Source organism: Xenopus laevis, chromosome 9_10L (assembly GCF_017654675.1).
Source record: "Xenopus laevis strain J_2021 chromosome 9_10L, Xenopus_laevis_v10.1, whole genome shotgun sequence".
Taxonomy (NCBI): Eukaryota; Metazoa; Chordata; class Amphibia; order Anura; family Pipidae; genus Xenopus; species Xenopus laevis.
In genome coordinates this window covers 35,778,843-35,850,931 of record NC_054387.1, presented here as the reverse complement: position 1 = coordinate 35,850,931, position 72,089 = coordinate 35,778,843, and the positions used below count along the sequence as shown (strand labels likewise).

The following is a 72,089-nucleotide window of genomic DNA, read 5'->3' as shown; positions in this document are numbered from 1 at the left end:
AATCATTATCCCCAGGGTGCAAGTGCTAGAACACTAAGGGGTGCAAGAACATGCACCTCAGTGCTCATGTAATAAGCTCTTGCACCCTGAGGTGCGGTGTGCACCTAGCACCTATGTGCCCTCCCCTCCTGCCTCTTGCCAATAAAGTGCTGACTAATACTAATCTAATGACTAATATGTAGGGAATGTTATTTTGGAGCGTAGAGACCTGTGACAATTCGTAAAGAGTAAGGGCAGAGACACTCAGAGAACTCAGATTCGGGGAGATTAGTCGCCAGGCGACAAATCTCCTCTTCTTTGTGGCGACTAATCTCCCAGAACTGCCACCCATGCCTTTCCGCCAGCTAGAATGTAAATTCCCGGGATGGCACTTTGAGAGCTTCGTTTTCCGAAGTCGCCCGAAGTTGCCTCATGAGGAAACTTCGGGCGACTTTGGAAAACAAAGAGCTCCGAGTGCCATCCCGCCGGTGATTTACATTCTAGCCAGTGGGAAGGCAGTTTGGGGATATTAGTCGACCCGAAGAAGAGGAGATTTGTCGCTGGGCAACTAATCTCCCCGAATCTGAGCGTGTGTCTCTGCCCTAAAAGGTAGTGTGCAAAGTGCCAAAAAATTGTCAAATTACAGGTTTTATATATTTCTTTTATTTACTTTGCTCACTGCGTTCTGTTATGATCCTACAGCTTGCAGCCAAATGTTTTTTGAAAACTTTATATTAAATTATGGAACATCAAAGAAGTAAGAAAAAAGAAGTGACATAACATGTATTTAATAAAAAAGTTCTTTTGAAATTCAGATCGATTGCATTCTGGTTGCCATGGTTTCTGACAGCAGTTTATCCTTGAACTTATGTTATGCAGAATACCATGCCTTACCCAGTGAGACATCAGGTTGGCTACTGTGTGACTTGGGCTTTTTTTTGCATAGAAAATTACCCATTAAATATTGATCAATTTAAGGTTATGCACTTGGGATTTCATATAAGCAAGCCATTTATAACTTTTATGGGATTAAGTTAGATACATCGTTGATGGAGAAGGACCTGGTGGCACTTGTGGATAATAAACTTGGCTGTTGCAAGCAATGCTCATTAGCAGTAGGAAATGGCAGTAAGAGAGCTTTACCAATGATTTTCTTTACAAAGCATTGGTAAAGCTCCATCTACAATATACAATTCAGTTTTTGTCTCTAGTGCTTAAAGGGATACTGTCATGGGAAAAAAATAAATTTTCAAAATTAATCAGTTAATAGTGCTGCTCCAGCAGAATTCTGCACTGAAATCCATTTCTCAAAAGAGCAAACAGATTTTTTTATATTCAATTTTGAAATCTGACATGGGGCTAGACATTTTGTCAAATTCCCAGCTGCCCCTGGTCATGTGACTTGTGCTCTAATAAACGTCAATCACTCTTTACTGCTGTACTGCAAGTTGGAGTGATTATCACCCCCCTCCCTTTTTCCCCCCAGCAGCCAAACAAAAGAACAATGGGAAGGTAACCAGATAGCACAGCTCCCTAACACAAGATAACAGCTGCCTGGTAGATCTAAGAACAACACTCAATAGTAAAAACCCATGTCCCACTGAGACACATTCAGTTACATTGAGAAGGAAAAACAGCCAGAAAGCATTTCTCTCCTAAAGTGCAGGCACAAGTCACATGACCAGGGGCAGCTGGGAAATTGACAAATGTCTAGCCCCATGTCAGATTTCAAAATTGAATATAAAAAAATCTGTTTGCACTTTTGAGAAATGGGTTTCAGTGCAGAATTCTGCTGGAGTAGCACTATTAACTGGTGTGTTTTGAAAAAAACATGTTTTCCGATGACAGGATCCCTTTAAAAGGGATATCAGCAGTAGCGTATTCAGGTCCGATGCTGCACTAGGCACCAGACCTGTGAGCGTTCCCATGTGACATCAGCGGATATGATGTTTAGGAGCATAGTACATGCACGTGATGTCACTTCCGCTGTGCGCCAATTGCTGAACCCCCTACCCCTCACCACTGCTGCCAGATTTAGTAAGAAAGCATCCGGCAGTAAAGCATCAGAAGGCACAGGCCTTTGAGTGCCTATATGATAAATACACCCCTAGAAATCAGTTAACTAGTCCAAAGAAGAGAGAATAAAGGCCATGGAAGTTATGTCAGGATCATTACCCGGAGTGCCAGCAGACGCGTCTTACCCCTGCGGTGTCGAAATCAAGATGGCGTCGCCCAATGCTTCCACATGGGTAGCAGAACGCCGGCGTGTTGACGTCATACCGCCCGCCGCCAAATTCGAAATAAAGGGACGCCGGTTCAATGCCCGATGATAGGTCTTATTTACTGGGAGTACCTGGGTGTTATTACATTTTCTCATTCCCTGAACTTGACCTTGCCTGGACTTTGACACTGTTTTGTATGCTACCTGCCTTTTGATCTCTGCCTGGACTTTTGATTACGCCTTACTCATGAACCCTTGCCTGTATTTTGATTTTGGACTTTGACCCCAAAGCTTCCTCCCTGGTCCGGACTACTCCCGCTGGGAGCCGTTAGGCCACTGACAAGTTATGAGCAAAGACTGGTCAAGTGGGGATTGTGCAGTGGAGCTTAAGGGGGGGATATCGTAGCTATGTCTAAATATATAAAAGGACCCAACAATAATCTCACCAGTAGACATCACCAGTGTATGTGAGGGCATCCATTCAGATTAGAAAAAAGGGGGGCTGAATGTTGGGAAGCTGTGGAATTCTCTCTCTGAAGTGGTTGTTCTGGCAGATACATTACATATATTTCAGCAAAGGTTTGAATCCTTTTTAAAAAGTGAAAATATACAAAGTTATTGAAATGAATTTGTACAAAGTTAATCCAGGTATTGCCTTCTTGTAGCCAGGGAGGATTGTTTTCCCCCCTTTAATACAAATGAGTGCCCAGGTATGGCCACAGCTTCTTTTGAGTAGGAAGAAACACTACACAGGACAGAACGTCTGATAGAAAAAGGGGGTTTGCTGATGAGCAGGTAATAATTATCATTCACATGTTCAAAAGTAAATATCAAATTGGTTGCTATGGATTACTGCCCCTGGGCAAACCTTCTGCCTTTTATAACACATGGGGGAATTAATCTAATGTAAAGCCTCTCTCTAACATCCCCGTTATTCTGTATATAATACACAAAAGCCATGAATATCCTGTAAATTATATCCTTATAAACGGTGAGTTCTGATGTCATCAGTTATAAACGGTGAGTTCTGATGTCATTTCTGTCACATGAATTTGTGTGTTATAATAAATAAAGTACCCCCAGTTGTAAAATATGAGGATATTAGAAGTTACCTCGGAGTTCCATGACCTGTATAAAAACACTCGGCCTTCGGCCTCGTGTTTTTATATGGTCATGAAACTCCTCGGTAACTTATAATATCCCTATATTTTACAAAAGGGGGTACTTTATTCACTATATATTATAGAATCTATCTAGGTGTGAAAACACACCGTTTTTTTTTAAACACAAATATATAATAAGGTTTTACAGAACCACTCTGTATATTTTGGACCCAGTACAGTTCCTGGAAAAATGTAATGTCTTAAGCTTGTATTTCACGGTGATTCAAAGTGAAGCATGATGCATTTTCATCCTGGAACTCTGCAACCTTTTTCTGGAAAAGAACATTTTGAAAGAAGATTACATTTTATTCAAAGATTATAAAGAATAAACCAGCTTACTGAAATCACCATGTACTCAGAGGGGCTTCTGGGTCCTGATAACGCCCTCTCTAACCCCCCTGCAAATTAGCTCTAGAGTTTGGATAGGGGGGAGATCAATAGTATAGAAAGGGTAATTGCTTTCTATGCAGTAAAATAGCAAAATTTAGAAAAATACATCAATTAATGAGCCTACTGAGGAAAGGTTCACATGTAATGGCAATGGTATGGCATGTTCCTCACTTTAAACTCTAATGGGTTCAGCTAAGTGATGCTTTTAGATGAGCAACACAGGCACCTGGCCAACTCGTTTACTGCTAAACAGTCGTTTACTTAAAAAGTCTGAATATCAAGGCATCGGTGACATATATCAAGTGCTGGATTCACTTGTGCATTGCATCTGTCACTTCTATGCTAAGCATTCTAAATTACGCCCAAACTTTTTCTATATGGTCACCTCTGGGCCTCTCCCCCAAACCTTGTCCCCTAGCCATAGGCCTTCAGGTGCATATACAGTTATGGGACCTGTTATCCAGAATGCTTGGGACTTGGCATTTTCCGAATATGGTATCTTTTCATAATTTGGAACGTCATACCTTAAGTCCAAAAAAGATTATTTTCCCACGAATCAGGATTAAATATATTTTAATTGGGATCTAGTACAAGGAAGTCATTTGTTACTACAGTGAAAAAGGAAATGGATTTTAAAATTTTGAATTATTTAATTAAAAAGTGGAGTCCATGGGAGACAACCTTCCCTTAATTCGGAGCTTTCTGGATAACGAATTTCTGGATAATGGATCCTATAGGAAATGTGCCTAAACTTGCATAGAATTTTCTTTCTCTACGTGTTTATTACTTGTTTCATCTGAATCAGCGTGCACAGAGGGCAAATATAAAAGCACTGTAAGACACACCAGGAGATTGCGGGGTTCTCTTACCTCCCGTTGCGTCTCTCTTAGAAGTTCTGTGTGCAGGTGCGCACTTCCGGGTTGACGGCGGCGTCTGACACCGAGCATCATGCCGCTCACGTCACCAATCGTCATGATGTCACGAAGAGGCGCCAAATTCAAATCTTGGCGCCAAAACTTCCTTAAAAGTCCAGTCCTCCATTTTGTGAGTGCCCAAGCTATAGTTATACTGTTCCTGCTGAAGCGTTTGTTTGTGACTTTGAATTCCTGGTTTAGACTTCTGCCTGACTCTTGAGTATGATTTCTGCCACCTGTCTTGAACCCTTCGGCCGACTTTGACTATATCTTCTCTTTATCCCTGGTGGTACCTTCGATTACGGCAGAAAGGCCGGGGCCCCAAAAGGGCATCGGAGTAACACCGTATCCACAGGGTCCACCTGTGCGTTCAAGATACTGTCACTGTACAAGGTTCCTGATAACGTGGTCGTTACAAGCACCCTGTAATGACTAAGGGATCTGCTAGTAAATGTTTATAGATAGATACAAAGAGATACAAATATATCTGTTGTGGCCACTGTATTTAGTATTTGCCAGTAAGGGGAAGCATGGCATATTTCATGATGTTTTAGTTTCTGATTAAAAAGTAACATAGTAAGACACACGTCCATCAAGATCAACCTTTTAAGTCTGTTTATAACCTGCATAACTGCTAGTTGATTCAGAGGAAGGAAAAAAGAAACCCCCATCTGAAGCCTCAGAGGTGGAAAACTTCTTTCCTGACTCCATAATGACAATCGGACTGATCGCGGGATCAACTTGTATTACGAGCTATTGTCCATAACCCTGTATTCCCTCACTTGCTAAAAAGCCATCCAACCCCTTCTTAAAGCTAATGTATCATCAGCCAGTATGACTGATTCAGGGAGAGAATTCACAGCTCTCACTGTAAAAAACCCCTTCCCAATATTTAGCCTGAACCTCTTTTCTTCTAATTGGAATGGGTGACTTCTTGCCAGCTGGAAAATTTCTAATTTCTAATATTATCTGTCCTACTACCATATAAATTTACCAGCCCCTATAAAAAGCTTATGGGGGAAATTTACTAAAGGGCGAAGTGACTAAAACGAAAATTCGCCAGCATGACGTCATTTCGGAACTTCACCGATTTACTTCGTTAGCGAAGGAGATAGACTCTAGCCGTACTTTGCACCCTAACGCCAGACGAAGTTGCGCTCTGGCGAACGAACATAACTACTAATTCGCTAAGATTGAGATTTGACTAAACGTTACCTCTTGCGCCAGACTTGCCTTCACCAGCTCAGACCAGGCGAAGTGCAATAGAGTAGATAGGAATTGGTCAAAAAATAGTTGAAACATTTTCTAAGTCCCAAAAAACGCTGGCGTCTTTTACTTTTTACAGGGTGATAGGCTGAAAAAGATCATAATTTTTGGGGTACCCGGCTTCCCCCCTACATTTCCTAACATATGGCACATAAACTATACAGTGTAGGGCAATATAACAACTCTAGTTTATTTTATTAAGGTTCCCTGGTGTAGTGTAATGTAATGGCTGCAACATATACGTCCATTTAACTTTAACTTCCCGCTGTATGCAAATTAGCCAACGCTAGCGTAACTTCGCTTTGCTTGCCACAGTAACGGTAGTGCAACTTCGCAAGCGTTCGGCGCCCTGGACACAACTTCGGATTTTCGTGAATTAACGTTGCCCTGGCGAATCCACGCCTGGCGAAGTGTTGCGATGTCAGCGAAGCCGTCGCTGGAGCGATTTCGGAGGTAAGTAAATTTACCCCTATGTGTCTTTTTAGTGTTTATCTTGTTACAGTGGATATTACTGTTTAGCGTATGTGGGCCCAGAACAGACACACCTATGACATCATATAAAATAGCACAGCAATCTGATTCCAGCCTTGTATATTATTTTATTTATTTTTGGCAGTTGATAGGAGTTTGCTCAGCTTACTGTCTGGAAAGAGAACACATGAATCAGCTGCATAAGAGGAAGTGCCCTTAGTTTGCAGAAAAAGATATATACCCAGCAGAACAAACACCTCTCTTCCCACCTATTAATGCTCCCCCACCCTCCCTTGCAGCCTATTGCACTTTCCTGTGGCTGCCACAAACAGCAAGAATTTCTCAAGCAAATGTGTTTTTTTTTTTCCTCTTCGGTTTCCAGCACAGGAAGAAACATACAGAGACCACAAAGCTGGAGAGAGGGAAGGTCATGAGTTGACACTAGGAGAGAGAGACGTTGGAGAGAAAGGGTGAATGTGTATGTACAGTATGGCACAGAGAAAAAAAACTTGTGGGTCTTTGTGCTTGAGAGAAATAGAAACAGAATCAGATTTAGATATGTCTCATGAACATCTGAATAAAGCAACACTGGCAAGGTGCCCACACATATGTGAGATAAACTGAATCTGTAGCACTCATAAGCCCCACCATGTGTTTTTCATTTCTTTCCCCTGACTTGCACTTAGCACCCAAGAAGCAGGCATTGTGCTTCAGGATGGAATGACTATGTATGTACAGGTATTGGATCCATCATCCAGAAACCCCTTATCCAGAAAGCTCAGAAGTACAGAAAGGCCATCTCCCACAGACATCATTTTATCTAAATAATGGTTTCCTTTTTCCCTTTAATAATAAAACAGTACCTTGTACTTGATCCAAACTAACATTTAATCGATCCTTATTGGAAGCAAATCCAGCCTATTGGGTTCATCTAATGTTTACATGATTTCTAGCAGAATTAAGATATGAAAATCCAAATTGCAGAAAGAACTGTTATCTGGAAAGATCAAGGTCCCGAGCATTCTGGATAACAGGTCCTGTACCTGTATTGCCTTTTTATCAGTGTAGCTGCTGCCCATATTATACAATGTGCTTGCCTCCAGACCCTTTTTTTAGTATATTTTTTTATATATATTAGGGTTATATATATATATATATATATATATATATATATATATATATATATATATATATATATATATATATATATATATATATATATATATATATGTCAATCGCCACAGTACAGTTGCACCAAGACAATAGGGTACACCTGTCACTCACATGCCGAACACTGGAAATGATGCCAGGGACATCACTCCCTGCCCCAGTTGTGCTTACAATGAAGGTCTCTATCACATTCGCACACAGTAGGGTCAGTTTTATCAGGAGCCAACTAACTTGCATGAACCCCATGAAGCACGGGGAGACTATATAGATTTCTTGCTCAAGCTGGAATTGAACTCAGGACCCTTGTACTATAATGTAGAAATGATTGACACTGACCCAACTGTAGCATTCCGGAAGAAGAACATAGTGACGTGGTACTTCTACAGTGCAGTTTCAATGAAAAGGACCTCACACCTGGGGTATTAGGTAAATGCTGGGAGGGGCTAATCTTTTGGTCAATATACATTTCTTTCTCCTTTAAATATTCCACTTACATGTCACACAGAATGACATTTACTCTGGACTTGACACCTTATTACAGTCATTTTGTCAGGACCTTCCAGGAATTGAACTCTTGTGTGTGCGGTTTTAGGTTTTTGCACTTACCTCGTGAGCCACTGGAGGCTTTTAGGGCTGGTCCTCCTCTTCTCATGTATGTGTTTTCATGTTTCTGTCTGGTTCCAGTTTGTCTCCTCCTTTCTCTCCACCCATCTCATTACTCTCATATGTTTCCCATCACTCGTTTATGACCCTTTATAAGCCCAGCCCTGAGTGTGGTTTAGGTTTGGCCATTATTTGCGTCGCGACTTGTCGTCCTTCATTCCAAGTTTCATGTTCTTCTGAGTTCCTGTATCCCTGCCTAATTCCTACCTTTGTGGATTCTCCGGTTTTGATCTTGGCCTGTTCCTGACTACAATTCCTGCCTATTGGTATTTGTCACCACCTGTACTTTTTGTTTGCACCTTTAAGTTTAATCTTCATTATACCTTGTGGTGGTGTAAGTTGCCATAGACAATCACTATTTATTGGGCTGGTCAGGCCTGTTTGGGCCTCAAATAGGGTTGCCACCTGGCTGGTATTTTACTGGCCTGGCTGATAAAAATGATGGCTGATCCCAATGTTATTGATAGGGGGAAAAAAGATAAATATAGAGGAAGGCCGGTATTTTTTTCCAGAAAAGGTGGCAACCCTAGCCTCAAATGCCAGGGCCATACACAAATCTGGGATAAAAATGTCTCTTTTTAAAGGGGAAAACACACTAGTTAACTTTGTTTTTCCAGCACAAGGTGCTTCAAGAATAACTGAAAACACTACACCGTATTTTGTCCCTGTTTCTTTTGCTTTCCCCGTTTGCTTTAGGCGCAGTTCCACAAGAAAATATTGTTATATATTTTTATATGCGACAATAACAATACATTTGTAGTCTTACAGAGCATTTCTTTTTAGATGGGGATTAGTGACCCCCCCCATTTGAAAGCTGGAAAGCATCAGAAGTAAAAGGCAAATAATTTAAAAATGATACAAAATAAACAATGAAGACCAATTGAAGTTGCTTCGAATTGGCCACTTTATAACATACTAAAAGTTAACTTAAAGGTGAACCACCCATTTAAAGGAATTGTTCAGCATAAAAATAGGTAAGTAGGCTGTGCAAAATAAAAAATGTTTCTGATATAGTTAGCCAAAAATGTAATGTATAAAGGCTGGAGTGAGTGGATGTCTAATATAATAGCCAGAACACTACTTCCTGCTTTGCTGCTCTCTTGCTTTCCACTGATTGGATTTCATCACTACTGCACCTTCCAATGTGACCCTACTTACTATTTATCATTGCGATTGGTTCCTCAAAGTAGAACTAAACTCTAAACTAAAAAGGGATATACTGGCGGCACAGGTTTCGGGAAAGGGAAGAAAGCCAAAACATAAAATGGAGTAATTTATCAAATTCCCTGCCACAGAATTAACTTTACAGTGCATGTAAGCTTCAGGCTCTGATTAGACCTCCCCAGTAATAACATTTTTAATCATGTTTTAGCTAGGATGCCAAAGTATTTGTTTTACAAAATAAAATATCAGTGAACCTTTAAAAGAAACTCCTCTCTAACATCTTCATTTGGTCTTTCTCAGTGGGCCGATTCACCTACCCACATCAAGGGTCATGCTCTTGATCTTATTTTCTGCTACTTGTGCCACCCATCCAACCTTACTAACTCTCCCTACCACATATCTGACCTACTCTTTCACTTTCACCTGCACTATCACAACCATCTCTCTCCACCCACATATACAGAAACCTTAATGCATTTGATCCACAACAATTAACAGTATCGGCACAATCCATCTGTCATATTAACAATCTTTCCTGTTCAAATAGGGCAGCTTCTCTCTACATCAATGCTCTTTCAACAGCTCTCAACTCCCTTGCTCCTTCTACCACCCATCAGTCGACCAGCTTAACCCCAACCCTGGCACACTCGGTACCTTAGCAGATATATATCAGTATATCAACTGAATGACTGTCACAAATTCATGCTCTCCTGCTGCAATTGAGCTCTATCAATAGCTAAAGAACAATACTTCTCTTCTTTAATCTCCACTCTATCCTCTAAACCACAGTGACTGCCACATTTAACTCACTCCTATGCCCCCTCCACCCATTAATGTATACCATCTCAGACTAACTTGCAGTTCACTCACATCCACTTTGCACTCCTTGGCCCCCGCAACACTAGAACTTCTAGCCTGCTCAAAACACACAACCTGCTCCCTTGACCCTATACCCTTTTCGCCTCCTTTATCCAATCTCTGATACACTCTCTCCTGCACTTATCCACCTATTTAACCTTTTACTCTCTACCGGTACTTTTCCAGGCTTATACATACAATTGCTAATCACTCCTATCCTCAAAAAACCTTCCATTGATCCCAGCTCTCTGCCAACTATCTTCCAGTTTCCCTTCTTCCATTCGCATCTAAATTGCTGAAAAGGCTTGTTTACAAACACCTGATTCAGTATCTCTCACAACTCCCTTCTCGGCTCTCTGCCATCTTGCTGCCGCCAAACACACTCAACTGAAACTGCACTCGCCAAAGTAACCAATGATCTTCTACTGGCAAAGGTCACTATTCCATACTAATACTTCTAGATCTCACTGCAGCTTTTCACACAGTTGACCACCCACTAGGGATGGGCTAATTTTTTTGCCTTGTTTCGACACGGAAATGACGCCCGTAGACTTGTATGTTGGCGTGCGTCAAAAAAAACGTGTCAAAAAATTTGACACCCATAGACTTTAATGGGTTTATGGGCTTTGGCGACATTTCTCCAGCAGCGAATTTATGGCGAAGCGAAACAGGTCAAATTTGCCGATCCCTACCACCTACTCCTCCTAGACATTCTATACTCAACTGGCATTTGTGACACTGCTCTTTCATGGTTACATCTTAACTGTCTGACCGTTCCTTTTAAGTTGCCTTCTCTAACTCTACTACGTTCCCTCTCTCGGAGTTCCTCAAGGCTCTGTTCTTGGCCCTCTGCGGTTCTCACTCTATACTACTTCACTAGGAAAACTTATTCAGTCATTTGGACTTCAGTATCACCTTTATGCTGACCCATAAAGGCTGACCGAACTCTACTTGTCTACTCCTGACCCCTCTCCTTCTGTCCTTTCCCAAATTACAGACTGCCTCTTCACTGTCTCCTCCTGGATGTCACAACGCCACCTGAAACTGAATTTTTCTAAAACAGAAACTCCTATTTCCTCCAAGCTCTTCCCCTATCACTACAGTTAACAATACTATCTTTCTTTGCACCACATGGGCACACTGCCTAGGAGTTATCCTAGACTCGTATGTCTTTTTCGCCACACATCCAAACACTTTCCAAATCTTCTCCTATTCAGCTGCGCAACATTGCCACCATATCTCAGTTCAGAATCAACTAAAACACTGATTCAGTCTCATCATCTCCCCCCTTGATTACTGCAACCTACTCGTCACAGGTATTCCAACAAGTAGCCTTTCACAACTCCAATCTGTTCTCAATGCTGCTGCTAGACTCCATCTATTTCATCACTCAATATCAGCTGCTCCCATAAGCATGTCCCTTCACTGGCTCCTCTAGAATTAAATTCAAACTATTCACACTTACATTTAAGGCCCTTAACAGTGAAGCCCCTCCCTATACGTCATCTCTGATCTCCAAATACTTATTCATGCAATCTTCGCTCTGCTTCTGACCTTCACCTCACTTCTCCTCGATTCGCATCACTTTTGCCCATTCTCATCTACAAGACTTCTCTCAGGCTTCGGCTTTTTTCTGGAACTCTCTGCCTCGAGCTGTCACACTTTCTCAATCCTTACTATCAATCCTTACTATATCAAATCACAAAATAGTTTCTAAAATCCTTATGTCTCAATTATACCCTAACCTTTAGTTTGTAAATTCACATGTATGGCCCTCTAACCCTTTTGTAATCTGTAAACCCTGTGCTATATAAATAGATGGTGATGATAAAAATATCAAATTTCATTACATATGGATAGTCCATAGAAATGTATATCTAAAAAATATCTAATAAAAAATATGTCAAAAATATGTCAAACAAACATACAAATCCCAAACAGGTTGATAAAAGGTCTGCAGTTAGCCATACATGGTGAGATCCCTTCTGCCTGATCTCAGCTCACTTTGGCCACCCACACACTGGGCCAAATCAGTTTGATCTAAACAATGGACTGAAGCTTAGGATCGGATCATACAGTGGGCCTACAGTGTCCTATCAAATAGTGGCCTAACTCCATTTTACTGGGCCCCACTGCAATTTTAGGGCCCCCAACATATCCAGAGATTGTCCTGTTTTACCAATATATATTGACATTTCTCATTAATTAGGGCTTCATGGAGGCCCTCCTTTACTTTCTGGGCAGCCCTTTAAATGCCACATAGAATCTACATTTTTGAATAAAAGTACTGAAATGCCAGAGAACGTAGATTCTATGTTCTGCACCATTTCCCTCCAGGTAGTGAGCAATGCGCCTTGAAAATTGGCACCTCTTCTAAACAGAGCAGATTCCCCTAGGTAATGAGCAAGAGAGGACATACTCACCAATCCATCCTCAATCGTTAACATCAGCCAAAGGGAGCAGTGGAGACATGGAGGCACACACTGATGTCTCCACTGCTCCACCTATAAGTTACCACCCCAAACGCTGCCCCCTTCACTCCTGCTCCGCACCTGTGACTGCTGGAGCCCTCCTGCTGCCTTTGTGTGTTTTCTGCTGAACTGGTCGCCTGTATTCAACTTTGTGAGCTGAACTGCACATCTCTACACCCTTTAACATATTTCTGTTCATAACTCTCTCAAAAAAGGCTTTTCTATTTTTTTTTTGGCTTTAGCATACTTTTACAGGTACAGGCAACTTTGCCAAGCACCCACTCGCACAGACTCACACATACACTCACACTTACTCACACTTACTTTCTTGCTTTTCTTTATTTGTTGCTCAAGCTTTATTTCTGATCTTGTTCTATAGTTATTTGATTGTATTAATTTTTTTGCCATTTTCATAATTTGTGTTTTTTATTTATTTCATTGCATTATTACTTGTTTTGTTCTTGGGCGCTTATTGTCCGTAAAAAGGTTGTTTGAAGTGACGCTAGTGGATCTAGATTTCTGACCACCAATTCTCTCCAATAACTGTTCATTTTATTGCTTTTGGTGATTTTATTACATTTATTAATTATTTACTGCTGGTTTAGTTCCCCAGAAAGGTTTCCCTTTGCTGTGATGCTGGTGGGTCGAGATTTCTGACCACCGATAACTGTTTTTATTGCTTTAGCTGATTTTACGGCTACTTCAAATTTTCCCTTACATTGTTTTTACTGCTTGTTTAGTTCCCCAAAAAAAGGTTCTGTCTGCAGGGACACTAGTGAATTTAGGACCCTTGACTACTAATTTCAGTGTAATTACTGTTTTTATTGATTTGGTGATTTAATTACATTTTGAGATTTTATTCGGGATTTTTCTTTTGCATTTTCTGCATTGCTTGTATAGTGCCTCCAAAAAGGTTCCCTTTGCAGTGACACTAGTGAATCTAGAATGCTAACCACCAATATCACTGCAATACTTATTCTTGTGTTGATTGTATTTAAGTTTAGTGGTCTTATTCTGTTTGATTCAGCTGATCCAGAAAGTTCCAAAGGGGTTGGGTTGCTTTTTGATATTAATCGCTATCTTTGCAGTTGTCTGCATTTCTGGCACAATGGCCAAAAGGTTTTATAGTGCTGAGGAAGCTGCTAGGTTTTAGATGCACTCCAGCTCAGAGGAATTTAACAATTCCGATTTGGAGCGTCCCATCTGATGCCTCTACTAAGGAATCAGAGGTTGGTGATAGCACTATTAGTGCAGAGGCTAGTAGTGGTGGCACGCTTACTGCCAAAGAGGCAATCACACCCATGAAGGTAGAAGAGGGTGAGGGGAGTGGTGATGAGCAGTTGGAGAGCCTTTGTGGGGCCTCCCTGTAATTATGCCCCAGAAGTTCCCCCATTGACTGCAGTCCCTGGCATCAAGGTGGAAGTCATAGATTTTTTTCAATCTATTTATACAGATAGCCATCATACAGGACATGGTCTATTATACAAATTTATATGCTGAGCAGTATCTTGCCAGCAACCCTCCACCAGGGTATTCAAGAGCCCAGACATGGTATTCCACTAATATCAATGAAATCAAGATTCCTGGAGCTCCGTTGTCAATGGGACTCATAGAATGTTTCACTTTACAGTCCTTTCAATTCCTCTTTTCCAGCCGTTATGCCAAGAAACAGTTTAACAAATTTTAATCCGGTTTCTTCAATTTAACGACAATGCAGTGGCTGTTCCCCCTAATGAACCCGGTCATGAAAGGCTTTTTAAATTGAGGCCCCTTATAGATAGCCTGTCCAAGTGCTTCCCAGAGGTCTACACACCCTCCCAAAATATTTGTGTGGACGAGTCCCTTTTGCTCTTCAAAGGGCACCTAAGATTTCACCAATACATCCCTAGTAAGCACTTGCTTTGGGATGAAATTTTATAATCTCTGTAAAAGCAGCATGGACTATACTAGTTTTTTTCATGCTCTGAGGGAAAGGACTCTAATTTGAACCCCCTGGTTGTCCCCTTGATTTAACTGCCAGTGGTAAAATTGTCTGGGAGCTCATAACTCCACTGTTGGGCTGAGGTTACCACTTATGCGTGGATAACTTTTACACAAGCATCCCTTTATTTAGAACCATTTATTGTTTGGACACCCCAGCCTGTGGCACCCTTAGGCGTAACTGCAAAGGACTGCCTAGGGAATTGCTGAATAAGAAATTGAATCGTGGAGAAGTACATGCTCTAAGAAGCAGAGTCCCTGGCATTAAAATTTGCAGACTCCAAAAACATTGCTTACTACAATCCACAATGAGTGTAATTGTCCTACACAAGTGGTGGTAGGCCCACAAAAGCAAAGCCCTTCTGTTGTAAAGAATATTGTAAGCATACAGTATGGGTGGTGTTGATCAAACAGACCAAATTCAAACTGATTACCACTCTACCAGAAAAAAGCAGTAATTTACATGAGCCAAATGGCCCTTTATAATTGTCGTTTACAAGGCGGAAGTACCAGGCCTCAAATTTTCTTATGACAATTATCTGTGCAACTGCTCCCTGCCCTTTTATTTGGAGATGTAGAGGAGGTTCCAGAAATGCCAATGTTGTCCGAATGGTGGGTAAGCATTTTATTGCCCAGAGAGCTTGTAAGGTTTGCCGTTCCAAGGGTGTTAGAAAAGATGTGCAGTATTTTTGTCCCAGGTGTCCTAGCAAGCCTGCTTTGAGGTGTACCATACTGTGGTACACTATGATAGGACTTGAATTCTGTGTGTTGGTAGGCTAGAGCGCTCTGGGTTTGTTGGTGGTAAAAGGACTTAGTGTATCTCTATAGTAAACTTGGCATGCTCTAGGTTTGTATGCACACACTAGCAGTAACTGGGTGAAAGAAACACTATGGTCTTCTTTTTAGATTTGTTCTTAGTGTAGGCATTCAGCATTTTTTTGTAAAGTTGTAGTTGGAACAGTCGGTTTTTGGCACAAATTGTGGTGTTTAGGTTAGACAAGTTACATTGGCTCTCTGAATAGGAATAGCACTTTGATCATGTGCCATGCCTGTCACCAGTGGGGCACCAGCTTTTTTACAAACTGAATTTATCTCAGCTGCTAATGCCCCAGTCTTTGTTACCACCTGAAGTCTTAAACTTCTTAGGACACTTGCATAATTTATGGGTCAAATTTACTATGGATTCTGTTGGTAAATATATTGCCTGTTTTGGGGTGTTTGGTGGCTGCGTCTCTATGTGCATCCATACATATGGGGTATCGTTTTATTCAGAGGAACATGCAGATTGATATTTTGCAGGTCTTTGATAGTTTCCATGGAAACCTGGGGAGAAATCTAACTGTCTTTTTTTCCTTTATTTCAGACCAAATTGCTGACTTCTATGAAGGACTGCAGTCACAATTCTCCATGTATAAAAGCAAGAATGGCATCTTTGAATAGCTGAAGTGTACTTTCTGGAAAAATATGGTTTGTGAGGGTTATTTCACAATTTGGAGCTGTTTAGACTGAAAACTGCAAATCGTACACAGAGCACAGCCCCCAGATTAACTGTAATTGCCCTAATGCATTGCTCCTATTTTGGGGTATTTGGTGTTTTACAACCACAAAAAACTTACTTTCTATGGAAAAAAACTCAAGATGTACATTTTTTATTTTGTTTTACATATTTCACCCAAAAAGTTGCAAAATTATACTTGCATGTCAAAGCCCAATTTACGGCGAAAAAAACAATATATCATTTTCCTAGTTTCATGGAGGTTTTCCTACACAAAAACCTTGTTAAACTGAACAAGTACCAAATGCTTAAACATCTGGCACTAGGTGCAAATGAAATGCGAAAATCAGCTGGCACTTAAAGGGTTAAAACCTACCTGAGGTTTGTTTTTTGCCGGATATCCATTGGGCAGGTTCTCCTAAGGGTCCCATACATGGGCTGATAAGCTGGTGAAAGTCTGGAGAGACCAAGTTGGCTGCTTTTATTGGACAATATATGATCAGCCTGACTCTCACGAGTGATTTAAATTTTTCCCAAGAGCCACTGTTGTTGCTGTGTTGGATCATACATTGAACCTACAGAGTCCCATTGGACAGTGGCGTAACTCTATTTTACTGGGCCCCACCGCAAGTTAATTTTTGGGCCCCCAACATATCCAGAGATTGTCCTGTTTTACAAATATATTTAATTAGAGCCTCATGGGCAGGGGGCTATACCTTTTGGGCAGCCCTGCAGCTGTAGGGTCTGCTTCCTCTCTAATTACGCCCCTACCATTGGGCAAGGACTACATCAACGTGCTGTGGTCCTCACCTGCTGGGATTTTAAAACCTACCTGATAAATGTGGCTTGTTTTTGGCCAGATATCAGTAGGGCAGGTCCTTGGTTCCCAAGAGCCACTGTAGTTGCTGTGTGCAAGTGTCAAGCCAATTTTAATGACTGACAGGTTTTCATCTCGTACCTACTAAATAAGAGTATATTTTGTATATAAACATATACAGTGTGTTTACGTTTTCAGACAAGGCAGTACAAGTATAGGATCCCTTATCCGGAAACCCGATATCCAGAAAGCTCCGAATTAAGGAATGGCTGTCTCCCATAGACTCCATTTTATCCAAATAAATTTTAAAAAATGATTTCCTTTTTCTCTGTAATAAAACAGTAGCTTGTACTTGATCCCAACTAAGATATAATTAACCTTAATTGGAAGCAAAACCAACATATTAGGTTTATTTAATGTTTAAATGATTTTCTAGCAGACTTAAGGCATGAAGACCCAAATTACAGAAAGATCCATTACCCGGAAAACCCCAGGTCCTGAGCATTCTGGATAACAGGTCCCATACCTGTATTTGATTTTACTCTGTTGGCACAACAATGATGCAATGGCTCTATTTTGTATGTTTGTCGTGTGAAAGCTCCTTGTTTTTATTCCCCCAAAAATGTTTGTGAAACTTCCTTCCCCTATCTCACATACCTTATGTTACAATCCTGTGGTCTGTCTTGGGTAAATCTACAACTTTGCCATATATATATATATATATATATATATATATATATATATATATATATATATATATATATATATATATATATATATATATATATATATATATATATATATATATATATATATATATATTATATATATATATATATATATATATATATATATATATATATATATATATATATATATATATATATATACATACAGAAAAACAGGACGGTCAGACCCATAAAGACGAATATAGTGAAGTTTAGAGTTTGTCTAGGTGTCAACATGGGTAGGTTGGTAGTTTTAATCTTAGTGACCTTCCTTTGTTCCAAGGGGCACTCTGCTCCTACCGACCGCAAGACCCCTTTAACAATTACATTTCCAGGGGAAATCCAGGGCGGCATGAGTAATGTGGAACTGGCTCAGGTGAGATACGGATTCCTCCTTCTTTATTCACTCTTCTCTTAATCCACCAGATTGCAATAGATGTTTATTTAACCTTACACTCTGTATTCTCATAACATCCTGTTTCTCTTTGACCTTAACGCTGCACCCTTTTTTACTCTACTCTTGACCTCTCCTTACTTGGTATTACCCCTGATCTCTGTCTGCCTGGTGCCTTTGCCTTGTCATATGACTAGCATTGTCCAATGTAACCCTTACTTCAAATTATTTAATAGATCTCTTTATCGTCCATGTCCATTGTCATTTTCTCTGTCTCTTGCAGAACTACCTCCTACAGTTTGGGTATCTTGCCCAAGGACAGGGCTCAAATGCCACTTTAAGAAATGCAATCGCCCTTATGCAACAGAAGCTGGGACCGAAGGAGACTGGAGTTCTAGATGCCGAAACACTGGAGGCCATGAAAAGACCTCGTTGTGGGGTTCCGGATATTGGAAAATTTAACACATTTGAAGGGGATTTAAAGTGGGATCACTATCACTTACCGGTAAGGTGCTTATTGACAGGAATCATGTGAACAAAGTTGCTATGCCTGAACTCTCTGATTTGTATGTATTCCTAACTTTAAGTAATTGCATAATATTTTTCACTTTTACTGCACTCCTCTAACCTCAATTTCTCACACAGTATCCTGAACTACTCCCCTGACCTTGACCCTGAAGTGGCCGATGATGCCTTCGCCCGCGCGTTCAAAGTCTGGAGTGATGTCACACCTCTGACCTTTACTCGTATAAATGGTGGTGAACCCGATATCAACATTCTGTTTGGAACTGAGGGTAAGGTAATGTTTCCCAACTTTTAAGACCATGCAGTGTCACCTTTCCTAAAATACATGGTGGTGAACCCGATATCAACATTCTGTTTGGAACTGAGGGTAAGGTAATGTTTCCCAACTTTTAAGACCATGCAGTGTCACCTTTCCTAAAATACAAGTGATAACCCAGCAACACCAAACAATTAGTGGTTTACCTACAGTTCTCAACTATTGCCATTCGCGAATAGATATGTGGCCAATTATTACCAGATCAGACAGGCAGGTTGGTGGGCCAAATATGAGCCAAAAAGGTGCTGACTTGACAGTTTTTATTGGCCTATGTATGGCATGCTTTTTACTGAAGGATAAACAGAGGTCATGACTATCTACAAGATGACCGAATGAAAAACTCTTATATGTTTTATTTACAGGTGCATGATCAACAGATACATTTATTTCCTTAGTATACAAAAATGTACTAGGTTATGCCTCATATATGCCTTTCGATCAAACAATTAGGTCCTAAATCTTCCTGTAATGTCATATGGTGATGTCAGAAGCTGCAATTTTTCTTGCAGATCATGGGGATCCTCACCCCTTTGATCAGAAGGATGGTCTCTTGGCTCATGCTTATCCTCCTGGCCCCGGGGTGCAGGGTGATGCTCACTTTGATGACGATGAATTTTGGACACTTGGTACTGGAACGGGTAAGTACTAGATCCCATACAGAAGAAGTTTTGCATACATCAGAGAGAATTAGTCAGAAAGACAAGTGTCACTCACAGGTGTAATCAATGTATTACTAATGATTCGGAGGGCACTCCAATTAGGCACTAAACAATTTGGCAATATTAATTATACCCAGGGGCAGATGTAATCTGTTTCTCCTTATTGGGAATTTAACAAAACAATATACAAAATACAAACCAGTGTGCTACACATTCAAACAAAATGGTATGTACTTTTATATGGATATTATAGGTACCTTTCTTTCTCAACTCTCATTAGACTATGATATCCTTATAAGAACCTGGAAGCATTGAATTATATTTGCAAAACATTAACAGGAATACCTCCAAGTTTGCTTGAAGGATGTACAGAGAGATTACATGAAACCATGCCATTTTAGGTAATTCCCTGCATTTAACACAGTGCTATAAGAAAGTAAGAGATTGCAAGCAAAAAATCCGGCCCTCAAAAGCACATATAGGCGACATTTTTGGCTTCACTGAACCGTTTCAAGCCTTCATACGAAGTGACTGACATAGATTTAAAGAAAACGTGGTGGTTAGGGTAAATAAGCCCAACCATTAATTAGTGACATTAATGTGTCCTCTGCAAAGTCCATAATTAGTCCAATTAAATCCACAGGAAAAGTTCAATCTATATAGTCCAATTAAAGTCCCATTGACAAGTTACTCGAGAAAGAATGCAGTGGCTCCATAAGATCAATAATTCTTAGTGTACTGGTAAAAACAAGTGTCATAATCAATAAATCAACACGTTGGACATACCGAAGATGTTTTTCATAGTTTGCACACGGTACTCTTTCTGAGATTCACTTACTGTATGGATGCATTAGTAAAGGACTGGCACTCAATCAACTTAATGGCCTAGTCTACAAGAAAGTATCAACGTATAGTGGTACTCTATTGTATCAGCAAATGAATATACATGTCTCTCACCCCCTCGCTCATCCCCATTCTTCAGCCTCCACATTTTAACCTCTTTTCTCCCAACAGTGGTAGATTCGCTTTGGGAATGCTGAAGGGGCTCTGTCACTTCCCATTCACATTCAATGGACAGTCATACTCCACCTGTACAACTGTTGGACGCTCAGATGGGCTACCTTTGTGAGGCACCACTCCTAGTTACGAGCAGGATAAAAAAATACGGCTTCTGCGCCAGCGAGTGTGAGTATCACAGTAACATAATGAAACAGTGACACTAATGTGCAATTTGTAACTTTTCATGCTGATCCCGTGGTTGTGTTTGAAGGTTACCTTCAAGATCAATCCATAAAAATAACTATTGTATATACACATTGTCTAAAAAAAAGTTTGTATAATTGTTTTAATATCTGAAAATCTGATTTTCTCAACCTATAAGTTATTTAGATACATGTAAGGCCCATACATGTAAGGTACTTACATCTCTTCTCAGTGCTCTACACATATGGAGGCAACAGCAATGGGGAGCCTTGTGTTTTACCTTTTATCTTTGATGGACAATCATACGGTGGCTGTACCAAGGAAGGCCGCCAAGATGGGTATCGCTGGTGCAGCACTACTGCCAACTATGACCAAGACCAGAAATATGGATTTTGCCCTAACCTAGGTAATTTAGAAAGCGTTGAGTGTCAAGTGTCATGCTTATTTATATAGTAAAAGGTGCCAAAAGTACTCTGGGCTTCATGATCATGCTTGCTGTCTGGTTCTTTTATATGGGCACAAAACACCTGCCTATCAGACTTAAATTTGTCAGCAGGGAACTTATCATCCCCTTAAGTACTGCAGTAAAGGAGTGTCCAGGCAATAGTGTCATCGTAGGTGTTCTGTAATTTAGTTTTAAGTAACATTACTTTATTGCAGACACATCTGTGATTGGTGGAAACTCCCAGGGAGATCCCTGTGTCTTTCCATTCACATTCCAGGGGAAGAGATATAATTCCTGCACTGCAGATGGCCGGAATGACGAAGTTGTGGTGTGCCACTACCTCCAGCTATGACCAAGACCTCAAGTGGGGCTTCTGCCCTGATCAAGGTTTGTACTATTTGTACTTCTCTACCACCTCCTATACCTGGTAGATCAGCCACCTTAAATTTACAGTAATATTAAAAATATACACAATGGTAGAATACACAATATTACCAGCCCAACTTCAATATCTATTGTTTCTATTCTTGTTTAGGGTACAGTCTTTTCCTGGTGGCAGCCCATGAGTTTGGCCATGCGCTTGGTCTGGAGCACAGCGAAGTGCAAGATGCCCTTATGTATCCCATGTACAGCTATGTGAAAGATTCCCAGCTTCATAAAGATGATGTGCGTGGGATCCAATATCTTTATGGTACAGGTATAGTGTCTATTATCCATAATGCTTGGGACCTGGGGTTTTCCTAATAAGAAATCTTTCTGTAATGTGGATCACTGTAGCGTGTCTACTAAAAATATTTAGGATTGGTTTACTGCCAATATGGATTCATGCAGCATAGCTACCATCAAGTAGAAGGTACTAGTGATCTAGTGACCTTGCATCCCTCTTCAACACCTTGCACTGCCGACAGGTTTCAGGCGGGTGCAGGTCAGGAAAAACCCAACCGCACATCACTACAAGGTACTGTTCAATAAAATGGAGTCTGATGGACTTCCCATAATTCAGAGCCTTCTAGATAACAGGTCTCTGGATAATGGATTCCACTGTTACTCCATAAAAAAGTCCCTATTTTCCCTCACGTCCCTTGGCAGCACTTACTTAGAGAGAGAGAGCTCCTCCTTTGGGTAGGAAAACACCGCCCAGCATAATAAAAAACTCCTCCCCTGTTCCCTACAAAAGGCCCCCACGCCCATACCCCTTCAGTGTTTTTTTCCTACCGGATGAGGAAACATCGTTCAGCAGAAGAAGAAAATAAATAAATCTGGCAGGGAAAACTACGGGCACCTGTCAGATGACTGTGCCTCCGTTCGGATGTCAGATTATGATCGGGCGCCTGTCAGATGACTTTGCCCCCGAAGAAGATACCAGGAATATCGGGCGCTTTTCAAATGAATATGCCTCCGGTGAGAAAGGAATAACAAAATAAAGTAAGGGCGCCGCTCAGATGACCGGCCTCCTACTGTGCGCGCAATAGCCGTGAGCTTTGGGGGACGTAGCGGCGGAAGTGACGTTGACGCACACGTCACTTCCGGGTTTTTCGGCAACGTCTATAAACAACACGCCGTGTAATGGCGGATTGCCGCTCCTGGGTGTACACTTGCTGTCCAGGTCCCCAAACGCTGCGTACTCGCCACACAAGTAAGCCTTCTCTTCTTTTATCTGCGGGAAATAGATATGGTCTTAAGGGAAATAGTAACCATTACCATTCCGCTTGTTGCTTGTGTCTTTCAGTATGGCTGACACTGCACCTGAAAGAGGGGAGGCTAAAGTCAAATCAAAGGATAAAACTAAAAACAAAGATCCCCAAATTGAATCACCTAAGGATAAGAAAGATATCACTAAGAAAATGTCTTCGATTAATTGCTTGGGCTGTGATAATAAATTTGTATCCACTGAGGGGAGTAAACTATGTCTAACCTGTAAGGGAAAGATAAATAGTCCAGCAACTCCAGCTACTAATTCAGAGGAATTAGTATCATTGATGAAGGGTGCAATGCTCCAAGCTTTTGAATCATTTAATCAAGCTAAACAGGATAGAGATGTATCTATTGAAGACAGCCCCCTTTATGAAAATATTTCTTCAGATGATTCAAATGAGCCATGTTCATCAAAACATAAATTGGATTCAGAATCAGAATGTTCTGACTTGGAAGATTTTTTTCCCTTAGAGGATATAGAATCTCTGATTTTAGCTGTCAGAGATACAATGGGGTTAGAAGATATTTCGGAACCACCGAAAAAAACAAGCAAACTTTTTGCAAATATTAATAAACGGAAAGCCTGTTTCCCGCTGGATGAAGCGATTAAAGGGAAAATAAAAAATCAATGGTCTAACTTAGATAGAAAATTTGTATTGCAGAAAAAATTTAATATGTTATTTCCTTTTGATGTGGCTGACTCTAAAGATTGGGATAACGCTCCAAAATTAGATCCTCCAGTGGCACAGACAATTAAGAGAACAACGCTTCCCCTGGAGGACAGTGCAGGTCTCAGAGACCCTATGGACAGAAAAGCTGATGGTGCATTAAGGAAGGCTTTTCTAGCAGCAGCAGCAGGGTTCAGACCGGCAATTGCTGCAGCTTCAGTAGCCAGATCACTAAAAGTATGGATCGCGCAATTGGAAAAGGCTTTGAAGAAAGGAGTGTCAAGAGACAAACTTTTGTCCGATCTTCCCATGTTATCTTCAGCAGCCGATTTTCTTACTGAAGCTGCTTTAGCTTCAATAGATGTTTTATCAAAATCCACAGCATTCGCAACATCAGCCAGAAGGGCTATATGGTTAAAGCCATGGATAGCAGATATAGCATCGAAAAATCGCTTACTTAACCTTCCATTTGAAGGAGGAAAATTGTTTGGTTCAGAACTGGAATTACTAGTGGAGAAGAAATCAGATGATAAAGTGAGGTGCCTGCCTCAGGACAGAAGAACTTCCAAACGGCCTTTTCGTGGGTTTCGTACCTCATATACAGTAGATATAGGCAAGACTGGAAAAATCAAGACATCAAAAGATAAATCCTTTAATCAGTTTAGAGGGCGATCCAATAGAGGAAGAGGATGTACAAATTTCCAGCAACGGCCTTTTTCAGCATGACGCCAGACAAGTTGGAGGAAGATTAAAGAGATTTATAGTAGAGTGGAAGAAAATAACATCCGACAAATGGGTAATAGAAACAATAGAAAAAGGCTATTCCATAGAGTTCGACTCTTTTCCTCCAACAAAATTTGTAAAAACATATCTTCCAAAAGGAGAAATAGAAAAGAAAGCTATATGTTGGGCAATTCAAGACTTCAAGGATCAAGGAGTATTAATCCGAGTACCTCAAGAAGAAAGGGGTTCAGGAGTTTATTCTCCCATTTTTTTAGTACCAAAACCAAAAGGAAAATTCAGAGCAGTCATAGATTTAAGGTATCTAAATGGCTTTATAAGAAAGAAAAAATTCAAAATGGAAACCATACGATCTACAATTCAAGCTCTTCAAGAAAGAGAAGAGATGGTGACGCTAGATTTACAGAACGCATATTTACATGTCCCAATAAGACCATGTCATCAGAGGTTCCTAAGAATAGCAGTAGAAGGCCCTACTTTCATCGAACATCTCCAATTTACAGCACTTCCATTTGGGATATCAAGTGCCCCAAGAGTATTTACAAAAATATTGGTGACAGCTATAGCCTTTTTAAGAACACAGGGAGTCTCAATAATACCATATTTAGACGACTGCCTCATAAAAGCAAAATCTCGAGCCATTCTGCAGGAACACGTAAAATTAACTGTTCAAACTCTGCAAACTCTAGGATGGATTATAAATTGGGGAAAATCCAATCTTCAACCCACAACAAATATAAAGTTTCTGGGCATGATTTTGGATACCGGAATGGGGAAGGTGTTGTTACCATCAGAAAAGGCTGTCAAAATAAGAAACAAGGTGAGATTATTACAAGAAAGAAGACTGTCCTCTATAAAGCAAGTTGCAGAAGTCCTAGGACTCTTTTCAGCAGCCATAGTGGCTATTCCCTGGGCCCAGGCTCATATGAAAGATTTACAAAGATTCCTAAACTCAAGATGGGACCACCAGAAAATTCCCTAAACAAGAAAATCCAACTACCAGAAGAACTAAAGAGATCACTCACTTGGTGGCTACAGATAGAGAATCTGGAGCAAGGGACCCAATTGTTTTCTACACCCGCAAAATTAATTACAACAGATGCAAGCAAAAGAGGCTGGGGTGCTCATCTTCAAGTAATGTCAAAACAAGGAAGATGGGAAGATGGGATGACAGATCTTTCAGCAAATTCTTTAGAGCTGGAGGCAGTGTGGAGAGCCTTAAAGGCATTCGGTCCATATATAAGAAACGAAAATGTTCTGATCCACACAGACAATGTGACAACCGCTTATTACATAAATCAGGGAGGTCTAAAAAGTCAAGACCTTATCCAAAGAGCCAAAAGGATATTCAAGTGGGCAGAACAAAATCTAAACAGCCTCGTTGCTCGTCACATCTCAGGCCATTCAAATCTCAAAGCAGACTTTTTAAGTCGCAGGGATTTACACCCAAGAGAATGGAGTTTAAGTCAAGAAATATTCTTCCAAATTTGCAAAAAGTGGGGTTTTCCGGAAATAGACCTCATGGCATCAAGGCAAAACAAAAAAGTGCCGAAATTCTTCTCACTGACAAGTGGTCAGGGAGAGGTAGCGGTGGACGCGTTGGCTCAACCATGGAATTTCAGTCGTGTCTACATATTCCCACCATTCCCTTTGGTAGGCAAAGTAGTCCAGAAAATACGACTAACCTCAGCAGAGGTAATTCTAATAGCTCCAGCGTGGCCAAGGAGAAGCTGGTATTCGGAGCTAGTTCAAATGTCAATAAGCCCGCCATGGCTTTTGCCCAGAAAGGAAGATCTGCTGACGCAGGGGCCAATCTCATATCCAGATCTGATTCCGCTACAACTAACCGCGTGGAGACTGAAAAGGATGCATTGATTTTACAAAACCTTTCACCAGCGGTGATAAAAACCTTACTATGTAGCAGGAAACAAGTGACCAATAACATTTACCAAAGAATCTGGACAAGTTTCAGGAATTGGTGTGTTAAAAAACAATTACTTCCAGAGACAGCTTCCATTTCAAAGATTTTGGATTTCTTACATGATGGATTCATGAAGAATCTAGCTCCAAACACTATTAAAGTACACATAGCAGCTTTGGGAGCTTTTAAGAATACAGCGTTAGCAGAACATCCGTTGGTGAAAAGATTGATAAAGGCAATGCAGAACATAAGACTAAAAAGCAAACCGTTAACACCAATGTGGGATCTAGATATGGTCCTTAAAATTCTACAGAAAGCTCCCTTTGAACCGTTAGAAAAGGCCTCGTTATTCCATCTTACAATCAAAACAGTATTTCTGGTAGCCATTTGCTCTGCCAGAAGAGTTGGTGAAATACAGGCTTTATCCTGCAAGAAACCTTATTTACAAATTCTTCAAGACAGGATAATTCTTAGAGCGGATCCTTCATTTAAACCAAAAGTTTCATCAGACTTTCATATAAATTTTGAAATTGTCTTACCTGATTTTTTTCCAGAGCCTAAAAATAGACATGAAGAAAATCTACACTTATTGGATGTAAAAAGATGTATCCTAAAATATCTGGAGGTGGTGCAACAACTTAGAATCTCAAATAACCTGTTTATAGCACATACAGGTATTAGGAAAGGCAAAACCGCATCAAAGATGTCAATATCCCGATGGATAAAACACGCAATTACTATTGCATATACATCGCAACAAAAGCCAGTTCCTTTGGGATTGCGTGAACATTCGACTCGGGCAGTGTCAGCCTCATGGGCGGAAAGTGCTGGAGTCTCTGGACCAAATTTGCAGGACAGCATCCTGGTCAAGTTTCAAGACTTTCTCGAACCATTACAGACTCAACGTGGGTACACCCAGGGAAGTGGCTTTTGCAAAAGCAGTGTTAAGTACTGTAGCAAATTAAACCCTCCCAAAAATTGCTTAAAAACTCTCTAAGTAAGTGCTGCCAAGGGACGTGAGGGAAAAAATGAATTTAATACTTACCGTAAATTCCTTTTCCCTCAGTCCCGAAGGCAGCACGTTTTTTCCCTCCCTTTATTAAAATATTTGGCATTATGGTGTGTTATTGCTTATTTATCACTGAAGGGGTATGGGCGTGGGGGCCTTTTGTAGGGAACAGGGGAGGAGTTTTTTATTATGCTGGGCGGTGTTTTCCTACCCAAAGGAGGAGCTCTCTCTCTAAGTAAGTGCTGCCTTCGGGACTGAGGGAAAAGGAATTTACGGTAAGTATTAAATTCATTTTTTCATGTTTGCGTTTACACATTTGATTTCGCCAAACTAGCTGAGGCCTCCTTCTGTAGCAATCAGACGAGTCTTTTTAATAAGATCAGTGGTTGCTGGATTTTTCAGTTCAACCTTTGGTCAGGGCCCCCTTTAGTTCATATAAAGGTTGCTGATACTGTATATTTGGTTTTTCTATGGAGTAACAGAATTACATCCAGGTATGGGATCCCTTATCCACAAAACTGATAAATACAGGAGACAACATTGGTATATCAGTCATAAAAATATATAAATGTCACCCTAATTGACCAGGGTTGCAAGGTTTCAGGTTTATCAAGGAAAGAACATAAGCAGTCTCCTGAAGTCCTACCTAAAATCATTTTGGACGAATATTTTTTACCCTTCTGAGGAACTTTTTTTTTAAATTTTTTTTTTATTTTGCAGATGTTTAGGTTTTATTTTGACAGGGTTGAACTTGAGGAACATGTGTCTTTTTTCACTGCTGTGTAACCATATATAATAAATATAGATAAGCTTAAAAGGAATAATATCTGGACACCATATGCTGTGCTTTTTTACTTAACTGGCCAGATGGTCACCATCTAAATTCCAGAATTTACTCTTACTGGTAGTTCCTTAAGTGCTTATGTTTTTAACTACATGTCTAAATATAAATCAACAATCTATTGTATATAAAATATTAATGACCGTTACTTCTCAAGATAATTTTTGCCTGCTGTAATCAGGTTCAGGTGGCCGTCCAAACCCCAGTCCACCAAAGTCCACCAAGAAGACATTAGCTACCAGACGTCCCAGGATCACCTCCCGACCTTTACCTCCGGTGAACCCTGCACAAGATGCCTGTAAGGTGGAGATGTTTGATGCCATTGCAGACCTACAAGGAGCTCTTCACTTCTTCAAAGATGGGTAAGTTAAGAAGGACATGAATGAAGAACTATAGCTACAACAAGTTAGCGATATATGGGAATGGGTAAACACAGTTGTAAGTGTATATCATAGTGTAATTACCTAAAAATTAATGTTCACCAATAGAAATGTGGGGGCCATGTCCACATACCCCAGATGTACAGTATGAGGTGAACCAAAAAGCATGGCTATTTGTACCTATGTTTTTATAATAAAGGATCATTATCAATACCTGTTTGGGGGAACTGTGAGTACCTGTTAAACTCTATAGTCATTCTACTTTGAGAAAGGTCTTCATAGAAATAACTGACTATGTGCTTTCCTCCCTCTGTCCAAAAGATTGTATTGGACTGACTCCCAGAAGTAAGAATGCTCCTCAGTCTCCTCTGCGCATCTCGGATACATAGCCAGCCCTCCCCAGCAGAATTGACACTGCATTCCAGGACCCCACCAGCAAAAGCATTTTTTTCTTCTCGGGTATAGTAGGAAGCAACTAATTTAAGGCTGTGACTGGGATGTAATGCTAATACAGAGAGGTAGTGATGAGACAATAGGCCAATGCATTCATAAAATGAATATACTAAATTATAGGAGTTAGAAGGGTTTAATCTAGTATAAAATACTTGACATCTGAGCACTAAAGTGGCAGTCATGTCTAGGACACAAGGACCTTAATGAGCCTTCTCAATATCAAGAGCAAGCTACCTGAGAAAAGGTGGATCAGAAGATAGAGCTACGGTGGAATGGAAATATACTGAGCTAGTGTGAAACTTGTGTCAAATCATATTCGGTCTCATTACAGGGCGAAAGTTCTGGCAATACACGAGTACGAGTGCTTTAGGTCCACGCAGCATTGAGAAGTTGGGTCTGAGCAAGGATGTGGAGGGCATCATGGGATCTTTTGCTCGTGATAATGGAAAGGCCCTGTTATTCAATGGAGAACAATACTGGAGGTAAGAGGACTGAAATTGGAGCCATATAAGGCGACTAGATACGAGAACACTACAAAAATAACTTCATTTACCTGTGCGGTCTTGCTATCCAGTTCATTCCAATTAATTTTTTTAAAATGAAGCCTCATTCTCAAAACATAAAATTGTGTTATCACTTGGTCGATCTGTCTGCAAGAATACTAAAGGGGAGAGATGTCCGGAAATAAACAACTTTCTTCACCAGAGGAGAGGTCATAATTAATGAAAGAAAAAGATCTCGTGTCATAAGGCTTATTATTACAGCACTTCCCTTTATTTTAGGCTTAATTTAAAAACATTGACTATTGATAATGGGTACCCACGGCAGACAGCTGCAGACTATCCTGGCGTTCCAGGTGACTCCCATGATTTCCTCTATCAAGGTAGGTATACTGGAGATTTGTAAATTGATGGGCATTGCTATACTACAACTCCATAGCAAAGACACCGCACCAATAAAGAATAAAGAGAAAGCTGTACAATTAAGTGTAGAATGTCATAAATTCAGAGGGTTAACCTGGATGTACTGTATATGTCCCCCTATCCAGTAACAATTTACATTGTACTCATAACCACCTACCTGTTTGCTCACTCTTTGTCTTTTCATCCGCCCTACCAAGTAGCCATACAACTCACCCACCCATCCATTTATGTATATGTCCTCATCACTAAGTAAATCATTTCTTTCATGCATCTATCATCCCTTTAAGGGTGACCATACACGGGCAGATTAAAGATGCCAATATCTGTCCTTTAGACTAATTCAGAAGCTTATCTGCCCATGTGTGGGGGCTTCTGACGGCTCTCCCCGATCTATATCAGTCCAAATATCGGGCAGATAATTAAGGCAGGTTTGATTTTTCCTGTGATCAAGGACCACACTAAATTGATAAGGTCTTACAACGCGTTGGCACCCATTTCCTTCTTATAATCCAATCGTTTGGCCCTAGGGCCAAACATTTGGATTAACCCGGTATTGCCCTGCTGTTGGTGGGCATATCGGGAAAGCCAAACGAGTGGATTTTGTATGGCCACCTTAAATTCATCAGGAAATATACCTGTCCATCCACTCACCTGTACATTCATCAATTTGTTAAAATTCTGTCACCTATTTTTCCATTAATTTACCATGCCAAGCTTCACTTGGCCGGTCCATCCATCCACTGCTCCCCCCTTCACTTCATAAACCCTGCCAAATACCCACACAGTTCATTCATCCCACTTATGTATCCTTCTCCCCCACTGCCCAGCTATCTCTTCATAACATCCATCTGTGTATCATTTATCAACAGTCAGGTTACAAGCTGTCTAAATGCTTTAATAAGGTGCCATAATGTTACTACGATACCCTGCTTTGATAATGCGAAACATATGTTTTCACATTCAAATTTGCCACGCACAGGGAACTATTACTTCTGCCAGGATCAATACTTCTGGCGTGTGACATCACGAAAGCAACAAGACATGGTTGGATATGTCAGCTTTGACCTCCTTAAATGTCCCCAGAATTAAATGGGGAGCTGGGGCAAATAGGGCTGTGGGATCCCAACATTTCTGATTGAGTAAAGAGTGCTTTTCAGATTTTGGTCCAAGCCCTATGCAGTGAAACCCTGTTCATTGTTTTGAGGGGCACAGCACAGGTTTGGGATCCTCTCCCATACAGTGGCATGGAAACAAAGGGAATGTACAGATTTTGTGCCTATGAATATTGCAAATATGATTCAATTGTTTTACTAACACTGTTTATTCTGTAGGAATAAGGTATTGACAGGTGAACTTATGTATCAGTGATAGTATAGAATGTCTACACATAGTTCCAAAGCCCTTTACCCAATAGCAGTTTTCTTTTCCCATAATGTTAATCAGTTATTTTAATGCATCTAGAAGTGTACAAGAGTGGGTTATTATTGCACAATGCAGGGATGGCTGCCATTCTTAAAAGAACATCTGGGCTGAACTGCTCCAATCAGGTAGCCTATAGCAACCAGTGGGAAACGAGAAAATGAAAGCAAAGATCGGACTGTGCTATAGGTAACTGCAGTGTGAAATTGTGTATCAGTGCTTTTCTAAGGTTGCATGTGTGTCTCATGATTTACCCATCAGGTGTATATTCTGAATTACATGTATTATCACTAATATGAAAAAACATTTTCTGCTCAGTCTACACAGCTCTATTGTTACTTGTACTCAACAAAATAGTAAGAGATTATATATTTTCTGAAGGGACAACCATAAAGGGCAGTAGGAAGGCTTCATTAAAATTAGGAGCAGTTGTACTGTAGGATTATATAAAATAGTAGTCATGTAGTGGGATTATTTAGAACAATAGGAGGAGATATAGGGAGGGTTATATGGAGCAATAGGAAGTTACAGGAATGCTTATATGGAACAATGTAAAAAGGTATAGGGAGTGTTATATGAAACAATGTTATAGGTTTACACTGTAAGGTTATACTGTAGGCCTAGATGGGTTATAGGCGTTATGGGGTGTTCTTTTTTTACAGTGCTAGTACAAAAAAGGGGGGCTGTGGGTGCACTCCTAAGGCCATATAAAAACATATTTAAGTACAATAAACCCCTGTCTAAATAATTCAATGAATATGTAAGTTGCATGTATTTAAAAAACAAAAACAGGGGTTTTTGTTACAAAGTTATGATCATAAAGTTGATAAGCCACCATACCACGTCAAGGTAACCCCTGTACGGTGGTCTCTAACTTGTTTACCTGTAAAAAATATAAAAGGTCATATACCTCTCTGCTTACCAGCATTACTTAGAGTAAAAATCTCCTGAGGCTTGGTTTCAATCTGTGGACTAGATCCTCCCCCACCACCTGCATATGCGGCTTTTAAACGGGAGACTGCCCAAACCAACCACCACACACTTTCACATTTCACTTATACATGTATACACACAACTGTGTAACTGCACATATCACTCCACTTTGATTTTAATTACACCACTTTACTTTTTTTCTCTAAAATGGGCGTTGGTTTAGGCAGTCTCTCCCTCTTAAACGCCGCTTAGCAGTTGGCGGTGGATTTAGCCCACAGTTTGAAACCAAGGCACAGGAGATGTTTACATAAAGAATTGTTACTAAACAAAACAGAGGTAAAATTCCTTTTTTACTATGATTAGGGGTAAATAAGTTAGGGACCACCATGTGGGGTTTTACCTTGATGTGGTATGGTGGCTTATCAATATTATGATCATAACTTTGTAACAAAATACCCTGTTTCAAAATTACATGCACTTGCATATTTACTTGAATCATTTAGACAGGGCTCTAAACGTTTTGAAATTGGCCTCAGGTGTGCACCCACAACCCCCCATTTTTGTATTTAAATACAGTGCTGTCCAACTGGTATCCTGCTTGCCTCTCCCACATGAGTCTGCCTGCTGCGAATGGTTATCTTGTGTAAACTTTTAAACGTCTTTCTATAGATACATAGTTTACACCTCAAATTCAGACATTGTTCACACCTGTAACGCCTCTATTGTTCACAACCCTAAAGCCCTGTACTGTTCACACCTCAAACTCAGACTGAAAGTGCCCACATTGTAAACAACTCATACAAACTGCTGAAGTGTCACCAGCATTGTCACTCTATGTAGCACAGTATGAACTGTTCATCTTAGAGTGGTCGTTATAGGCTTCACTGACTCCTCCTCTATTCTGCCTGCCCTATACTCCTTGTGTTTGCCATTCTCTGCCTGCCATTGCTCCCTGTGTCATACAGTGCCTGCCCTATGTTCCTTGTGTGTAACATACTCTGGCTGCCCTATGCGCCTTGTGTGTGACATACTCTACATAGTTACATAGTTAAATCGGGTTGAAAAAACAGTCCATCAGGTTCAACCCCTCCAAATGAAAACCCAGCATCCATACACACATCCCTCCCTACTTTCACATAAATTCTATATACCCATATCTATACTAACTATAGAGTTTAGTATCACTATAGCCTTTGATGATATGTCTGTCCAATAAATCATCCTGCTCTTAAAGTCATTAACTGAATCAGCATCACAACATCACCCGGCAGTGCATTCCACAACCTCACTGTCCTGACTGTGAAGAACCCCCTACGTTGATTCAAATGAAAGTTCTTTTCTTCTAGTCTAAAGGAGAGGCCTCTGGTACGGTGATCCACTTTATGGGTAAAAAGGTCCCCTGCCATTTGTCTATAATGTCCTCTAATGTACTTGTAAAGTGTAATCATGTCCCCTCGCAAGCGCCTTTTTTCCAGAGAAAACAACCCCAACCTTGATAGTCTCCCCTCATAATTTGTCTTCCCTCCCTCTAACCAGTTTAGTTGCACGTCTCTGCACTCTCTCCAGCTCATTTATATCCCTCTTAAGGACTGGAGTCCAAAACTGCACTGCATACTCCAGATGAGCTTTTCATCCCTTGAGTTAATGCCCTTTTTCATGCAAGACAGAATTTTATTTGATTCAGTAGCCACAGAATGACACTGCCCAGAATTAGTAATCAAGTCAACAAAGTTGTTGGAGCAAGGCACTCTGTAAGGTCATGCACAGATCAGACCAAAAAGTAAAAATATGAATTCTTTTTATTTATATAAACCTCTCACGCCTAATGTGTTTTGTGTCACTAGGACACTTGAATAGGCTTGAATAGTGACAAACCTGGGTTAATATTTAAAGGCCCAACCACCAATCACAAAAAATTAGGTGAGGGGAAACATGCAGGGTGTTCTTAAAGGGAACACGTACCCCATTGTGGGGGATATACATATAAAGAGCACGTTAAAACACAGAAATATAAAAGGTAAGACATATCTTGATGCAAAAATAAAACCATAGCACAAATGAGTTTATACAAAAGTGTTTTTTAAATATGTTCTCTGGTATATATACAACATTCAGCTCATAGGTCAAATGACCAACAAAAAGAAATATCAATCTGTGTGTAAGGTGTCGAGGGGATCTGCAAGAGACAAGCAGATAAGGTACACGATAAAGGGGCTGAGTATAAATTAGGGCTGAATTATTGTAGAATCAAAGGAATTCCATATGATCTTAGTCCATATCCAGATATGTTGGTATTTCTGACCTGGTGCAGTCCTTAGTCCACGTAATTAGCCATAAATCAAAGGCCCAGGTTTAGTCCCTTCAGGGAATTTAAAGTTTCCATTAATTTGTATTCCCACACTTTTCTTTCATTATCTGTTTTAAAATTGCCCTTAAGAACCAAAATTCTTAAATCCTTTATGGAGTGATGAGGGCCATTGAAATGATTTCCTATTGGTGTGTCCAGTTTTTTATTGGTTATAGTGAATCAATGGTTTGTATTTCTCTCTCAGGCTGTGCCCAGTCTCGCCTATATATAGTCACCCTGTTATGCATTTAGTGCATTGTATTAAATACACTACATTGGAAGTAGAACAGTTGTAGTGCCCATGGATGCTGTATTCCTCTGTGTCTGGAATTGGTATTTTGTCTGAAGTCAGGATGTGTGGGCAGGTTTTGCATTGTTTTTTGCCACAGGGGTATGTTCCTTTTTGGTGGGTTGCAATAAGGCACTTCTTTTTATTAGTGACTTTAGGTTGGGAGGCTATCTGAATGCTAGGAGTGGTGGGTCTGGGAATATGCTTTTGAGCCTCTCGTCCTTATGAAGTGTACCTTGTAGATCTTTGGCTATTTTTCTGAGGGTCCTTAGTTGTGGTTTCTATGTGACCACTAGGGGAACCCAATTTATTTCAGGTTTTTGTTTATATTGTAGAAGGTGAGTTCTGGGAATCCTGGTGGCTGCAATCGTGGGGTTGTAGCCCCTGTTGATGAAGTCTGCTTTGAGTGTTTTGAGGTGGTGATTCCTTTCATCGGTGTCCGAACATATATGATTGTACCGGAAAGCTTGCCTGTAGATCATTGAGTGTTTAGTGTGGTCAGGGTGAAAGCTGTCATACATTAGATATGGTTTGTTCATTGACTTTTGATACATGGTAGTTTGAATATTATTTTACCTGATGTGAATGGTTGTGTCCAGAAAGTGGATTTGAGTGGGAGAGTAGTTCATTTTCAAATTAATAGTTGGATGAAAGTCTTGAAACTGTTTGTGAAACTGAATAAGTTCTTGTTCAGTATCTGTCAAGATTATGAATGTCATCTATATAGCGGAGGTGTGTCAGAGGCTTGGTGTTGCAGGTGGAGAGGAAGTACTCTTCTAGTATTGCCATGAAGAGGTTGGCATACTGGGGTGCAAAGCGTGTACCCATACAGGTTCCCATCCTTTGCAGAAATACTTCCTGGCCAAAAAAGAAGCAGGTGTGTGTTAATGTAAACTCAATCAGTTGTACAACAGCTTGGGGATGGTAGATCATGCTTTTCCAGAAATGTTTTGCAGGCATCTATACCATCCTTGTGTGGAATGTTTGTATATGATTCCACGTCCATTGTTGCCAAAGTGGTACCCTCTGGAAGTGGTCCTATGCCTGCAAGTTTCAGTTGTATCTTGTAAATAGCTTGTTGTGCCCCTTACAACAGGTTAAGATCTGCTCAACCCATCCTGATATGCCCTCTGTCAGAGTACCGATCCCAGATACTATAGGTCGTCCAGGGTTATCTTCTTTGTGGATTTTAGAAAGCATATAGAAGGTGCCTGTTTTGGCATTCTCTGGTATAATATCTATCAGAAGTGATTGTGTAGCTGGTAGTGTCTTAAGTTTTTTTTAGTTCTTTCCTATAGGCAGTTGTGGGGTCAGTATCTAATTTAGTATAGTGATTGGCTGTCTGTGGGCCTCTGTGATATAGTCCAAAGTGTTCATAATGACCACTGCACTCCCTTTATCGGCTGGTTTGATGATGTCTTTGTTGTTCTTGAGGCATTTAATAGCATTCCTTTCTTGGGCACTCAAATTGTGGTTTTGTTTCTTCTGCTTGGCCAGGATGGTTGATTTGACCCTGTCCCTAAATGAGTCTATGTATTGATCTAGTTTGGGATTCATGCCTGCAGGAGGTGTCCACTTGACTTTATTTTTTTATATATTGTCTCTGTTGTATGGATGTGTCAGAATCATTGTATGGCCTGTCATGAAAAAAATCCTTCAGGCTAAGTTTCCTAAAGAATTCCTCCATGTCTTTGCAGAGTTCAGTTTTATCCATTGTTTTTGTAGGGCAGTATGTTAGTCCTTTTGAAAGTACTGTAATTTCCTCTTTAGTAGGAGAGTAGTCAGATAAATTTATTACACAGCGTTTTTGCCCATCAGTTGGATCTGTAGAGCGGTCGCTTTGAAATCTAAGCCTTTGCAGTTTTTTCTTTTTATTTACCATCAGTGTTTGTAGTTTTCTGTAGTATAGTTGCAGTGCCTGGTTAATATACTTGGGTTCTGATCCTGTAAAAAGATCTCTGAAGGGAGGCAATTTCTTGTTGTATGATCCTTTTTTTGTTGTAAAAAAACTTTGATGAGGCGGTTACATAGTCTCTAGGAAGTTCTGGTGCAAAGTTGTTGAGTAAAGTGGGTGTTGTAAGTACTTCTAACAGAGTTCATTAGGGCAAAGCCTTTGGGAATGATATTTTCCTTTTTGCAGGTTTTGAGGAAGAAGTCATTATCCAGGTGAGCCAGTTTCTTTAGCAGGGTCTTGAGATGTATGTATGTATAAGATCCCACAGAATATAAGGGCACAAATATAGAAGTACACATTTATAAATTTGAATACAGAAAATGCAGAATATACATGCACCAAAATGTGAATCTAATTGTAATAATATAAGGCGAATTCGGAGTTGATGCCTTTGGGTAGCCTAGTATCAAGGGTAAATATCCAGAATACTTCATGTTTGTATTTTCTGTAGCATGTTTCCACCTCTGTATGGGGCAGTGACACGCTCAATCCCTTGTATTTGAAAGTAATCTAGATTCCCTTTACTACAGGATGAAAAATGTTTTGATCCATGTGTAGCTTTTTCATTCAGAATGTCAGATATGTTCTCTGATTCTCTTAGGCATTGTGAAGTTTGTCCTATGTATTGTGAGCCACATTTGGCGCATGTAATCAAATATACAACATTTTTTGTATTACAGTTAATGTACTGCCTTGTCTTGTAAATTTTGCCTGTAACGTTTGAAATAAAATCACCACCACAATGTACAAAAGAGCATAATTTACAACGTGGCGAACCACATTTGAAAGTGCTTTGATATGCAAGACAAGTTGGTATTTTTTCTTCTGTATTCCGGATGTTACTTGGTGACAAACTCTTTGCTAATGTATCACACTTCCTAGTTACAAACCTACATTCTGAGCCCAAAATCAGAGAACATCTCTGCTATTCGGAATGAAAAACCTACAAATGTATCAAAGCATTTTTCATCCTGTAGTAAAGGGAATCTAGATTATTTTCAAATACAAGGTATTAAGCACGTCACAGCCGCATACAGAGGTGGAGACATGCTACAGAAAATACTTAAATGTGAAGTATTCTGGATATTTAACCTTGATACTAGGCTACCCAAAGGCATCAACTCTGAATTCGACGTATCTTGTTATTACCATTAGATTCACAATTTGGTGCATGTGTATTCTGCATTTTCTGTATTCAAAATTATAAATTTGTACATCTAATTGTGCCCTTATATTCTGTGGTATCCTTTGTCTCGTTGTACACCATATGCTACATTCACTTTTTTGATAGGCTATTTTTTCCATGTTTGGTCCCTGTGATGAGTGGTACATGTATCCTTACATCTCGATCTATATAGCCATGTCTATATTTTCAGTATATATAACAGTAAATCCTTACTCGTTTGTTTTGTCTCCTTGTATTACGTTATGATTTAACGGTCAAACTAATTAATACATAGACAAACAATTGAATAATAAGTATTCTAGTAATGTTTATAATAACCCTAAACAAGGTACATATGTATAATATAAACCATAACATTAACGTTATTGAATAAGAGGTTCGATGATGATACTGGGACACCATGTGGATTGTATAAACTCCCATATTTGTGCTATGGTTTTATTTTTGTATCAAGATATGTCTTAACCTTTTGTATTTCTGTGTTTTAACGTGCCCTTAATGTATATCCCCCAAAATGGGGTATGTGTTCCTTTTAAGAACTGTAAACACACCATGCATGTTTCCACTTCCCTAATTTTTTGTGACTGGTGGTTGATCCCTTAAATATCATCCCATGTTTGTCAATATTCAAGCCTATGACTTAGTGTCTTAGGGGACACTACATTTACCACCACTATGTGTAGTCTATATTTTAGCCAGTTCTCTATCCAGGTACAAATACTATGTTCCAGGCCAACATCACTTAATTTAACCAGTAACCATCTGTGTGGCACTGTATCGAATGGTTTAGTAAAGTCTAAATCACATCCACTGCCATCCCAGAATCGAGGTCCCTGCTCACCTTCTCATAAAGAGATTAGGTTAGTCTGACAAGATCTATTATGTATTAAACCATGCTGGCACAAACTCAATAGTATTATGATTTTTTATGAAGTCCAGTTTCTTATCCTTTATTAACCCTTCAAAAAGCTTTCCTACCACTGACGTCAGACTAACTGGCCTATAGTTTTGAGGCTGAGAACAGGATCTCTTTTTGAATAGTGGCACCACATTAGCAATTCGCCAGTCTCTCTGCACTATGCCAAACCTCAATGAATCCTGAAAAATTAAGTAAAGAGGTTTGGCAATCACCGAGCAAAGCTCGCTAAGTACCCTAGGATGAATACCATCTGGCCCGGACCTTTGTTTATCTTAACATGTTCTTGTCTCTTGAATTTCCTCGTGTGGACCATGCATCATTAGTTCTATTACTAGAATTGGGACTATTAAGACGGAAATCTTAATTAACTGGTTCCTAATTTGTGTAGACAGGTGAAAAATGAGTTCAGAATCAGAGCTTTTTTTTTGTTCTCATCAACCAGCTGACCTCCCTCTGATATTAAAGGTCCCCACCTTCCTGCTTCATTTTTTTTTTTACTATTAAATTATAATAATTTTTTCTTTTACTGTTTGCTGCAATATCCTTTTCCATATCGATTTTAGCTTGCCAGATAACTTTTTTGCATTATTTATTGGCCTCCTTGTACCTTATAAATGATCCGGCTGTCCCAGCTAACTGGAAAGCCTTAAAAGTATGTCTTTCCTTGCTTACAAGGGGAATATACTGGCATGTATATTAAGCTGCATTTTAAAGACTTCCCATTTTTTTTCCGTGTTTAACCCTGTTAAAAGCATTTCCCACTTAATGTTGCAGAGATGCCCTTATACTGTTTTCACATCTGAAATTTTGTGTTTTAGTTACTCCCTTATAGAATTGCTTCTGCAACAGAATCTCAAAGGAGACCATGTTATGATCACTATTCCCTAAATGCTCACCCACACAAATGTTAGAGATGAGTTCAGTATTAGTTATTACAAGGTCGAAAAGTGATTTATTTCTAGTAGGGTTTTGAATGAGCTGGAATAAAAATTTGTCATTCAGCATATTTACAAACCTACTAGCTTTTTCTGCCTTGGCAACCCCATTACCCATTACCCCAGTCAATGTCTGGATAATTGAAGTCGCCCATAGTAATAACTTGACCTAGTTGTGAAGCCGCTTCTATTTGTAACAGTAGCTGGGCTTCATACTAGTCACTCATACAAGGTGGTCTATAGCATACACCAAAACTTTTCTTTGTAACCTTTTGCCCAGTCAAAATCTCTACCCAGAGGGATTCTACACCCTCACCAGTGCCATCTATGGTTATTTCTTTAGTGTATGGCTTTAATTCAGGCTTTTCATACAAACACACTCCTCCACCCTTTTAAATCCTTCTGTCCCTCCTAAAAAGGGTGTAACCATTTGAATTTAGTTCAGTCACGTTTCATCCCACCAGTTCTCAGTGATACCAATTATATCATAATTTTTAGTGCATGCAATTAAGTCCATCATTTTACCTGACAAACTCTGCATTTGCCAGCAGACAACGGAGGTTATTACTTTTGAAATTTGCATTACTTAGTGGAGAATTATATGTTAAGTTAGTATTAGTCTGTTTTCCTTGTAACAGAGGGACCTCCTTAGCTGTTAAACTGTATGCCCCCTCACTCCTCCCCCATGACCCCTTGCCATTCCTTCCCCTAGCACAGTAGGACCCCCTTCCATTGAGGTGCAATCCGTCACAATTGTATAGGTTGTACCCCAAGGAAAAATCAGCCCATTGCTATAGTAATCCAAACCCTTCCTTCCTACACCAAGACTTGAGCCATTTAGCTCCCGCTGTCTCCCTAAACTTGCATGTTGCACAGGCAAAATTTCATAAAAATGACATTGGAAGACCTTCCCTTAATCTTAGAGCCTAGATGTAACCAGCCCTGCAGAGGCGCTGACCAGTGGATCCTAGTTGAAGCACATCCGCCGCAATATCTTCCGGTGACTAGACGCCCGGCGAATACGCGCTCAGCTCGTCTAATTCCCGTGCGCCTGGCACATTCTGCTAACTAGTATTGGTGCCTGTATCTAATTAGACACTGATTCAGATCCTTTCTGCTATTGGTTCCCCTCCCTGTCTATTTTGAGTTCTCTTCTCCCATTGGTCCTTTTGCATTAAAATAGCTTCTTCCTTGTTCCCTCCTTGCCCAAGCTGGCTTCTGTTTGTTCAGTTCCTGCTAAAGCTTTGTTCATGATTACTTATCTGGTTTTGACTGCTGCCTGCCTTTGACTCCTGCCTAAACCTTGTACGTGTTTGATATTCTGGTTTTGAGTTCCACCTGGCCTTCGACTGCGATCCGTATTGCCTGTCCTGACCATTGATGCTGATTATGCCTTCTCCTTGTCTGTGTACTTAAGAGTATCTTATACGGTTTCAGGTTCCGTGGCGATTCTGCAGGAGAAAGCACAGGCCCTAAAAGGTTGTCCGTGAAGACTAAGCCATAGTTTTTTGTACATTGGCAGCTGAAGTTTCTTGGAACATTGATGCTTTGGTGGCTGCTTTCTCTAAAGGCCATAACGAACCCTTAATAGATGAACTCGCTGCTCGCGATCTTCCTCTGCTCTTAGAGGGTTTGGTTTCCTTGGTAATCCAAATTGACACCTGAATTAGGGAGGCTCAGAAACCTCACACTCACAGAATGGTCCCTGAACCGGTCCTTTCCACAACGTCATAGGCACTCTCCTCTCCATTACCTTCCCTTGGGGAGGAACCCATGCAATTTGGGGGCAACTAAATTGTCTCCAGAGATGATCCGGAGAAGAACCACCGGTGTGTGCCTATATTGCGGTATTGAGACCTTTCGTCCGGGCTTGTCCTAACCAGCTTAATTCTTGACCACAGGGAGACTCCAATGCCTAGGATTGAGAGGGTAGTCTCTCCTGTGCCTCTCCCCAAGTTGAGAATTACTCAAGACTTCTTGTACCAGTTACTCTTGCATATCAAGCTAAGTGTGTTTCTTGCCAAGCTTGTGTGGATTCTGGAGCAGCAGGGAACTTTATTGATCAGACTTATGCGAAGGTTTCTGGTTTGCCTTTGCTTCCATTACAGTTCCCTCTCACTACCCAGGCTGTGGATGGGAGAACCATTGCTCCAGGTCTTATTACCTCTACTCTATTGGGGTTGCCTTGGCTGCAAGTCCATAATCCAGTCATCAATTGGGTTTCCGGAAAACTCACTGCATGGAATCCTTACAATTTCTCTAACTTTTCTTTTGATCATAGTCATGTATGTACCATTTCCTCCTTGTCAACTATTCTTGAATCATTGCCAACATTTTACAGGGACTTTGATGCTGAACTTCTTCCTCCTCAGAGGGCCTATGATTGTCCAATTGATCTTTTGCTTGGTACAGTCCCTCCTAGAGGAAGAACATACCCTCTGTCTTCATCTGAGACGCAAGCAATGAAAGATTATGTTCAGGAGAATCTGGACAGGGGCTTTATTCGAAAATCTAATTCTCCTGCTGGAGCTGGTTTGTCCAAAAGAAAGATGGCAATTTAAGACCCGGCATTGATTATCGTGTCTTGAACAAGATTACCATCAAAAACCGCTACCCACTTCCACTTGTCCTGGAACTTTTTGACAGGTTAAAGGGCGCCCAGATTTTTACTAAGCTTGATTTACGTGGAGCATATAACCTTATTCGCATTAGACAGGGTGATGAGTGAAAGACGGCATTCAATACTCGTGATGGCCACCGAGTACTTGGTAATGCCGTTTGGCCTCTGCAATGCCCCAGCGGTATTTCAACTTTATCAATGATGTTTTCAATACCTACTCCATTCCTTTGTGGTCATCTACCTCAGATATTTAAATCTTTTCCCCTTCTGAGAATATTCATATTTTGCATGTCCAACAAGTTCTTCTTCGTCTTCTAAAGAATCATCTGTTTGCCAAGATTGAGAAGTGAGTTTCATAAGTCTAAAACTACTTTTTTGGGGTACATTATCTCTGCTTAAGGTTTTTTTATGGATCCAGCTAAAGTTTCTGCTATCTTGGATTGGCCTCCTCCATCTAATTTGAAAGCCATTCAACTTTTCCTGGGGTTTTCCAATTTTTATCGTAGGTTTATCAAGAATTTCTGATTGCTCCCATTACCACTCTCACAAGGAAGGGAGTCAAGGTGTTTTGGTCTTCTGAAGCCCAGCTGGCCTTCGAAAAACTGAAGCAGGCCTTTAGCTCTGCTCCTATCCACATTTATCCTGATCCTTTGCACCCTTTTATCCTTGAAGTTGATGCTTCGGATGTGGGCATTGGAGCAGTTGTATCTCAGTGTAATAGTTTTCATGGATCACTTCTCCCTTGTGCTTTTTTCTCACAAAAAAAGTTTTCATCCACTGAGAGGAATTATGACATTGGTGACAGAACTTTTAGCAGTCAGGTTAGCTTTGGAAGAGTGGCATCACCACTTGGAGGGGTCTTTTGGGCCGTTTACCATTCTCACAGACCATAAGAATCTTGAATACATATCTTCTGCCTTTGCAGAACAGATTTATCCAAGATTCTTATGATCTGTGAGACTGGTAAATGGCTTAATCCCCGTCAGGCCCGGTGGGCTCTCTTCTTTTCGAGGTTTAATTTTATTCCTATAGACCTGGATCCAAGAACACTAAAGCTGATGCCCTATCAAGATCATTTTCTGCTAAAGAGCGGATGGATTATCTGCCTACTCCTATTATTTCATCTGATTTAATTATTGCCCCTGTCTCTGCCACTCCATATGATTGTCCTCCCGGAAAGACTTTTGTTTCAGATTCTACTGTGTCCCAGGTTTTGCAATGGGCCTATTCTTCCAAGTTAGCCGGACATCCTTGTATTGTTTTAAGATACTATTGGTGGCAAACTCTGAAACATGAAATTAACCAGTTTTTCTACTGCAGTATTTGTGCCCAGCAGAAGGTTCCTACGGCTCTTCCCTGTAGGCTTCTTTGACCTCTTCCGGTTCCCAATCAACCCTGGGCTGATATCACCATGGGTTTTATTGTGGATCTACCCAAGTCTTCAGATATGACGACCATTCTTGTTGTAGTAGACCGGATTTAAAAGATGGCTCATTTTGTTCCATTAAAAGTTACCCTCTGCATTTGTTTTAGCCAAAATTTGTTTAGCAGATTTTTCGGCTACACGGTGTTCCTGCTTCTTTTGTCTGACCATGTGTTCAGCTTGTGTCAAAATTTTGGCAAACTTTTAGCAATCCAACTTAATTTTTCCCTCTGTGTGTGATCCGCAAAGCAATGGACTCACAAAGAGAACCAATCAGTCCCTGAACAGTTTTTACATTGCTTTATTTCTTCTAATCAGGACAATTCGTCAGAACTCCTTCCTTGGGCAGAACCTTGTTCCTCCTCCACCTGTGCTTCTGGATGGCCATCAAGGTTTTGAGGTACAGGACATGATCGACTCTCGCAGGTTGAGGGGTAAGATGCAGTACCTTGTTCATTAGAAGTGCTTTGGCCCTGAGGAGAGGTCTTGGGTTGATGCCAGGGATATTGCTCCACGCCTACGCAAGCAATTTTATAGGAGGTTTCCAGACAAGCCCTCCTGAAAGGGGGGGGTGGTACTGTAACCCGGTCGCTCCTCCACACTTACCTTTAGACACGCTGACCGGCGGGTCCGGGTTGAATCACATCCGCTGTGAATAGGCACTCAGCGTGTCTAATTCCAGTGCATGCGCAATTTGCAAATATGTGCTCGGCTCGTTATGATTCAGCGCATACGTGCCTGGCACATTCTGCTAACTAGTATTGGCGCCTGCATCTAATTAGACACTGATTCATTCAGATCCTTTCTGCTATTGGGTCCCCTCCCTGTCTATTTTGAGTTCTTCTCCCATTGGTCCTTTTGCATTTAAATAGCTTCTTCCTTGTTCCCTCCTTGCCCAAGCTGGCTTCTGTTTGTTCAGTTCCTGCTAAAGCTTTATTCACGATTATCTGGTTTTGACTCCTGCCTGCCTTTGACTCCAATCCTGCGTAAATCTTGTCCATGTTTGATATTCTAACTTTCTGGCTTTCGACTCCGATCTGTGCTGCCTGTCCCCACCCTTGCCTGGCCATTGACGCTGATTCCACCTTCTCCTTGTCTGTACTTCGAGTATCCTACGTGTTCAGGTTCATTGTCGATTCTGCAGCAGAAAGCCCAGGGCACCAAAATGGCGTCAGTGAAGACCAGGGTCATCAGGGGTGACCTTGTTCACTGACAGGTGCTTCCTAGCGGTCTACTTGGTTCCTGGTTCATCAGCATTACACTAGATCCCTCAACTCTTTTAAGGAACAGTTGAGTGTGAAAATAAAAACTGGGTAAATAAATAGGCTGTGCAAAATAAAAAATGTTTCTAATATAGTTAGCCAAAAATGTAATGTATAAAGGCTGGAGTGAACAGATGTCTAATAAAAAAGAATCCAACTTCCTGCTTTTCAGCTCTATAACTCTTGAGTTAGTCAGTGACTTGAAGGGGGGCCACATGGTACATTTCTGTTCAGTGAGTTTGTAATTGATCCTCGGCATTCAGCTCAGATTCAAAAGTAACAGATATGACCCATGTGGCCCCCCCCCTCAAGTCTCTGATTGGATACTGCCTGGTAGCCAGGGTAACCAGTCAGTGTAAACAGAGAGCTGAAAAGCAGGAAGTAGTGTTCTGACTGACATGTTATACATCAAATCACTCCAGACTTTATACATTACATTTTTGGCTAACGAACTATATTAGAAACATTTATTATTTCGCACAGCCTATCTATTTACCCAGTTTTTATTTTTACACTGAACAATTCCTTTAAGGTCCATCTACCATTTATTTTGTCATTAGTACCAATATGCACTGACAGTTGGGTCATGCCCAGCCCCACCCAATAATTTGTCTACCAATCAACCTCATGCCGAAACCCTGGCACCAGGAAGACGACACTGTTGGGTTCTAGCGATCCAGACGACAGATTACCCTATCCACTTTCCTAATAATTGAATCCCCTACAACCACAATCTGCTTAGGCCTAACTCTGCTCTCCTCCTCACCACTACTATAGAAACTGGTCTCCCGGCTTTGAGAGATCAGCCCCATTTATAATTGCCAATCCAGAGTTCACTCCCATATTAACACAATCTGGCAAATCTGTTGGGCTGTATAAACCCTTCATCAGCCTCCACTCTGCCTGCCCTATGCTCCCTGTGTATGCCATACTACATAGTAACATAGTAAGTAAGGTTGAAAATAGACACACGGCCATCAAGTTCAGCCTTTTGACTTTTTTTTTTTTTTTTAACATGCCCAACTGCCAGTTGATCCAGAGGAAGGCAAAAAACACCATCTGAAGCCTCTCCAATTTGCCTCAGAGGGGGGAAAATTCCTTCCTGACTCCAAAATGGAAATTGGACTAGTCCCTGGATCAACTTGTACTATGAGCCATAACCCTATTTTCCCTCACTTGCTAAAAAGACATCCAACCCCTTCTTACAGCTATCTAATGTATCCGCCTGTACCACTGATTCAGGGAGAGAATTCCACATCTTCACAGCTCTCACTGTAAAAATCCCCTTCCAAATATTTAGGGGCACTTTTTTTTCTGCCTGCCCTATGCTCCTTTTGTGGACATACTGTCTGCCCCTATGCTCTTTGTGTGTCATACTCTTCCTGCTCTATGCTGCCTGTGTGTGCCATACTCTGTGTCGGAGGTGATCCTGGTGGGGGTTTGTTAGCATTTGGAAATACTTTTTATGGGTCCCCAAAGTGTTTAATCATGTGCTAAGGGTTGCTGATGTTATCCACAAGGGAGGATTAGGCATATGGATTTAAGGGTATGTCTTAATCTTACATTTTTTCACATATGAGTGATATCCCTTCAGTGGGCACCAACCATTTGCTTTTTGGTGTGCTACCACCATTAATGTGGACATGGTCTTAAGTTCTAGTGGTAACATGGGTGTGGTTTAAAACAAGGGAGTGGTCAATACAGGCTTCCATTATCAACCCTCTACCATGTAGGTCAGAAAAATGATGTCCCTCAGTACCACAGAAGTTGGACAGCACTGATTTAGAACAAAAGCAGGAGTAATATAGAGCTTATGAAACAATATTAGAGTACAGAGTTAGAGGCTTAAATGGATGCATATGAGTTCTAGGAAAGGGTTATAAGGAGAGTAATAAGAGGAGTTATAGAAAGGAATACATGGAGCAATAGGATGAGTTATAGTAAGGGATAGCTGAACCAATAGAAATCATAGTGAGAGAGAGAGAAATAGCAGGACTTATTAGAAGAGTTGTAGGGTATTGAGATGAGGAAAATGAAGAGAAAAGAACATGTTGGATGCAGTGTTAAGTCTGAGAGTGGGAGCAGACTCCTGGTTACTACATTTCTGCACCATAATAGATCCTTTCTCTCCTCTGACGAAAATAATGCAATGTAACCTCTCTGCCAGTTGCCATGGAGACACTAGGGGTGCAGGCTTTATTTGTTTGCCTCTGACCAATGTACCTGGAGAGAAGAGATGGGCTGATGCTGAGGACAGAGAAGGGAACATTTTTCTGATAGTCATTGTGCTCAGCACATAAAATACAGGAGTTTAGGGGTTGAGAGACCTGAAATAAATAGACAGATGTTTGTAGCAGTTTAGAGACAGAGATGGACATAACTGTTTTGTCCTGTATTGACATAACTGGCAACTGATCCCATGGCAAAATGACTTCCATATTTAATTACATCTTATTCAGATGTCACTTTGGCAGGGTAAAACAATGTGTGAGATCTATAGCCAGCATATATATATATATATATATATATATATATATATATATATATATATATATATATATATATATATATATATATATATATATATATATATATATATATATATATATATATATATATATATATATATATATATATATATATATATATATATATATATATATATATATATATATATATATATATATATATATATATATAAGCCCGTTAAATTAACGGGCGCTAGAGGTCCGTGGGGCGCAGTAGCGCAATCCCACGGACACAGGGACTGGATGCAGACACTTTAACTTTATTATATATATATCTATATATAGATATATAATTATTTACAGGAATCTGTACAAGCATTGTCTTTTTATTTGACAGACAACCCATATTTTTTCGATATTTTTCATTCGTTAATGACAGTGTAATTTTGGCTACACTTGATGTTAATAGCTTGTACGCGATTATTCCCCATGATCATGGTGTAGAATAAGTACGTTCTATATTGAGTAAGTTCACTTGCTATAATGGTCTCCCAGTTGAATTTATTTGTAAACTGTTGAAATATGTTGGCATATTTCTTAATATGACTTAATAAACTACTCTCAACAAGCTTTAAATAAAGCCTGAGATACAGTAGAAGGGGAGGCAAATAAACAGAAGAGTGAACAAAAGTATTTGTAATATCAGAATATACTACAGGCTCTTCCTACATGTTGTAAATATTGGCCAATATTGGCCAGCGACAAAAATCTACCTAATAGTTGAAAAGAGAAACCACTTTGTGGTTATAAAAGGGGGGAAGAACCTAATAGATAAACTAATGCCCACTGATTACTGTAATTAATTGCTATGTTAAGAAACCATTTCAGTTAAAACTTGGATGTTACAAATTCGCAGGTAGTGTAACATAGTAACATAGTAACATAGTAAGTAAGGTTGAAAAAAGACACATGTCCATCGAGTTCAACCTTTTTTTTTTATTAACTACCTATCTGCCAGTTGATCCAGAGGAAGGCAAAAAACCCATCTGAAGCCTCTCCAATTTGCCTTAGAGGGGGAAAATTCCTTCCTGACTCCAAAATGGCAATCGGACTAGTCCCTGGATCAACTTGGACTATGAGCTATTTCCCATAACCCTGTATTCCCTTACTTGCTAAAAAGCCATCCAACCCCTTCTTAAAGCTATCTAATGTATCAGCCTGTACAACTGATTCAGGGAGAGAATTCCACATCTTCACAGCTCTCACTGTAAAAAAACCCTTCCGAATATTTAGGCGGAACCTCTTTTCTTCTAATCGGAATGGGTGACCTCTTGTCAGCTGGAAGGACCTACTGGTAAAGCATTAGAGAGATTATTACTGTATATGATCCCCTTATATATTTATACATAGTTATCATATCACCCCTTAAGCGCCTCTTCTCCAGTGTGAACATCTCCAATTTGGCCAGTCTTTCCTCATAGCTAAGATTTTCAATACCTTTTACCAGCTTAGTTGCCCTTCACTGTACCCTCTCTAATACAATAGTGTCCTGTTTGAGTGATGGAGACCAAAACTGTACAGCATATTCTAGATTGGGCCTTACAAGTGCTCTATACAGTGAAAGAATGACCCCCTCCTCCCTTGACTCTATGCCCCTTTTAATACAGCTCAAGACCTTATTTGCCCTTGATGCTGCTGACTGGCATTGCTTGCTACAGCCAAGTTTATCATCTACAAGGACTCCAAGGTCCTTTTCCATAATGGATTTGCCTAGTGCAGTCCCATTAAGAGTATAAGTGGCTTGGATATTTTTACATCCCAGGTGCATGACTTTACATTTATCAACATTGAATCTCATTTGCCACTTAGCTACCCAGATTGCCAGTTTGTCAAGATCATGTTGCAAGGATGCCACATCCTGGATGGAATTAATTGGGCTGGATAATTTTGTGTCATCTGCAAACACTGATACATTACTTACAACACCCTCCCCTAAGTCATTAATGAACAAGTTAAATAAAAGTGTAACATGCAGAAATATGATTACCGTGGAAAGCTTTAATTTGGGTCTATTTATTCACTGTTGCTATTTGGATTGCATTATCTTGACAAAGGCCCCAGTAAGGCCCAAAATGTCAATATTTGGTACAGGTTTTTGAGTGCAACGGATAGAATTCAGGTGTTAATTTGTCACTATGAATATTTCAGATAGGCTCCGAGGATCTTTCTTCCATGCCATATCTTTCCCAATGAGCCAGCTATTAAAGATGGCATCTATGAAACCAAGAGTCAAGGATCTCGGCAACAACAAATTTGTCTTCTCCATCAACTATGACCGAGGAGTTGCAACTGATGCATGAAATCTAGTCTGAAAGAGACAAAATCATGGATACATTTTCACTGTACAAGGTAATTCCAGATGGTATGCAACAGGATTTTATTCAGAATTTGTAAAGGCCCAATGAACTTTTGACCCAATTTAGTACAGGTATAAGACCTGTTATCCACAATGCTCACTACCTGGGGTTTTCCGGATAATGGATCTTTCTGTAATTTGGATCTTTATAAGTCTACTGGAAAATAATTTAAACATTAAATAAACCCAATAGGCTGATTCTGCTTCCAATAAGGATTAATTATATCTTAGTTTGGGGATCCAGTATTTGGAAACTTGTTACATAGAAAGCTTCGAATTTTGGGAAAAGGCATCTCTCATAGATTCCATTTTATCCAAATAATCCACATTTTAAAAACTTTTCTTTTTTTAATGATAAAAATAATAAAAATGCATAAAATAATGCAGTCTTTTGAATAGCTGAAGGGGCCCAGCAGGCGACGGGCAGCTGAAACCTTTTTCTAAATTCTCTTGTAGGTATTTTTTGAGCTCAGATAAATTACAAATTCTTTCATACGTAATTCTTGCCCCAGGAAGTATCTCGATAGGGCAGTCATAAGCGACAGTTTTTACTACTGTTATCAAAACCACCACTAAATTCTTGATACTGCCTAGAAAGAATCCAATTGATTTGATTGGGAGAGCAACTCTCTACAGGTAAAATAGGAGGAGAACCTTAAACCTTGGTCCCAGAATTAAACTTAGGAGGGAAAGTAATAACGCTTGTGACCCAATCGATCCTAGAACTAGCCTGGGGTACCCCAAAATTATTTCAAAGGATAAAACTGGGAGGGCATTAAAGAAAATCTTTTCCATATGATCTTTATTGAACTAAATATTAACTTTCTGAAGGATAGCGCAATATTGAAGAGAACCAACCACAATCTCATGAACTGTTCTAAATTGATACATTTCTTATTTTTGTCCCTGCTGAGGTGAATCTGAGTTTCCTTAAAGGCAGCTGTTAGGATTGATACAATATTTACCAATATTACACATGCAGCTGAGAAATGTATCGACTAATGGAGCAAAAAAATGTAACCGTTTAGACTTTACACCTGGATCACTGAGCTGCCAGACCCAAACTCCAGAGACAGGAACATTAAACTTTTAAGTTTCAATTGTGGGAAGAAATTGTAAAAAATAAAGATTGGAAATAGTTGAAGAAAATGTCTTTCTGGTGAACAAGGGTGAAAAAAAGTGTTTGGAAGGTAAACAACCCTTTAAGGGGGCAGTTCACCTTTCAATTAATTTGAATATATTGGGTGCCACAGCATCATTGGGCCTGTAAACATATGCAATTTATGTAACTTATGCATAAACTTTTGTAGAGGCTTAAGTTGTATATCAAGCAGTGACAGACAGAGCAGTGTCACAGGGTCAGATGGGAAGGGTTTAAACTTTGGGCAAACTCCTCTGACCCCAATGAAATGTAATATATTAATGAAATAGGCTTTGTCTGATTTCAAGCAGAAATCTCCTAGTTTCTTGTTGCCTTGCCATTGAGCGAGTAGCTTTGCTGATGTAGAAAACCCTAATGCAAAACCAGGCCAAGGAGATACTACTTGGCTCATTGCCTTGTCTGCCCCTGGGTCTGAACATAGGCTGCAGCCCTCTCCTCCCACTGAGCCAACATCCCAAGCCCACCCACCACCACCCCCTGTCTTCCCAATCCAACAGAACCCCTAACAGTAATTGTGCCCAATGTCTAAAGTTACTCGCTATATATTTTTAAACATTTTATTACAGGTATATGAATTGGGACCAGGAGTTTTCTGGATAAGGGAGCTGTACCAATATTTGTATTACCATACAGACACCATTTGAACTTTGACCATTTCAGCACAGTTGTCTCCAATTTGTTTTTAAGGACTTAAATTTAAACAGATCTGCTAGTTTACAGGCAAGTGCAATAGTGCTGTGTGCCAGACTAATTTCTGCATAATGCATACATAACCTATCCTGTATAAGAAAAGAATATCTCTGGGCCACAATAGCCAAAATTGATGCAGACATGTTCAGTCTTGGCCTGCTGCACCATTTTAATAAATGAGCCTCCATGTTTTCTCTATGATCTTTATACAGGTACAGAAGGTCTAAAGGGGGCCATAGACATTAAGAATTTTGGACCAGTTTTCGTGAGATCCGACAAATCTGTCAAATTATTGTGAGGTTACCGGACACCAAATGATTGCGCATCTAACGATTTTCATCTGTCATTGGTCAGAAAATCGATTGGTCAGGTTAGAAAATATTAATCGTTTCTAGTAAAATCTAAAAATCCATTGTCAAATTGTTTGCAGGGCCAAGCAGGCAGCTACCCACCATTACCTAGCTTCAACTAGACAATATCGCTTGAAATAATCTTTTTTTGTTGATGGACATATCATACATTTAAACTATAATTTCAGGTCCTACAATAACAAATATCTTTTAAAAACCGTATACTCTATGGCCACCTTAAGACAGGCCGTATAATTCATATAAATAATGGTTATAACACATTGGGGCTCATTTACCAACTCCGGGAAATTTGCATCTTATCCCATGGCAACCAATCAAGATTTTGGTTTCACTGTTCTATGTGCAGTTGGCTTTAATCAGTCACTGATTCATCTGAATATTTTGGTTTCCTTTCATTCTGTTCCGATTGTAAACCAACTTATTCATTTTGATTCAGTTGACCAGTGCTTCAAAGCTGTGTGGCATTAAGGTTTGGAATGGGAATCCCTAGGCCCACTTCCCCCACCTTTAAGATCCTGGGGGGGGCAGCAGCCAGGTGCACTGGGTCCCACTATGTCCAGAGCTGACAGGTATTTCTCCCAGTGTCCTGGGAATCCAGTTCAACCTTGAGGCCTGGACTGACAATATGTAGATTCTGATGCTGTAACATCCCATAGACAGTCACTATTTATTGGGCCTGCGGAGGGCTGTTTGTGTCTGTGTACTTGAAATGCCCTGGGCCCCCCACTGCAGCTGCAAAGCCTCCTCTAGCCCCCCTGCCTGAGCCACAACCTCCCTCCGCCCCCCTGCATTTACCTTTTCCTTCATGCGGCCAAATCGGGGTGCCAGGTAGGGAGGTCCGAAGTGGTGGCGAAGGAAGTGGGTCTGGACTGGCGGCGCCCCCCGGGTTTTTTCCGGCCCAGTCCAACCCTGCTAGGGCTTATTTTGAATTTCAGTCCTGACCTGCATTGGAATCCATGCTATTGCAGGAAGGCTGTGATGTTCTTCCTGCAACCCCCTAGCTCTGTGTGCTTTTCTGCTCCCCTATTCATTGAGCTGAACCTGATTGATTAAGGGTAGTTACCATATTTTTATATATCCCTTTCCCTTTTAGGGCAGAGACACACACTGCTATTTTGGGAGATTAGACTCCCAGCAAAAAATCGCTTCTTCGGGTGCCTAATCTCCCCGAACTGCCTTCCAGCTAGAATGTAAATCGTCTGCGGGAAAGCACTCTGATCGCTTCGGCTTTCTGAAGTTGCCCAAAGTTTCCTAGTGAGGCAACTTTGGTTGACTGCGGAAAACAAGTGTTCCGAGTGCCATCCCGCGGTGGATTTACATTCTAGTCGGCTGGAAGGCAGTTCGGGGAGATCAGGCACCCGAAGAAGCGATTTGTCGCTGGGCGACTAATTTCCCAAAATGGCAGTGTTTGTCTGCCATTACCCATTGGTAAGGTAGGCCAATAAAGATTGGACAAATCTAGCCAATCCCCTGGTGCAAACTTTAGCACTTTTGTTCCATTCCCCCTCTCAGCTGTGAGCAGTTTCCCATACCTCCCAACCGTCCAGTTATTAGAGGGACAGTCCCTCTTTTGACAGCTCAACCTGCAGTCCCTCATTTGTACTGGAAAGTCCAGTTTTTCTCTGTGCTGAACAGCCAGAAAAGGAGTTTCTAACTTAATTGGCTTTTGTCAGAGAGCCTAGAACAGCCACAACAGAAGATAAGATATATTTGTAACAATTCAAACCTTCTAGATAAGCAATCTAGATAAGCAAATAAGTAATTGTAACGATATAAGATAAAGGGTCCCTTGGGAAAAGTTAAGCTCCCCATAGACGCGACGATTCTTCTCGCCAAACCTATTTTAGGGAAGTCCGACCAATCCTTCGAAATTATCATGCGGTTAGTGGGAAATTGATCGGCCAGGTCAAAAAATCTGTTTGCAGGGACAAGCAGGCAGCTCCCCTTTGTTTTCCTGGCAAATTGGTCTTTTTAGTTGATGTTCAATTCGTACGATCGTTCCGAGAAAGTCGTGGTCTCACGATGAGGATCGGATCTTTTAAAAATCTCAACATCTAAGGCCAGCTTTAGACTCGCAGCTTAAAGCTTCTTTAGCAAAACTGTAATAACTGAAAAAAGCACAAATATGTTCAAACTTTTATAACCCGCGAAATTTTGTAAAATGAACAGGGGGTGTGGCCACAAAATGGGCATGGTCAAAAAATGTGCCGTGCTATACGCGCCAACTTTTTTGCCTCTTTTTATTTCCGAAATGATGGGAGGTATAGATTCCCAATTAAGAGCAGATCAGCAGCCCTTTGAGATATTCATAATCATTCAGTGCCTTCTCCTCCAACACTAGCCCATTATCTGCCCCTATTAATGTAAGTAAATTTGGACTAGGTCCAACTCATAACTGCCAATCCACTGATGGGAACTTTATTCCATTCCCCCACAGTTCATGGAGAGCTCTCAGCTGTGGGCAGTTCCCAATTAAGAGCAGATCTGCAGACTGTACACACACACTGGGGACTGACAGTCTCATGTCTGGGTTTTCTGCAGAGACCAACTGGGTCAGGTAAGGTTCTGGCTTTTCTTTGTTTCTCTATGATTTCATGAGTCACAAGCAAGGGAAGCCTCTCCAGGTGCTGAATTACAACTTCCCACAACCTGATAGCAAAATTTTAATTGGGAGGTTTAGTAAAGCTACAACTGAATGAGCCCAATTTACTTTCACCTGCTTATATACTAGTTTGTTACATATATACTCAACCATGCCACCAATCCCCCCCACCTGCAGAATAAATGCCTGTGCCTCCTGGAAGATCTGGCTGGTATAACAGTCCGGCAAGAGTACTAATGAGCTGGTTCCATGTAGTGGGATGGATTCGTATTATTCTCAGTGTTAGACAGTGGGTTATAAGCAAACAGTTTTGTCATGCAAAGAACTCTGGGGCCAAGATCTGCTTTAGAATATACTAAACTAGCAGCCTGCACCTAAAATAGATTTTTAAAGGGTAGAGTAAGCTGCTACTACATGAGTGATACTCAAGAGTTCCCTGTATTAAACTTTATTTACAGTAGGGGTTAGGGTAGCCATTTTTTCTGTTAAAAAAACCCAGCCTTCCTGTATTCTTGCTGTTTTTTCCTATTAATAACATTGGCATCAAGCATAATTTTTTACCAGCCATGCCAGTAAAATACTGGCCAGATGGCAACCCTAGTAGGCAGGTCCGGACTGAATTAAAATAGGCCCTGGAATTTCAGGTACATAGAGGCCCAATCAGCTCACATAGAGACCCAAACAGCCCCCATCAGCCCACTAAATACTGACTTTCAATGGGACCTTATAGCAACCCCTCTGGCATTTGCCAGAACTCACAGATTGCCAGTCCGGGCCTGCTAGTAGGGGTGCATTATCCCTTATAATACACAAGTTCCCTGTAAAACTCAGCCTGCAGCCTTGCGCTTTTATATGATCACAGAACTCCTCCGCTACTTCTAATATCCTTATAGTTTACAGTTGGGGATTTGTTGTGTTACAAGTAGACACTGACAAGTTGCACATGTAGCAGAGGGCTTGGCTGGTTGTATGTGGTTGGGTGACTACAGAGATCAGCGTATGGATATGAGTTAGAATCTCAACAAAACATGGCAGGGACTACTTATGATATGCTTATATACACAGCACAGTATTTGTTCAATTTGCCATGTTTATATTTCTGCTTTAGTAATTGAAGCCCCAAATTTTGTTTTTATCTGTCTCTTTATTTCATAAACTCCTTAAACAGCTTTAATTGGAATGGGGCTATCCAAACAACAACTACTAGGAGCCCCATGTTTCTTTGTGTGGGGGAGTAGTAGGACATACAACAGCTATACTGGCCTTCAGGGGAAGGGATGCTGGGAGCTGTAGTGTAAGCAGGCTGAGACTTCCAGACTAGTTGCTTTTATTATCTCTTACTACCTATAGTATAATTTTGGGAATGTTTTGTTCAGTGTCGGACTGGGACACCAGGGGCCCACCTAAAAACCATTGACCAGGGGCCCACCAATTAATCTTAGATCAGGGGCCCACTCTTAGTACTATATTTCTTCTACTTGCTCAACCTCTATTCTCCTAGGTTCTTTTCTTTACCTTCTATACTCTATTTTCCATCTATTTAGCCTCATTGTCCTCATAGAAATAGGGAATGGCCATGAAATAGGCCAAATGTTTAGCAGTAGGAGGGCCCACTGACACCTGGACCCACCGTGACTTTTCCTGGTATCCTGGTGGGCCAGTCAGACACTGGTTTTGTTTATGGGGAGAGGGGGGTCTGTGTGTGAATAAAAAAAGATTTTTTTGGGTGTGGATTGGTTTATTGGGGTTTTCTAGTAAAAGGCACAAAAGTGGTTCTAGGCCTAGTAACCCATAGCAACCAATCGAAACTCCCCTGGGAACCTGTAACGTGCACACGTGCTGCGTTGTATGTGACTGTGATTCAGCATATGTGTAGGACAGGGCTACTTGCATGTTGTATGACATAGTAGTAATTATATTTTATCTGAGTTAAAATGAGATGCATGTGGGGCACCCAGGTGCCAGATTGTACTTGTAATTCATTTTAAATGGTAGAATGCTGCTTAGCTTTACTGAGCAACAGCTATAAAATAAGGTAGGACTGACCTTGTTATACTCAACCAGAGAACTTCTATGAACTCAGCAGGCTAATATAACCTTTAATCCTGTCCCTCTGCAGGGCCAAGGGCAAGACTGATGGTTTGGATCACCAAGTGGAAAATAGCCATTTAATGGTGAGTTAACCAAATTAATGAGCAAGGCTGATTGATCGTAATGAAGTTCTGTTCAGGGAGAGCAATAATGAAACCGGTACAAACACTCGCTTTGGCTTTTTCCCCAGGGCATTTGCACAAAATGACAGAGCAGGTAGTGATTCCCCTGCCAAGAAACTGCATGTGGTACTTGTTGTTCTCTGCACTGCTGGTGCCGACTACGCAGACTATTGTGGGTAATGGAGCCTTGGTTACAGAATATCTAACTGCTGTTAATTAAGGTAATGTCACGCATTTCATGTTTTTTTGGGGTTTCTTTAAACTTGAATTTTTATTGATTTTGCAATTAGCAGGTAAGAATGTCCTCAAATGCAACAGTCAATCCTGAAGATGGAAAGGAGCGTATAGGGTGAAGAAAAGTGGTAGGATAGGTAAGTAAAGTGATGAGGAAAGGGGGTGGGATTGTCCTTGTGGTAATTTGGTGCTTTTTGCTGCTACTTGCTACCTTTGGCCACGTTTTTCTTTCTCTGTTTCCATTGCTAGTTGGAGTGTTTGGTTCTCCATTCTTGCCATTTCTGGAGGAGGGTTTGAGTTTGTACTATAGATGTCCTACTTCTGGCCAGAAGTTTTTTTGAACAAAATGTAGGATTTTATTAGTTGAATTAGATCTTCCTTTCTTGACATTTCTTTCGATTTCCATAATCTGGGTATTGATAGTCTGGCCGCAGTGAGGATGTGGAATGTTAAGATTCTGAGATTGGGTGGGAAGATATGTAGCTTGTGATTTAGTAATGCCATTGCTGGTGTTAGTGCAGTTGATATGATGTTTGGGTGAACATTTGTGAGAGCGCCTTCCAGAATGGTGCCAGAGTAGGGCAGGACCACCCAATGTCTAACAACGTTCCCTCTGTTTTATCAAATCTCCAGCATGTTTTGGGAGTTGACGGTAATATGTGCTGTAGTTATGAGGGTGTATTGTATCTGTATAGGATTTTCTCTGGCATTCTGTGTGCACTTAATGCACTTGGAGTATTTGATAGGTTGGCTGCTAGTATCAACTGTGGCATTGTGAATGTTTGGTTAAGATCTTGCTCCCATTTTTGGATGTTCATTGATTTATCTTTGCTTGGATTGATTGAAAGTATTCTGTAGAATTTCGATAGTCCTTTCTTTTAGCCTGCTGATTGGAAGCATAGTTTTTCAAATTCAGTTTCTTGTTTTAAAGGTCCTTTCTGTTTCTGGGTTATTAGATGCCATATTTGAAAGTACTTGTATAATAGAGTTTGGGTAAATTATATTGGATTTGTAAATTCTCATAGGTTTTTAATCCAGTGGTTGTGAACCATAGTGACATTATTCTTATGCCAAGTGTTTCCCAGTTTCTGATTTTGGGATTCGGTATCATTGCTTCTAGTTTTTTTTATGGATAATTGCTCCTCTGGAAAGGTATGGATTTATTTTTTGATTCTAGTTTGGTTCCATATCTGAATAACTGTGGTAGAGGTGTGGGATAACTTGTTTGGCAGCATTGGAGGGAGGGCATATAGGGAGGACCACAAAAGTTGTTGTTATGTGTATGGGCATACGTATTTGTTACTGTTCTATTTGTATCCATTGTTTTTGACTTGGAGGTAAGTTCTATTTGGTTGCTATGGAGTTGCCCAGCTTGATTCCCAGCTATGATATGGTGTGTTCCTTCCACTGAAAGGTAAAGGTTTTTTTTTTTTTTGGGCTTAATTGTTCTTTCTGTATTCCCAATGGTAATGCTTGGGTTCTGTTGAGCTTGTAATATGAGATTTGGTTGGATGTGGTTAGGTTTTTGAATGTTTCCTCGAGTGAATGGATTGGATTTGCTAGAGACAATGATATAGTCTATGAAGAGTTAGTTTATATTTAGCAGGGCCAATTTTTATTCCTGATCTCGTTGTGTCTAGGGGTTCCAGAAGCAAATTGAAGATTAGGGGGTGCAGTGGCCATCCGTGCCTTGTCCTGTTGGTAATATTAAAAGTTTCTGATCGGAATCCCATATTAGTGATTTGGTGGAGGGCTTTGTATATAGTGCTAATATGGCATGCAGAATACTTCCTTGAAAGCTGTAGCAATATAATTGGGGTCTTTTGATTTGTTACTTTTTCCAGTAGGGATATAATTTTTCATGTGTTGTCTGTGCCTTGTCTTCTTTTATTAGTCTGATTGGTCTTGATGAATATTGTTGGGTAGTATTTCTTTTAGCCTATTTGACAATATTTTTGCATAAAGCTTAATATCACAATTCAATAATGAGGGCGAAGATTTGTACATTGTTTTGGAGGTTTGTCTGGTTTAAGTATCGATGATAAAGTGGCTGTTGGCATCTCTTCTGGGAAGTTTTCATTGGAGGGTTTGGTTGAAACAAGGGTAGTTTGAAATTGTAGTAAAACGTTGGTAATCCGTCTGGCCCTGGTGCTTTCCCTGTAGTGGTGTTGAGTGCTTTCTGTGTTTCAGTTTCTGTGATAGGGTTGTTTAGCGAATAAGGTTGTTCTGGCGTTTGTTGCAGTTTTGTTTTGGAAAGGAAGGTCTGTATGTGTTTTTCCGTTGGTTGTGATGTGTTTGGGTCAAGTTGAAAATTGTAGAGATAAGTAGTGAATACGTCAGCTATTGCTTTGGGGTTTGTGGTTTCCCTGCCCTTATTGTCCAGGATGTAGTCTATGGCTTGGTTAGCTAGTTGTTTGGATGCTTTGTTTCCTTTGGAGTAAAGCATAGCCTTTGAATGCAGTAATATATTTTCCTGTGCATCCCGAGGCAGCATAATAAATCTAGTTATGTTCCCTCACTGTCAGTCAGTAGAAGAAAACCCCCACCAACCATGCAATAAATCCTCCCCTGCTCTACTCACACCCGTCTTGTTTTCTTCTGTCAGTACAAGAAGCTTTCAGAGGTGCCACTTGCCAATCCTCCTGATCAGATTACTGGGTGCAGTTCTTTGCGGCTCTCTCCACCGATATCGGCGAAAGCTGTGTGTCTGGGGACACCTATGCGGCATGGGAGGTTTTGTTTGCCCTAGGCATCTTTGGCACATAAAGCTTTGGGCAGTAGGTGGCACTTCAGGATGACATCACCAGAGCATTGCGAGTTCAAAAGTTTGATGGGTTCGGCTCTCGCTGCTCTCAGTAGCTGCCTTCCTGGAGACATGGAACACAAGCATGCTCCTCAAAGACTACAGGGTGAGTGGCTGACCCGGGTGTTTGTGACAGAAGTTTATCAGAGCACAAGTCACATGACTGGGGGCAGCTGGGAAACTGACCATATGTCTATTGAGAAACGGATTTCAGTGCAGAATTCTGCTGGAGCAGCACTATTAACTGATTCATTTTGAAAAAAATTCCCATGACAGTATCTCTTTAAAGAAGTTTTTAAAGACACAGAAATTCAAGATGGAGTCATTGGCAACTATCAAGGCAGCCGTACATGAGGGGAATTGGTTGGCATCCCTAGAGTTAAAGGATGCAAACCTGCATGTGCTAATGGCAGAGGAGCATCAGCAATTCCTCAGATTTGCCTGGGAGAATCATTATCAGTTCTGTTGCCTTCCTTTTGGCCTTGGAAACGAAGAGAAGATCAAAGTTCATAATTATCTCTATGATCTAATTGTAGCAAGGGAGAAGGAGGTTGTGTCGCAGCAGGTGATGAGTGGAGACTGTCCTAAAGCATTTTGTCTGGGTCTTAAATCAGGAGAAGTCATTCACATCCCACCCAGGACCATCTATTTGGCTGCCTTATTGCCCTATTCAACACCTGATTGGTTTCTCTTCCTCTGGAGAATATTTTACATAGTCACAATGGCCAAGCAGTTGGAGAGGCAACGGTTCTTTCCAGAAAAAGATGAGATTCTTAGGCCTACTGACCTCAACCCTGGGGTTAATGAAGTTGGCAAGGTGGAACATTCAGAATTGTTTCCTTGCTACATGGGACCGGTACAGTAAGAATTAGTCCCAGAAGGTTCAGCTATCTGATCATCTCAGACGACACATTTACTGGTGACAGAAGGATGCCGATCTTCACAAGGGGATCCTGTTGCAAGAGCTGGATTGGGTGAAGATGTACACGGAGGCATCAGGAGTAGGCTGGTGTGCCCAGGTGGAAGAATGGCCAGTACAGAATGGACAGGTGGCACTTACCTACGAATGTCCTGGAGTTGAGAGCAATCAAGGAAGCCCTGAAAGCCTTGAAGCCGGTCTTGTTTGGAAAGATAAGATCAGTCCATGCCTCAGCCATCGTGTATATAAGGAAGCAGGGAGGAACTGGCAGCGTAAGATTGTTGACAGAGACTCTACCGATGATGGAGTGGGCACAGTTGTACCTGTCGAATATCATGGGCCAGGTCTACATAATCAACAAACAGGAATCCAGAGGGGAGGAATCCAGAGGGGAGAATGGCAATTGAATCCACAAATCTTCAAATGGATAACTTCCAGGTGGGGTCTTCCCAGAGTGGATCTTGATACCCATCGAGGTTAGCAACAGCAGTGGATCCATTCTCTCAGAGCTGGGATGGTCTTTGGGCCTATGTATTCCCTCCATTCCCCCTAATCTTGAAGCTACTCAGGAAGATTTTGCAGTCGAGGATAGAGGTCATTGCTATAATTCCCAATTGGCCTCACAGGCCCTGGTTTCCTCTCCTCAGAAGGCTGGCAGTTCAGAATCCATTAATTCTGCTGGCAGTGGACGATATCCTGAACCAGAGGCTATATTTGTATTTGAATCCTCATTCACACAGATTGACGGGTTGGAAGTTGAGAGGTCAATCTTAGAGAAGCAGGCATGCTCTAAGTCGTTGATACAAACCTTGATGAAAGCCAGGAAGGGTGGGACTTCGGCAGTTAATCACAAGATCTGGGATAGGTTTTCCTCATGGGCAAGTTCAGGTCAACCCCTTTTCTCCTTCAAACAATGGATATATTGGAGATCTGAAAGTGCAGTTTTGGGAAAAAATGGGCAGAAGAGCCTTTAATTGAACAATTTTTCAAGGCAGTAATTAAAATTGGACCTCCAATCAAGAAATAAACACCAGCCAGAAAAGTGGGGGAGTTGCAAGCTCTGTCAAAGGAGGATCCTTGCACAATTTTCCATGAGGACAAAGTGGTCTTGAGGCCAGTACAGTTTTTTTCTTTCAAAGGTAGTTACTAGGTTTAATATAAATTAAGTGTTGCCAGCTTTCCCGAGTGAAGAAAAGAATCTTTTAGATGTTAAAAGATGGCTGCAGGCAGGGCCGGAACTAGGGGTAGGCAGAAGTGGCACCTGCCTAGGGCGCAAATATTTGGGGGTGCTGGGCAGGTACCTATTCAAAAATTTTCTACCTAGTCCAGGTCGCTCGCTCCCTTGCTGTTCCCCTGCACTCTCCTCTAGCGCTCTTCCCTCCCTCCGTCACTTCCCCTACCTGCCCTTCCCCTTCATTACCCTGCCTTTTATTATTGTGCAGGCACGCTCGCGCGCACTCGGGGGTGGGGGCTTGGTAGCCGACAGAGTGCCTAAGGCGCACTGTCTGCACGGCCCGACTCTTGCAGGTGTGCAAAGCAAAGACTAAACCTCTGAGGAGATCAGAGATTTGATCAACCTCAGATTGCAAGCCTTTGTCTGGAGAACATTGATAAGAATACCTCAGATGCCCTAAATGCAGAGGGTTTCACTGACATCAATTTAGATTTGTTATACCAGGCGGATCAAGAAAGGTTCAAGCCGCATCGAAGCCAACCCTAAGCAGGTGGATTGTAAAAGCTATCTCAAAGGCCTATTTGGTGCAAGGTAGATCATCACCTGGAGAGGTTAAGGTGCACTCATCAGTATTGAGTAAGAGTATTGTGGCTTCTTGGGCAGTGCAGGCAGGAGTTTTCCCTGAAACGATCTGCAAGGCAACTACTTGGGCATCATCTAACACATTTATTAAACATAATTATCAAACATTACAAGTTAGATGTTTTTTATTCTGCGGACAAGGAGTTTGAGCAGTCCGTATTGTCTGCATCATGTTAATAAAACGTAAGCATTATTGTCTATTCTTTTCCCTGCCCTGATGGATTATCGCTATGGTATTACCCATACGTTTATTATGCTGCCTGGGGAAAAAAATTTTGATACTTACCGTAATTTTCCTTTCCTGGTCATCCCCACGACAGCATACCCTCCTAATGTATTTGTTTGTATTTCAGCTTTGAACAAAATACGGGTGTGAGTAGAGAAGGGGAGGATTTATTCCATGTTTGGTGGATGTTTTCTTCTACTGACTGCCAGTGAGGGAACATAACCCGTACGTTTATTATGCTGCTGTGGGGGTGACCAGGAAAGGAAAATTACGGTAAGTAAGACATTATTTTCTTTCATTAGATCTATTTTGTGGATCAGTTTTATTATTTGGATGTCTTTGTAGTTGTTCCATTAATTATTACTTTTGCCTACCCCTAGTCCAGGTCGCTCGCTCCCTTGCTGCTCATGATGCACATTTGATGAAGTGGCCTTGAATGACAGGTTTGTGTGCACACCACATAGTGGCTGTGGAGACAGCACCATTGGAGTTTAGCTCAAAATAGTCCTGTAGTGCTTTGGTGCATAGCTGTATTACTTTATTACATAGTAGTGATTTGTTGAGCCTCCAATATGTGGTGGATGGTGTATGCTTGGTTAGGACAATGGTATCTGCCACTGGTGCGTCATCTGTCCAAGTTCTCAATCCTATATTTGCATGACAGTTGTAGTAGTAGTGCTTTGTCAATGAAATACTAGTCTATTTTGTGTGTGGGTGAGAGTAGTAGGTAAAATCCTTTCATTGGGTGTGTTTCTCTCCATGTATCATATAGGGTGTGCATTTTTTAAGGTTGGAGCTGTCTGTGTGTAAGGGTTTCATGATTAGATTTGAGTTTCTTCTTTGTGTCAGTCTGATGATTCATGGAGTTATTGAAATCACCTATGATAACATGGAATTGCTTTAGCTTGTCCAGTTTTTTTTTAAAAAGGTTCTGTAGAAGGAGGATTGTTTATTTGTTGGGCTGTATACTGATGCTATTGTGTATGGTTGATGTTGCAATTCACTTGTAATTCATAGAAATCTGCCGGCTGGATCTAAATGTTTGAAGATTTGAGGGGTGATGGATTTATGGATCCATACCTGCTACTCATTCTTTTTTTTTTTTGGTGGGGCTGTTTGCATAAATTTGAGTGGGATAGTCTGTGGAATTCAACCTAGATGGGTGGTCCGATGTAAGGTGTGTTTCTTGGAGGAATATTTCTGCTTTTGAGTGTATAACCCAGTGAATGAGTGTGGCTCTTCTATTTGGGCTGTTTAGTCCATTAACGTTTAACCTTTTAAACGCCAAGAACGTAGCTCCTACGTTCTTTAAAAAAAAAAAGTGCCAAGAACGTAGGAGCTACGTTCTTTGTTTAAACAGCTGCCTCTCTGCACTTCTGCCAAAATCAAAGTGGAGAGAGGCTCTCCTGGCTGCTCAACCCCCTAGACAATGAGCCTAGATTGGTGCCGCTCGGTCCTGTGATGCGATTGTCGCATGACCGACTTCTTAACCTCCTCCTGTGTGCTGTATGCTGCTCCCCCAGTGCTGCTTCTACCTGGACCCAGACCTCATGCTGTTCTATGCGATCCTGGAGTCTGCAGATCTGCTTCTGATCCCTTCTTCTCCAAAAACGGTAAGTGCCCTTCTATTTACACAGTTACACACACACATACATGCAATTACACATACATACATACATACAATTACACATACACAGCACACACATAACTAAAGGTATTTTATCATTTTCTGGCTTTTATTTGTATTTTACAGAGTCACATATAGATATACACACTTATACACTTGTTAGAGCTGTACACACATGTATACACAAACACACAATTATAGGATCTTTTTTACTTTTTAAATTTTCAGTTTCCCTCTTATTACCCTAAAAACTGTTGATTTCCCAGTGTGGCTATTGGATCGAGCTTTCTGACCACTAATCACGCTGTCAGATCAGTTATTTTATTGATTTGCCTAATTGTATTTGATTTTTGTGATTTTTATGCTTGCATGGTTGTTCCTTACATTTTTTTTTAGCATCATTTGCTCTTTGATTATTTGGAGTACACATTTTTAGCAATTTTGAATTCGTCAAAATGTGTACTTTCCAAAAATGTTTTTTGTGGGTTTTTTGTGCGGTTAGGAGGCATATAATAAGCAGTCTGGGTCTTTGTTCACAGAAGGCAAATCAGCAGCCGAGAAAATTCATATGCACTATTTTTGTTTGGGGTCCGCACATGCCAGCTGCTTTAGTATATCTATGAATATTGGGCATCAAATAGTGATGGGCGAATTTATTCGCGAATTTGCGGCGAATTTGCGCGATTTGCGGCAGGCGAATAAATTCGCAAAATGCCCGCGAAAATTCGCGGAAAAAATTCATCAAAAACGGGCGCCGGCGTCAAACGAGACGCCGGTGCCGTTTGGCGAATTTTTCGCGGTTTCGCGAAACGGCGCAAATTCGCCCATCACTAGCATCAAACTGTTGGCATCAATATTTAGGTTGTTTTACAATTGTATGTACGAAATTAGGTGAGATAAATGCGACCAATTGCAATATTTTTAGACAATTTTCAGAAATGTCATAAAAACCGCTGCCTTTAGCTTTGCTTTGCAGTATTCTAGTTTGGCGTAGAAAGATATAATTACCTATTTTGGATTCGTCAGAATGTGTACTTTTCCAAAAATATGATTTTGGTTGGTCTTTGTGCTGTTAGGAGGGTCTTTTGGCAAAAAATACGCAGTCACGTGTCATTCTTCACAGAAGGCGAAAAGACAGCAGAGAAAATTCAAATACACCATTTTTTTGGGGTCCGCACATGCCAGCTGCTTTGGTATACCTATGCACATTGGGCATCAAACTGTTCGGTAGACCCTTGGCGTCAATATTTAGGGTGTTTTACACTTGTATGTAACAAATTGGGTGAGATAAATGTGGCCAATTGCAATATTTTTAGACCATTTTCAGAAATGTCATAAAAACCGATGCCTTTAGCGAAGCTTTGCAGTAAGGTAGTTTGGAGTAGAAAGACATAATTACCCATTTTAGATTTGTCAGAATGTGTACTTTCCAAAAATATATGGTTTTTAGGGGTCACCATAACTTTTTGTAGAGCTTAACCCATATAAAACTGGTAATGTTTGGAATGAGTGTAAATGTAAGCCATCAAATAAGTATGCACAAGGTAGATTCTGGGGTCTTTACATGCCATGTACTTCGATAATACTATGTACATTGGGCATAAACTGTAAAGAGGACCCCAGGCTTTCATATTTGGGGTAATTTATCTTGATACCGAATAGTAGGTACGAAATAAGGTGCTGCAGGGTGGAAGTTTTGAGGTGAATTTTGGAAATGTCCCCAAAATTGCCATTTAGGAAAGATTTGCGGCTTGGTGCTTTGGGGTAGAAAGACATGCATACCCAATTTAGATTCGGGAGAATGTGTACTTTCTGAAAATACATGGTTTTCTGGGGTGAATCTACATTTAGTGGAATGTTTGGCCTTGAAATCAGAAGTGTGCCATTTTGTGGAGCGGTGCTTTGGGAATTTGCTAGTATACTGCTTATAGATTTTGATCTATAAGTGAGAAATCTCCATACAACTATATATATATATATATATATATATATATATATATATATATATATATATATATATATATATATATATATATATATATATATATATATATATATATATATATATATATATATATATATATATATATATATATATATATATATATATATATATATATATATATATATATATATATATATATATATATATTTGGTACTGCCACGTTTGGGAGACATAGACCATTCCAAATCGGTTGTGTTCTCGTACATAAAATGTTTCTGATATATGTAATTGTACTATGTGAAATATGCTTTTTTTCATTTTATTAGGCACTTTGAAGCCTATATTTTTTTACTGAAGAGATTGAAAGTAATCCTCAAAGAGATTGCATTAAAAATAATTAATGAAATCAAACTTATTTACAGCAATACAAGAATTCGTATTATATCGTTTAGCCACTTGGGCTTTGCGGCACATTTCCAGTTGCTGTGCCTTGCTGTCAAGGTTGGTGGGTTTAGAACTTGGATATGTCTGTCACGGGGTGATGTGTAAGATAGCAGTTGTGAGGGGCCGAGTGTTGTATAGTTTGTCGTTGGTAGGGGCTAAGTGTTTTATAGTTTGTCGTTGGTATCCTGTCTGTTGTGTAGGGTGTAAATCAGGTGGTGTCAAAGGTTTCCGGGCTGCTTTGTTCTTGTATTAGTTGTTTGTGCTTTTTTTGTGGGGTCGTTTTGGTTGTCTCCCAGTCTTGTTGCAGCTTGGGCATTTTATGTGGCCTCTTTTGGGCCGAGTTTGGTGGTGGCTGAGTTGCCACTGTTTTAGTAATTGCATGCCTTGTTGAGGTGTGTTTACAATGTGTGATGTTTTGTTGTGCAGCACCCTTAGTTTTACGGGAAAAAGCCATCGAAGATATTTTGGCTCCACTAAGAGTTGAAGTTATGGGAGCAAATTCTCTCCTTTTTTGCATGGTGTGTGCTGAGAGATCCGGGAAGCATTGGAGTGATGTATATTATCAGCTCTTTGATGTGAAAAAAGTGCAGTCGGCGAATGACTTTCCCTGGCCCTCCTATTTTTGTTTTTGAGGGGAGGAAGCAGTGGCTTGTGGGTAAGCGTCCCAGAGACTAGGGTTTTCACCTCTGCAACTTACCTGTGAGCTGGATGGCTGCATCTCCCTGTGCCTTAACCGGCCTGCCTCACCAAGGGCATCCGGCAGCTTGGGGCTGTCCCCTCTCCAGCCCATCTCTTGATTTGAGGCAGCAGGGGTGGCAGCAGCTTAAATGTAGCGGCAGAGTACTGTGGATTTGCTTCTGGGAATGTCTACTGAAGGGCGCCCGCCATGTTTTTGGTGGAAGCTTTGGCATCTATCACAGTGACTCTGGGTTCCAGGTGCATATATGTCCTTACATGGATTCAATGAGTCTTCTCTCACTCTTCCTTCCAGTAGCCAGCTTGGGCTTAGCAAGTCATCAGGGGTGTAGCAGGAAGGCCTATTTAGGTATGTGCCTTGCGCTGGGCTCGTGGCTGTGGCATCCATAGTGCAGGTCGTTCATTGCAGTGCTCTGCTAGGTAGGTAGAGGGGTGTTTTTAAAGGGGACCTACCCAGAATCCCTGGAGGTTCTGATTTTGAATGATTGTGTTGCAGGTGTTTCTTTTCTTGCCCTGATCTCATCCAAGCTGTCACCCCAAATAACTCTTCCTCCCCTGGTTGAGGTAAGAAAAAAATCACAAGTTTTCTGAAGCACTTTTATTACAATTTCTATTTTTGGCTTATAGTGCCATCATGACAGAGTATGTCCAGCAGGCTTTGGCCGCTGGGATGTATGGAACCTCAGTTACCTGACAAGAAGTTGTCAGGCATGCCTAACTGCTGCTTCAGGCTTAGAGGCAGGCCCAAGTGCAGGAATCTTGGCCTGGATAAATGAAGCAGTAGCTAAACAGATGTCCAGTGCTACTTCTAGGCGTCCTCGGGTGGAATTGGACCTAGATCCCAAGATACAACCCTTGATTAGGGCAGTATGGGCTTCGCTAGCCTTGGAGGATGTTAACCAAGCTTCATCTTCCTCATCCTTTTTGCCATGTTCTAAATCAGGACAGACTGTTGTGAATCTTATTAAGATGGAGTGGGATATTCTGTAAAAACGCAGTACGATTCAATCTAGAAGCAACAAGCTAGTTAGGCCCATAAATCTTTGGACATAGACCACTTTTTTCTAATTTTGGCTCTGTACATAACAACAATTATTTTAAATGAAACACTGCAGACTCTAAACTTTAGTTCAGTGAGTTGGACAAAAAGATGCATAAACATGTGAGGAACTTAAGCCTTTTTTAACAATCAGGGGCTCAAAATTAATTGGACCCTTGACTCAAAGGCTATTTCATGGGCAGGTGTGGGTAATTCGTTAGTTATGTCATTATCAATGAAGCAGATAAAAGCACTGCAGTTGATTTGAGTTGGGGGGTGGTGCTTGTATGTGGATGATTTTGCAGTGAACAGACATGCGGTCAAAGGAGTTTTCCATGCAGGTGAAACAAGCAAACATTAAGCTGCAAACACAGAAACTGCTGCAGTATTAGGAGTGGCAAAATCTACAGTTTGGGACATCCTGAGAAAGAAAGAAAGCACGGTGAACTCGGCAACGCAAAAAGACCTGGACGTCCATGGAAGACAACAGTGATGGATGTTCGCAGAATCATTTCCATGGTGAACAGAAACCCCTTCACAACAGCCCAACAAGTGAACAACTATCTCCAGCAGGTAAGCATATCGATATCCAAGTCTACCATAAAAAGAAAACTGCATGAAAGTAAATACAGAGGGTGCACTGCAAGGTGGAAGCCACTCATAAGTATCAAGAATAGAAAGGCTAGATTGGACTTTGCTAAAAAAAAAAAAAGATCTGTAAAAATATTCTTTGGACAGTTGAAACCAAGATCAACCTCTACCAGAATGATGGCAAGAAAAAAAGTATGGAGAAGGCGTGGAACAGCTCATGTTCCAAAGCATACCACATCATCTATAAAACATTGAGGCAGTGTGATGGCTTGGACGTGCATGGCCTGCAGTGGCACTGGGACACTAGTGTTTATCCATGATGTGAAACAGGACAGGACAGAAGTAGCCATATGGATTCTGAGGTGTTCAGAGACATACTGTCTGCTCAAATCCAGCTAAATGCAGTCAAATTGATTGGGAGGTGTTTCATAATGACCCAGAACATACAGCCAAAACAACCCAGGAGTTTATTAAAGAAAAGTGGAATATTCTTGAATTGCCAAATCAGTCACCTGATCTGAACCCAATTGAGCTGCATTTCACTTGTTGAAGACTAAACTTCGGACAGAAAGGCCCACAAGCAAACAGCAACTGAAAGCCGCTGCAGTAAAGGCCTGGCAGAGCATTAAAAAGGAGGAAACCCAGAATCTGGTGATTTCCATGAGTTCAAGACTTCAGGCTGTCATTGCCAGCAAAGGGTTTTCAACAAAGTATTAGAAATGAACATTTTATTTTCAGTTTTTTAATTTGTCCAATTGCTTTTGAGCTTTTGAGAAAGTGTGTTAAAAAAAGGCTTTAGTTCCTCACATTTTTACACAATCATTTTGTTCAACCCACTGAATTAAAGCTGAAAGTCTGCAGTTCAACTGCATCTGAGTTGTTTCATTTAAAATTGTGGTAATGTACAGAACCAAAATTATAAAAAAAGTTCTCTGTCCAAAGATTTATGGGCCTAACTGTATATCCTTTTAAGGACAAAGAAGTAAAGTACTTCTGCACCATGCCAAAGTAGATGCCTCAGTTCCAAGTACTTTCAAAAAAATGTTTTTACCCATTGAAGATCATTAGTTCATGAAAAATTCAATGGATAAGAGGCTGGATGCAGACTTAAAAATTTGTAATTTTCTACTGCGTGGGGAAAGATTGCTAACATTTCAGTAGCCAAGGCCTTGGAGGTATGGTTGGCTAATCTAGAGGTAGTCTAAAGTAAGGTCAGGAGACATCTGAAATTCTGGAAGGCCTTAAAGAATTAAAGCTAGGATCAGCTTTTTTGGTCAAATCTTTTGTAAACTAGATAAGGCTGGCTTCCAGCTCCTTGGCCCTATCTCAGCAAGAAGGGCATTATGGCTTAGAGCTTGGGAAGCGGATTTGGCCTCCAAGTCAGTGCTATGTTCCCTACCCTTCCAAGGCCAGGTTTAATTTGGGAAAAGACTAGATCTTATCTCCAAGGCCTCAAGAGGCAAGAGTCTGTTTCTGCCTCAGAGAAAGAGGCCAGCCATGGAAGCCCATCAAGGGGAAAGTCTTCGGTCAGAGCTAGATTTACGCCATATGTATTTTCATTCTGGAAGGCAAACATAAAGACAAGACAGTTGGAAGACAGGACAATCTGGTTTCTCTCGCCTTCCGAAGAGTAAGGCAAGAGAGAATACCTGTAAACAATTATGAAGGTGGTGCGATCCAGAGGCCTGCTCTAGGGGGAAGACTTCATCTTTTCAGGCTGCTTGGAAACTATCCATAGATGACAGATGGGTTCTAAGGATTGTGAAACAAGGTTACACTGTGGAATTCATGTCCGGTTCTCCAGGATCCCTCACATCTCCAATACCAGCAGATGTCTCCAAGATGGTTGCATTACAGGATTGTCTTTCCAAGCTAGAAGAACAGCAAGTGATAGACCACATTCCACCATATCAGAGAGGAACAGGAGTTTACTCTCGGTTCTTCATAGTCCAAAAATCCTCAGGAGCATGGAGACCAATACTGGACCTAGGAAGGGTCAACAAGGTATTGAGAATCCAACATTTCAAAATGGAGTCCATTGATTCAGTGAAGTTGGCCAAAACTTCGGGGGACTGGATGTGTATCATGGACGTGTATCATGCACAGAAGAGTGGCAGAAGAGCAAAGATTCCTTCAATTTGCAGTAAGAAATCATCAATTCAAGTGCCTACCCTTCTGGCTAGCAACAGCGCCAAGGGTGTTCTCAAAAGTTTGTCACCTTGGTGGCTCATCTCAGATGGAAGAAGGTACATACATCTATTTTACTATTTAGATGACCGAATCTTGCTAGCCTCATCAAGAGAGCAATCGATCAGCCAGAGGAATCTGGTGACCTTGGCAGCCCATGGGTCATCAATCAAACCATCAGCTCACCCCATCTTATATAATTACATACCTGGGTGCACCAATGGATACAATCTCAGGGCAACTGGCGCTATCTGTGGAGAGGCAATAATCCCTTGCTTTGGCAGTGGTAAGTTTGATGACACCAGAAGCACTGGCGAGGGCATTTCAAAAAGTCTTGGGGATGATATCTTCCACAATAGGGTTAGTCCTGTGGGCACATTGGAGGATGAGGCCTCTCCAAATGTCGTTCTTGCAACAATGGGATGGGGAA

At 40.7% G+C, this 72,089-nt stretch overlaps 1 pseudogene; it reads left to right on the top strand.

Annotated features, from left to right (window-relative positions):
• The first annotated feature begins 18,102 nt into the window (after positions 1-18,102).
• On the top strand, positions 18,103-63,397 carry LOC108701037 (annotated as a pseudogene).
• Positions 63,398-72,089: the final 8,692 nt, after the last annotated feature.